This window comes from Lactuca virosa, chromosome 5, assembly GCF_052849685.1.
Source record: "Lactuca virosa cultivar CGN04683 chromosome 5, Lactuca_virosa_CGN04683_v6, whole genome shotgun sequence".
Lineage (NCBI taxonomy): Eukaryota > Viridiplantae > Streptophyta > Magnoliopsida > Asterales > Asteraceae > Lactuca > Lactuca virosa.
The window spans coordinates 19,146,836-19,218,924 of NC_136430.1; the positions used below are offsets into that span (position 1 = coordinate 19,146,836).

The 72,089-nt window shown below is 39.8% G+C and overlaps 3 protein-coding genes and 2 non-coding genes across 7 annotated transcripts; 2 read left to right on the forward strand and 3 right to left on the reverse strand.

Annotated features, from left to right (window-relative positions):
* Window positions 1-20,526: 20,526 nt before the first annotated feature.
* LOC145115186 (chlorophyll a-b binding protein 13, chloroplastic-like) lies at window positions 20,527-21,882 on the reverse strand. Its single transcript, XM_079051410.1, has 2 exons — window positions 21,697-21,882; window positions 20,527-21,272 (listed from the first exon to the last, which is right to left on the reverse strand). The coding sequence occupies exons 1-2, from the start codon at window positions 21,829-21,831 to the stop codon at window positions 20,601-20,603; spliced, it is 807 nt and encodes a 268-aa protein (XP_078907536.1). The 5' UTR covers window positions 21,832-21,882; the 3' UTR covers window positions 20,527-20,600.
* Window positions 21,883-22,440: 558 nt separating this feature from the next.
* Window positions 22,441-22,513, reverse strand: TRNAF-GAA (transfer RNA phenylalanine (anticodon GAA)). The gene has a single exon. It is a non-coding gene; the product is annotated as a tRNA-Phe (tRNA).
* A 133-nt stretch (window positions 22,514-22,646) lies between these two features.
* LOC145116850 (L10-interacting MYB domain-containing protein-like) lies at window positions 22,647-24,433 on the forward strand. 2 transcript variants are annotated; one of them, XM_079053164.1, is made up of 3 exons: window positions 22,647-22,838; window positions 23,466-23,800; window positions 23,859-24,433. In XM_079053164.1, the coding sequence occupies exons 2-3, from the start codon at window positions 23,495-23,497 to the stop codon at window positions 23,946-23,948; spliced, it is 396 nt and encodes a 131-aa protein (XP_078909290.1). In that variant the 5' UTR covers window positions 22,647-22,838; window positions 23,466-23,494; the 3' UTR covers window positions 23,949-24,433. The 2 variants fall into 2 exon arrangements, with proteins under 2 accessions (XP_078909290.1, XP_078909289.1); XM_079053163.1 differs by having other exon boundaries at window positions 23,466-23,781.
* A 6,383-nt stretch (window positions 24,434-30,816) lies between these two features.
* LOC145111972 (myosin-2-like) lies at window positions 30,817-37,232 on the reverse strand. Of its 2 annotated transcripts, none has more exons than XM_079048202.1 (22): window positions 36,210-37,232; window positions 36,013-36,114; window positions 35,788-35,931; window positions 35,546-35,696; window positions 35,272-35,468; window positions 35,126-35,189; window positions 35,027-35,040; window positions 34,857-34,941; window positions 34,638-34,741; window positions 34,412-34,550; window positions 34,212-34,309; window positions 33,980-34,138; window positions 33,806-33,895; window positions 33,648-33,725; window positions 33,423-33,578; window positions 33,192-33,338; window positions 32,907-33,112; window positions 32,696-32,828; window positions 32,478-32,607; window positions 32,164-32,279; window positions 31,866-32,066; window positions 30,817-31,786 (listed from the first exon to the last, which is right to left on the reverse strand). In XM_079048202.1, the coding sequence occupies exons 1-22, from the start codon at window positions 36,618-36,620 to the stop codon at window positions 31,247-31,249; spliced, it is 3,465 nt and encodes a 1,154-aa protein (XP_078904328.1). In that variant the 5' UTR covers window positions 36,621-37,232; the 3' UTR covers window positions 30,817-31,246. The 2 variants fall into 2 exon arrangements, with proteins under 2 accessions (XP_078904328.1, XP_078904327.1); XM_079048201.1 differs by having other exon boundaries at window positions 32,164-32,393; window positions 36,210-37,230.
* Window positions 37,233-71,564: 34,332 nt separating this feature from the next.
* On the forward strand, window positions 71,565-71,671 carry LOC145118356 (small nucleolar RNA R71). Its single transcript, XR_013713311.1, has one exon. It is a non-coding gene; the product is annotated as a small nucleolar RNA R71 (small nucleolar RNA).
* The last annotated feature ends 418 nt before the right edge of the window (window positions 71,672-72,089 follow it).

Genomic DNA, 72,089 nt, shown 5'->3' on the forward strand with positions numbered 1-72,089 from the left:
CCTTCTTCTTGCTAAACAACACTTCCAAGGTCAAGAATGGCTTCCTTTCTCTCTCAAAACGCTCAAGCACTCTAGGGTTTCTCTCTATGGTCTGGTAGCCGCCATTGAAGGCCATAAGGGCCTTTAAATAGGTCCCAAACCCAAGAAATTAGGGTTTCATTAAACAGCGTGGACTCTCCGAGTCCACGTATGGACTCGCCGAGTCCAGTCATTAACCCGGATGGAGATTCGCGACTCTACTCGGCGAGTCTGAGCGCCTACTCGCCGAGTCTCTCTCCAAAACTCAATAAAATACATAATTTAAGATACCTGGGAATCCGGATGTTACAATTCTCCCCCACTAGAATCAGACTTCGCCCTCGAAGTCTCACTCCACAAATAACTCTGGATACTGCTCGTGCATCTCTAACTCCGGCTCCCAGGTCATTTCAGAACCCTTCCGATGTTGCCACTGGACTTGAACCAATGGCACCTCCTTGTTTCTCAAAGTCTTGATCCTTCGATCCACAATCGCAACCGGTCTCTCAACATAATTCAGGCTCGCATCTACCTGAATGTCCTCTAACGGAACCACTGCCGACTCATCAGCGATACACTTCCTCAACTGAGACACGTGGAAGGTATCGTGAATCTGGCTCAACTCCGTAGGTAGCTCCAAACGATACGCTACCCTGCCCACCCTGGCAGTCACCCTGAAAGGACCAATATACCGAGGTCCCAACTTACCCCTCTTCCTGAATCGGATCACCCCCTTCCAAGGAGATACCTTCAGGAGTACTAAATCACCAACCTGGAACTCAAGCCCCGAGCGACGTCTGTCCGCATAACTCTTCTGGCGGCTCTGAGCGGTCAACAACCTCTGTCTGACCTGCTGAATCTGCTCAGTCGTCTGAAGTACTATCTCTGTACTACCCATCACACGCTGCCCGACCTCACCCCAGCAAATAGGAGTCTGACACCTCCTCCCATACAACAGCTCAAAGGGTGGCATACCGATGCTCGAATGATGGCTGTTGTTATAGGAAAACTCAGCCAAGGGCAAGTATGTGTCCCAACTCCCTCCGAAATCCAACACACATGCCCGAAGCATGTCCTCGAGCGTCTGAATTGTCCGCTCACTCTGCCCATCTGTCTGGGGGTGGTATGCAGTACTAAAATGCAGCCTCGTACCCAACTCCTCATGAAACTTCTTCCAGAATCTGGAAGTGAAACGCACATCTCGATCTGAGACGATCGAGATCGGCACTCCATGCCGTGATACCACCTCCCTCACGTACAACTCTGCCAACCTCTCAGCGGAGGAGCTCTCACTGATAGCAAGGAAGTGAGCGCTCTTCGTCAACCTGTCCACAATCACCCAAATTGCATCGACGCCCCTCGCAGTCCTTGGCAATTTGGTGATAAAATCCATGGTAATCTGTTCCCACTTCCACTCGGGAACCTCCAACGGCTGCAACTTACCATGCGGCCTCTGGTGCTCGGCCTTAACCCTGCGACAGGTCAAGCACCTCTCAACAACCCATGCTACATCCCTCTTCATACAGGGCCACCAATAATCTCTTCTCAGGTCCAAATACATCTTAGTGGCCCCGGGATGGATCGAAAACCTAGATCGGTGTGCCTCCTCCATCAATATGGTACGTGCCCCGCCCACAAATGGCACCCAGATCCGACCCTGGAAGGTCATAAGCCCTCTGCTATCGGTAACAAACTCCGATACATATCCGATAACCCGCTCTCTCTTGCGGTTCTCCGGTCTCACGGCCTCAGCCTGGGCCCCTCGGATGGTGTCCAACACCGGAGTCATCACTGTCAATCTCATACAAACGTCCCGTATCGGGGCGCTCTCCGCCCTACGACTCAGGGCATCGGCTACAACGTTAGCCTTGCCCGGGTGGTATAGGATCTCACAATCGTAATCCTTTACCACGTCCAACCATCTCCTCTGGCGCATATTCAGGTTGGGTTGATCCATCAAGTACTTCAAGCTCTTGTGGTCTGTGTATATGGTACACCGAACCCCATACAGATAGTGACGCCAGATCTTGAGGGCAAACACTACAGCCCCTAACTCCAGATCGTGGGTGGGATACCTCGTCTCGTGAGGCTTCAGCTGCCTCGATGCGTATGCTATCACATGCCCTCTCTGCATCAGCACCGCTCCCAGCCCCGATATCGATGCGTCACAATACACCACAAAGTCCTCCATCCCCTCCGGAAGGGCTAACACTGGGGCTTCGCACAGTCTCTGGTGAAGTGTCTCGAAGGAGGCCTGCTGCTCTGGTCCCCATGAAAAAGCAACACCCTTCCGGGTCAACCTGGTGAGTGGCACGGCGATCTTGGAGAAATCCTTGATAAATCTCCGATAATAGCCAGCCAACCCTAAGAAACTCCTGATCTCGGTGGGGGATCTCGGCACCTCCCAACTCATAACTGCCTCAATCTTGGCCGGATCGACCAATATCCCATTCTGGTTAACGAGGTGCCCTAGGAACTGGACCTCTCGTAACCAGAAATCACACTTGGAGAATTTGGCATAAAGCCTCTCCGATCTCAAAACTCCAAGTAACTCTCTCAAATGCTCCTCATGCTGCTCTCTGGATCTCGAATACACCAGTATATCATCGATGAACACGATCACCGAACGGTCCAACATCGGTCTGCATACTCTGTTCATGAGATCCATGAATGTCGCCGGTGCATTGGTGAGCCCGAAAGGCATCACCACGAACTCGTAATGCCCGTAACGAGTCCTGAATGCTGTCTTCTGGATATCCTCATCTCGTACTCTCATTTGATGATATCCAGACCTCAAGTCGATCTTGGAAAACCAAGACGCTCCATGCAACTGATCGAATAAATCGTCGATCCTCGGTAAGGGGTAACGGTTCTTGACCGTCAGTTTGTTCAGCTCCCGGTAATCAATGCACATCCGGTGTGAACCATCCTTTTTCTTGACAAAAAGGATCGGCGCTCCCCACGGCGAGCTACTCGGCCGTATAAACCCCTTCCCCAGCAGCTCCTGAAGCTGTGAGGATAACTCCTGCATCTCTGGTGGCGCAAGGCGATAGGGCGCCTTGGCGATAGGCGCTGCCCCCGGAACCAAATCAATACGGAACTCTACCTGCCTCTCGGGAGGCACACCCGACAACTCCTCGGGGAAAACATCTGGGAACTCGCGCACTATTGGGACCTCACCGATCGACCTCGGTCTCTCTGCATCTACTCTCGTATCCACCACATAAGCCACAAACCCACTACAGCCCTGCTGTAAACTCTGCCTCGCTCTAGCGGCCGAACAAAATGCTGACCCAGAACGGGAACCCTCGCCGTACACCGTAAGGACTCCCCCACTGGGGTCTCGTATCGTCATCAACTGTCGCTCACAGTCAATCACAGCTCCGAAACGGCTCAACCAATCCATGCCCACTATGACACATACGTCCCCCATAGCAATCGGGACCAGATCTATCGGAAACTCGACACCGAAGATCTTGAGTACACATCCTCGAATCACATCAGTAGCATACACCGCTCGCTCGTCAGCTATGGAAACTCGTAGAGGTCGACTCAACGCCTCACGCTGGGTACTGATGTGCTGACTAAACGCTAGTGACACAAAAGACCGACTCGCACCCGAGTCAAATAACACCAAGGCAGGTACAGAACACACAAGAAATGTACCTACGCATATCACAATATAAGCATAACACTACAAACTCAAAATAAACAGAGGTAGTAGCGGGGCATCGACCCGTTTCGGAATGGACTCTGAATCGGGGTCGCGCATGTCCAGTACATGATCTTGTTTTGGTGAGATGAGGCATGGGAGCATAAGGATGCCAAGGGCATCAAATGCAGGATACCAGGGTAACGAATGGGTTTGGTTCTGGTAGCTTAAGCCATCATGGTGTGTCTCGGATTGGTTCTATCAGTAATAAGGCCACAACATATTGGAATCAGGAAACGAAAGGTCAAAGGAGGTCGAGTATGATGTAAGATTGCAGTTGTTCTAGTAACGTTCACCATTGCGTCGGATTCAGTGAAGGCAGGTCGTCAGCCTATCATGATCAGATGGATCAAAGGATTGAAGGTGTCGTGAGAAGCGGTATAGATAAGGCAGTTATTGCCAGATGAGGTGTCCCTCGAAGGTCACATGGGACTATTGTGCATGTGTCTCTGGCTCGGCAATCGGGAAGGTGTCCGGTGTTCCGGATAGTGGGCAGGAAACTTGGGGACCAGGAAGGTCCCGGTTGTTCGTCAGGAAGGTAGTTATGTGGCAGCAAGATGAGTTGGAGCAACTTCAGTGATTTGGGGGTCGTGTGTGGAGTTTCTTGTCATTCGGTACATATACTAAGTTGTTTACGGTTGGACTAAATATTATCAGGAGCTGAATAGCCAGTTGGGAGATAAGTTCTGTGATCTCGGCAATGATTCGTAGTGGGCGGCCTGTCAGGGAGACAGGCCATCTCGAGACTTCAAGTCTCAGATTGAGTAAACGGAATTATGTTACAAGGGATTCATTTCACCTTCGGGTCTTAGAACTCTACGGGGTTGGTCTTAGTTGCCTTGGAAATGTTGTGGTATTTTCGGGCTTGTGGACGTGTTGCTCAGGTTGTTTGGTATGACGGGGATGGAGATGCATGATTTCGAGGACGAAATCTAATTTAAGTGGGGGAGAGTTGTAACACCCGGTTTAGAAGGTGCTCGGTTGCGACTTCGGAGGCCAAGGGTATAAACATAATCTTTCGATTCGGCCTTCTATGGGTCTCATGGGTCTTATTCGGAAGGTTGTAGGGCTCGGGTGTGGAGCTGGGAGCGTAGGGTTTCTCACCACCTTTTCGTGGATATGAAGTTCGTAGGAAACGGACTTAGAATGAAGAAGTTATAGTACTTTGAGGTTATTGGCATTATTGGTCCTTAGTGGAGAAAAGTGGCAAGGAGATCCCATGCATGCAAGGTGGCCAACACAAGAGTACGCCCAGCGTAGAAGGGATAAGTGGTAGCGGGTGTTGGAGGCGTAAGCCCGGCGTACGAGAAGTACGCCCAGCGTACGCTTAGAGTCCCTAAACCCTAATATTTAGGGTGTGCCACTATATAAAGAACATTATACCCTCTAGGGTCAGCCTCCTTCTCACCCTTAGACAGTTTTCACGAAACCCTAATCTTCTTTGAGTGTTCTTGGAGCTTGGAAGGCTTTGTGAGAGCATTTTGGTGTTTTGGATCCACCCTTCAAGGAAGCAAAGGTCAAGGCAAGGTGTTGGAGCAAAAGAGAAGGTTCGGATATGGGATTGTTGCTTTACTTTAGACCTTTTCAAGGTATAAAGTCTTGAGCTTGATGATTAATCTCTTAGATCTCTCTTAGGATGAGTTTATGGACTCTTTTGGTCCCAAGGATGGATCTTTATGACTCAAGCATGTTTTTGATGGGTTTGAGCCATAAGAACTTTCCTATGTGCACATACAAACCCTAATGCTTGGATCTAGGTTTCTCTAATTGAACATGCAATGTTTCCAAGGCTTACAATGCTAGATCTAGAGATAACAATTGAATCATAACACATGAAATCAGATCTAGAAGAATACCTTAAGTTGCTTGCTTGAATCTTCTTGTTCTTGGAGCTTAGAGTCACAATTGTCACTCCTCTAATGGCTTACAAACACCAACTAGCAAGAGGATGATTTTGGAGAGAGAGGAGAGATGAGAAAATCGGCTCTAGGGTTTCAATCTTACAAGAGTGGCCGATTTTCCTCACCCATATGGTCTATTTATACTATGAGCTACTAGGGTTACATCCTTAACCCTAATTGAATAACTTAGGCCCTAAGCAATCCAAGGATCCTTCTAGATATGAGGCTTGGACGAATTTAAGATATCCTAACCCTAAAATGCGGCCACCCTAATATCCATAAGGATTCATAGCCCAAAAACACAACTATCACACATTTGACAGTTTAAGCCCCTTTATTCAATTAACCTCTTTTAGTCACCAAATTAATTCTTAATTAATTTATGACTAATATTAATCAAACAATATTATTATTCCTTTAATATATTATTCTCATAATATATTAATATAATAATATCTCTTCTCTCTTCATAAATCACCCTGTCAAGTTGCCATGGTGAAGGCAACCCAAAAGGACCATGCATCATCGGGTCAAGTACATACTAAAATAGTTATGGACTTAGACACTAATCCAACAGTCTCCCACTTGGATAAGTCTAATAACTATTCTGCGTATGACTTCAGATCCTGATCTGCAATCGTAGCTTTCAAAAACCGCTGTCAAACTCTGATCTTATCAGTAACGCGTCCTTTAGATAAGGGATCATATATTCCTTCATTCTAGATATCGTATGAACTGAGACATGGATTTTAATCATACTCTCTGTTCATGTATTGTTTCCCGACTTCCGATTTATGACGACTGACAATAGACTACAATTGAACACATCAACTTAGTCCCGGCTTGGCCAAGCGCTTAGGGTATCATCACTAAATCATCGAGGGGCCCACATATATCGCTTTTATCCCACTTTGGGTAAAAGGAACGGATAAACTTTGACTCAATGCTCGCTTGCACTCACTCACCGAATCACACACAACAATACGTTTTATAACACCAAGTTACTAGTGCGTTTACGTATTATCAATGTGCAACCGACTCGCAAGATACAACTCACACATCTCGGTTTCAAGAATACAAGATATTATCGTCTCACCAATCACTCGTGATAAAATCCATGAAGCGATCCAAGTGAGCGTGGGTTTATTCCAATACTCTAATCTTATAGCAGCACTCATGAACCCTGCAGCAAACTTTTGCTTATGTCTAAAACACTTTAGACAATCTACAGTCAGATTCATGACAGTCTTCTTTCATTCCTACTTCCAAAGAATGAGCGACTGTGGAGGGTTTGAATAATCTCATTATTCGGGAAGTCAAAACATGCAAAGTAAAACACAATAATAATACTAATCCTATATGGCCTCAAACCTTTGAGTATAAATAAAAACACCTTTTACTTAATCACCATATTGATTACTCATTATTTGTTGTTTCGGGTAATCAACTTCTTACTTGAATTATAACTGCAATTGTTCCATGCTCTTAGCATGCACACTATGTTTACCTATGGTCCTTACTTTGTGAAATAGTATAATTAAACAACATTTTCAATCACATTCATTTCACAATTTCTAATCCATTAGTGTAAGAATACAAAATTCTCACCACTACTAGAATATGTTAGATTCTAACATTTTATGCAACAGTCCTTTCGTAATGTCACGGCACAAAAGTCACCAAGACTCGGCCAATGAAATTACAAAATCACAAAATACTCTATTGGAGATTGTTACAAGACAATTCCATAGTCATGAAGTCTCATATTCAAAGTACATTCCTTTGAACATCCTTCTTGCATAAAAGCTTCTAATCTAGATATAGATTCTCGATATCCAACTCCCAATATGGAAACATTTCCATATCTTCCATATGACAACTCATTATAAATAAAATCTTATCTATTCATAATATAGTCCATCCATGACTATATTTTCAACTATCCACAAGCGACCAATCCTTGGCGAACCTTAGATTGTCCTTGGCAGTTGTTTAATTATTTTAGTCAAATCCGGTTCTATTCCCTTTTTCCCTCTAAATGCCCTAGGCATTTTTGGAAAAAAAATTTAGAACGGTCGAATGTTACAGCATATGCAATCGATCCTATACCCGAAGCGTATGGGATACAATCCGCAGCGAAAACGTGATACTTTACCAGTTTCTTGCTATAATATTGTCATAATATTTCTATTTGCCGTGTTCTCAAAATTCGAACTATGAAGAACGATGTCGTAATCATAATCGAACTTTGAGAATGCAAATAATAAATATACCCTTGACTAAATTCAATTAAAGTTTCTCGATCTAAGCTTTTAGATTGGAAACAAAGTATAACACTCTCTCCCTTAATTATAGCAAAAACAACTTTTCAACCCCTGCAACTTTGCAAAATGAAACTTTTGTTTTTCTATAATTAATATTGCCAACTTGCAATACTTAAATAATAACCATGCTCCCACTAACATGATGATTATATCCATTCCAACATAACATTTATGCTCCCACTAGCTTTGACATGTATTCAGAAACCATCTAAACTTCCAGAAAACAATACTTATTGACTTCCAAAGTTCATTGTTTCTAATACGATATGCTTCGATAAGCCTTTATCTAAGCTTCTCAGAATCACACGCCTTTCCTTAGATAGCTCACATGTGTGTCTAAAAATTCTAGAACTTATTTTACTAAGTCCCAAATGTTCAGACTAACTACCAAATCTCACAATTCGAACTATGAAGAGGGATGCCGTAATCATAATCGAATTTGAGAATGCAAATTACATAATCGCTATCTCCTTAAAATCTCTCTTAGTGAAAGCGTTTTCTCACAATCATTTTCATGAAGGAGAGAAACCTTATGATACTTAGATTTTATGGTGTATGTGTTCCTATCCATGTGAATTTGCCATAAGCATAATCGAAAGATAATGTTTGTGACAAATTCAAACCTTATGGATAGAACTTGTTCATTCTTAATTTCTTGCCACCAAGGGTCCCACCATTGCTTCCAAGTTGTCTAGCAGCTCACTTATGCCAGTCAATGTACTTTCATTGAACAAGGTGCTTGCTTTATGCGGTCTATTGAGAACTCGTAGAACTCATATGCATAATTACTCAATAGGATTGGCACAAAAATAAAATTTTGTCAATACGATAGGTTACCAACCTCAAGTCGTGTGCTAGTGATCATTGATTAGGTTTGTTCTTGAAGCTCTTCAAGATCATTTATACTCCCACTGACCTCTTGACATATATGATTCTCTTGTCAAGAAACATTTCTTGAGAAAACAAATATTCAAGAGTTAGTGCAAAATTCTATTAAGACTAACACTTAATTTAATTTGTTCTAGTTGGTCTTTGTCTTCTTCAAGACATCACAACTTACAAATTCCAAATGTGTATGAATAAGAAAACTTTCTCTATTCCACAATTGATAAGTGTTACAAACCTACTTAAGATGTGTCACTTAATGTCACAATCTTAATTTTAATATTCGATATTGGAACAAAGTATGATTTATCTTAACGACTTAACCACTATAGCAATTCCTGATTCCTTTTCTTAGCCAAACTAGTGCACTAAGGTATCCTTAGAGGATGGATTGTAATACGGTTCTTTACAATTAAGACGATCATAAAACCTGATACAGAAGTACTCTCCCTTCTTCTTAGATTGGAGAAACTTCTTATCTTTCTGCCTAATTGATTCTTTTCATTCGTTCTGTCATTTATTGAAACTTTTCAGTGGTTCAGAATCATGCTTAATCCTATAAGCATGACCACATTCACTAATCCTTTAGTAAATATGACGAATAATCTAATTGTTATTTATGACGAACTTAACTGGTGCACAACATCGTGAACCCGTTCTCCTAATCCTTCACTTGACTCTTTGTCAAGGAATTAGTCTTAAAATTTCTAAGTATCAAGATTTCCATACATCACATGATTCAAATCATATGATTCCAAGATTCTGTCCAATTGAAACTTGGACGATGGGAATCTTTCTTTACTAAGAAAAATTTCCATAAATAATATAACTAAGAATCACATCCATTTATTATAGAAACACGCAAACATCAATTTTCCACAACGATTTCATTGCAAGGATATAAATAAATAAGTCAAACCAAAAATTTATTTATTTCATAAAGCAGCGGAAAAACACGTCCTTACAATGCAAAATCAACTGAAAAACTATGTAATCAAATGTTCCTAACAAATCTATCATAACTTTCTAAGCTCAAAATCTGATCTTCGAATTCATGTGATCGTAATCCATTTCTTCGTGATCAGACTCATCTTGCTCTTCCATCAAGCTTCTTCTCTTTTCTCTGATCCTGCAAAACATTCAAATGTAATCTTATCACATTATGTATTAAGAATCAATGAATAGGAACTTAATGGAGTTAGATAGTGGATATTACCTGAGGTAGAGCCATACTTCTTGACTCTCCCATCTCTTAGATTCTTCAGGTTCTCTGGACAACTTCGTATCCAACGCCCCTTCTCTTGGCAACAGAAACAGGTGGCTTCTCCTGGAGCGACCACGGAAGCATGGTTGGTTGAGTTACCAGACAAATATGCTCCATTACTTTGCCAAATCATTTCTGATTCAGCGGCAATTAGCATGTAAGTTAGGTCAATGAGGGTCGCGTTAATATCCATCATATAATACTCTCTTATGAACTTATCATATGATTTAGGAAGTGACTTAAGGACCCAGTCTACAGCCAACTCCTTTGGGAAAGTCGCACCCAACATTATCAACCTATTGATGTGTGATTTTATCCCTAGGACGTGAGCACACACGGATTTTCCATCTTCATGTTTCATTGCCAATAGAGCTTGAGTGATCTTGAACCTTTCAACTCTTCGGTCTTGTGGGTTTGGGAGAACGACAGGAGGGGGTGCAGGAAGTGAAACCAAGCTAGTCCACAATGCAAGGATTGATCTTTCACCTTCATTGTGTAAAAGACTTTCACTTTGAGTGGGAAAACATTTTCCATGGGATTTGGGAAGACCATAGTTAGATTCGGACATCTACAAAACGGGAGAAAAATCAAGTCAGTTGATTGAGTCCTTAATAAATCACCCAAAATGAGATATTAAGGTTAGGACCCAACACAATACTCTACAACTTGGGAGAGGGATGCCGAAACCCAAATTGCAGAACATTTTGAAGGTAAGTGAATGACGATTCACTAATTTTCCACCATGAAAAACGAAAAAGAGATTAGGTTTTAAATGTATTGAAAAACTCCTAGATCTTTTGAGATTCATTGAACTCTTCAATGGCATGTTTAAATCTTGATATGCCCCTCGATTTGTGACTGGGATGTCGAGGATCACAAAACAGGGTGTGAATAACCATGCAAACTTACATGGTACCCCCAATGTTATAGTCACCTATTCGATGTGCCGGTTAACCACACACGCTCCACCGAACTATGACAAACATTGAGTCACCCTTTGCCACCTTTGCTTAGAACCAATTAGTGTGCCGGTTAACCACACACGCTCCACTAATGTCTCCGCAAGGGTACAAAGTGTAATTTCATGGAATTGCATCAATTCACTTTTGCCTAAAGTAACTAAGATTGGGAATTTTGTAAAAAGCATTTAGTTACTTTATATAGATTCATTATACTTTTAATGAGGAAAGGTTTGCCCGATCCTACCCGTTCGGCTAACGACCCTCCACCAATCAAGGAAGCGGTGGGTGAGAATGGACACCCATTAAACGGCCATTTTATAGGTCATAACCTTATACCCCCCCTTATAGATTGGCTTCGTGAATGAGGCCTACTAACGGTAAGACTAGCATTTAAGTTATACATATATATATATATATATTAATCTTATAATATTATAAGTATAGGGTTGAATTTTAAAACTCGTAAAATTCTAGGGTTTGAAATTTAAATTATTCAAATTAAACTTTTAATCACAAAACTTAAATTTCAAAACTTGAGGGCAAGTTTTGAACTTCTTAAAACATAAAGGATCAAATAGCAAATAATATAAATCAACTAATTAATTTAATGATTATCTAAATTTGACCTAGTCAATATTACTTGCAAGACAATTTACCAATTTAATTCAAATAATCAATTATTATCATATAAAGAAATTATTATTCAATCAAATGGTAATTATCTTTTGTTTAGTCAAAGATATACTTAAATATATGATAAAATTCGGATTTTAATGACCCAAAACAATTAAGGCAAGTATCCTCAAGCAAAACAGCAAGAAATCCCGAAATCTACTCTAACTGACGCTTGAACTCGCCGAGTTCCATTATGAACTCGCCGAGTTGGTGCTACTCGCCGAGTCCACAATGGGACTCGCCGAGTTCATCAGTCAGGGGCACAAAAAACGATTTTTCCATGCAAAAAGCAATCAACCAAAGCATCAATTCAATAGAAATCAATCAAGGCTCTGATACCACTGATGGGTTTGAGCCATAAGAACTTTCCTATGTGCACATGCAAACCCTAATGCTTGGATCTAGGTTTCTCTAATTGAACATGCAATGTTTCCAAGGCTTACAATGCTAGATCTAGAGATAACAATTGAATCATAACACATGAAATCAGATCAAGAAGAATACCTTAAGTTGCTTGCTTGAATCTTCTTGTTCTTGGAGCTTAGAGTCACAATTGTCACTCCTCTAATGGCTTACAAACACCAACTAGCAAGAGGGTGATTTTGGAGAGAGAGGAGAGATGAGAAAATTGGCTCTAGGGTTTCAATCTTACAAGAGTGACCGATTTTCCTCGCCCATAGGGTCTATTTATACTATGAGCTACTAGGGTTACATCCTTAACCCTATTTGAATAACTTAGGCCCTAAGCAATCCAAGGATCCTTCTAGATATGAGGCTTGGACGAATTTAAGATATCCTAACCCTAAAATTCGGCCACCCTAATATCCATAAGGATTCATAGCCCAAAAACACAACTATCACACATTTGACAGTTTAAGCCCCTTTATTCAATTAACCTCTTTTAGTCACCAAATTAATTCCTAATTAATTTATGACTAATATTAACCAAACAATATTATTATTCCTTTAATATATTATTCTCATAATATATTAATATAATAATATCTCTTCTCTCTTCACAAATCACCCTGTCAAGTTGCCATGGTGAAGGCAACCCAAAAGGACAATGCACCATCGAGTCAAGTACATACTAAAATAGTTATGGACTTAGACACTAATCCAACAGTTTTTAGGTCCAGGGTTGCCACCCTTAGTATCATGTGAGTCCCATATGCATTAAACTTTCAATCTTTAGGGCTCATTTGTGCCCATGCTTGAGATCTAGCCCTTTTCATGAAAGTTTGTTGTCACATTTCAAGTTTGGGCTCATTTGGTGGATTGCAAGCCACCAAGTAATCAACTTTATGGATTAAGATGTCGAAGAGGACTTGGATCTGTAATTGTAGCTGCTGGAATGGAGTATTAGTCACTTAATGGAAAAGTAGCTTAACAGAGGAGTACGTTGGGCGTACGTGCAAGTACGCGCAGCGTACACCACCTTCAGCCAGTACGCTTAGCGTGCAAGGGAGTACGCCCCACGTACTCATCAATTATGGGCTTGGAGTGTTGTGGGCCTCGGGTTGGGTCAGGCAGTGGACTTTGGGCCTTAGTGAACCATCATAAGTCAGATGTTTTGGGCAAGGAATATGTTTGGGCTTAAGGTAAGGCCCATTAGAGGGATTGGGCCAAATTTAGCAAATTAGGTCATTAGTGGGCCACTAGTGGGCTTGGAAAGCCTACCTAGTGTTGGGCTTTTGTTTTGGGATTGGGCCTTAGTTTGGATCATACTGGGCCAGGGGTAGAATGGTCATTTTACCCCCATGCATGGATTAAGGATTATGGTATTGGGGCCCACTTGCTAATTGGGTATATTGATCGGTATTGATAGCTCAGGAAGGGGACAGAGCAACAGCTAAGGATTTCTTTCAGGAAGCTTTTGCATTCGAGGTGAGTCTCCTCACCATACCAATGGGTCTAAGGTACCAAGGCCGACCCATTTTATGATAGTTGGTATACTTGCTGTGTAGAGGTGTGTGGCATATTTATGCAGTGATATGTGGTAGAGATAGCTTTTACAGCTAATGGTAGAGATAGCCTTCATGGCTAATGGTAGAGATAGCCTTCAGGGCTAATGGTAGAGATAGGCTTTATGGCTAAGGGTAGAGATAGCCATTATGGCTAAGTGTAGAGATAGCCTTTGTGGCTGATGGTAGAGATAGCTTTTATAGCTGATTGATATGTGATATGTGGTAGAGGTAGTTCTTATAGCTAATTGATATGTATTATGTGGTAGAGGTAGCTTTTATAGCTAATTGAAATGTGTTATGTGGTAGAAGTAGCTTTTATAGCTAACTTGATAGGTGGATTGTGTGTGGGGTATGCTCTGGGGAACTCACTAAGCATTAGCTTACAGGTTGTGGATTTGTTACAGGTACATCGGATCCTAAGGGCAAGGGCAAGGCTTGATGGCACAGCGTTCACTCTCTCACAGGCGTTTTATGGGACACTCTGATGTTGGAATAAAAGTTGTATTTGACTTATGTTTTGAAAACAATTGTAACTGGATTTCTTAATGTATGGGAATGTGTTTGGATAATCAAAAATGAAAAATTTTCTTTGTAAAATTGGGTCGTTACATTCAAGATCTAAATTTTATGCACTAAAGTGGCCAAAAGCTCATAACACCCAAAACTAGCTAGATCTAACAAATACATCATCAAGATTCAAACTTTATACCTCCAAAAGAAAGATCAAGGTGAACAAGGGCTGGATCTACAAGATCCAATGCAACCAACACTTCTCCAATGAGCTTCTTCTTCAAGGTGAACCAATAACACTCCAAAGCACTTAAAACACATTTTTTGCTCATAAGGCTCAAACTAGGGTTAGGGTTTCAATGGAGGACGTTGGAGAGGTGGAGTCTGAGAATGGAAAGGGTTTGGGTAAGTGAAGGTATTTAAATAGGGGTTAAACCCAGAAATTAGGGTTTGGGTTCTGATCGTGTGTGTCCAGCGTACTCTTGGTATGCCTAGCATACCAGGTTGAATCTACGCGATCATCCGTGCCTAGTACGCCCAGCGTACACCATGTACGCCAACGTACTAGGCTAAACCCCAGACCCTCTTAACTTCTAACAGTCATAACTTCTTCGTTCCAACTCTGTATTCGACGATCTTTATATCCATGGAAAGGTATTGAAGAGACCCACACTATTATCTAGACATCTTGTACTAAAAACTTCTCGAAATAAAATCTTTATTTTATGCTAGAAGCCTGAAACATAACCTTTCCCATTTTACCCCTTAGCTTTCATCAAATAATCCAAGGTTTAAATCATTTTCCCAACATCATACACCTCCAATAGAGTCTAAACTTCATTTCATTGAAGCCCAAGGCATCCATTTGATCCATTTTTTGTCCATAATCCTGAAATAAGAACTTCTCGAAACTAGATGTTACAAGTTTATTGATTCAGAAGCATCTATGATATTCAAAGGAAAGATCGAAGCAATTGAGAGAAAAGAGTAGGTGGGGCCCTCTTATTTTTTAATTGTTTAAATATATAAATAAGTATTAGATTGAAAAAAATGAAAGAAAAATAGGAGACAAATAGCCCAAGGGTATTACAGTCATTTCAGTTTACTAAGGGACCAAATCCGCAACGAAACTACCTCAAAAAGACTACACAGCCAAAAAAGTTGAGGTTTGGACTAAACCTCATAAAAATGCATAACACAAGGACCATTTTTGCAGTTTTGTCTTTTTAAAAACATTTTTGCTGATTGGCAGTTTTGACTTTTACTTTGACCGTTGACTTGTTTACCGGTTTGACTTTTGGTCAAACTTGAGTAGAATTGTGCATTTGGCTAACGATTTGTTTCGGTTTGGCTTTAGGAAGATTGGGTTGGATGTTATGTTGTTGAGGTAGTTGTTGGGCTTCTGTTGAATAGTTCAGGTGAGTCTCTTCACTTTACTTGTGGGTCGAAGGCACTAATGTCGATCCACTGGATTATGTTTATGGGATGCTAGTTGTATGTGTGATACTTACATGTTTTGTATGTTGGGAGGGGCGCGTTATACGAGTTAGGACGAGGCCCATTATACTTATTGGGAGGGGGCCCGTTATGCGAGTTAGGGCGAGGCCCGTTATACTCATTGGGCGAGGCTCGTTATACGAGTTAGGGCATGGCCCGTTATACTCATTGGGTGGGGCCCGTTGCTTGTATGGTATGTGGTATTGTGGTGACAACGGATTTTAGGTTTTTTCGACCGGTTGTTGTGGTGGTGTTGAGAAGAGATAGAGAGATAGAGAAGCAAAATATGTTAGAGAGGTGGTGGGTGTGGTAGGATAGTAAGGGTGGGTGGGATTTTTATTTTTTATTTTCTTATAAATATAGAAACGAAAAAGAAAAAGAAAAAAGAAAAAGGTAAGTGCATAATTGTTATTATAAAAAAAGTTCAAAACAAATTGGACCACAGTCACAATAAATGAAACCTTTCGGACTCGTGGTGCAACTCCAAAACATTTTGAATTGAAGTCTCAATTTTTAGCAAATCACACGGACCAAATTAGAAATAGTGTCTTCTATTTATCATAATATATATTTGACAAAATTGCAAAAATGGTCTATGTAGTTTGTCGAAAATTACCACTTTGGTCCAAAAAGTTTTGAACTAGCACCATCGGTCCAAAACTTTGATTTTGTTGCGAGTTTGGTCCAAAATATTTTGAAAATATCCAAAATGATGGATACGCCCATGGTATTTTTTTAATTAATTTTATTTATTAAAATAAAAAAATGTAAACATCTTTCCCCCTTTATCTACCTTTTTATGTTTTTGTAAACACCCCGTTTATCACTTAACATCACATCATTGGTCAAGCATAATCACCACCACCAGAAGCCTCCGCCGCCGGTAGCACAACTACCACCACCTAGATCCGTTGTCGGTAGGAGGGAGATTAAGAGACATGGTCGGAACTACAGAGATGAAGAGAGACACGAGCGACTTCTCACTCCATCTATAGACAGAGACGGTCTCGGTCCACTATCGAAGTTCTACAAAGGCAGCGACATCCGTACTCGCTTCAACCCTTCACAAACGGAAATCAAATCTAGAAACTCAACCACAGACGGTGATGACTAGTTGATCAATGTCGAATCTTCAAACCCTAACACCTCTGCAAACCCTAGCTCGGATCTGCAAACCCCCGACAGGCAACGACGCTGAAAGCTTGACGAAGACATTCGAAACTCGAGCCATAGATGTCAGCGGCGCTTTAACGGGCCTAGCCAAACCCTTACCGTGGTGACGAATGGTGTCACAGTCGCAATCGTCGTCTTCGGTTTTCAAATCTACGTGGTGGTCATTGCTAGAAAATCGATGTTGGTGGTAGTGTTGAACTGTGTATGTTAGAAGGTTGTTGTGGTGTTGACCGGTCATTTTCGACTGGTGGCAGCGGTTTCCGATTAGTGGCGGTGGTTTTCAGCTGGTGGCAGTGGTTTCCAACAGTTGGTGGTGGTGGTTATTCATATATTTCCAGCAGGTGATGATGGTTGTGCTAGTTTCTATTTGTGAAAAATCAGAAAGTAGAGAGAGATGGGAAAGGGGAAGACGGTTGAAATTTTCTTTTTTATTTTTTTTAATCTGAAAAGTATTTAAATAAATAAAAAACTGAAAAAAATAAGGACAAAAATGTCATTATAAAAAAAATCAAAACAAATTGGACAAAACTCACAATAAAATCAAAGTTTTTGACCAATGATGCTAGTCTAAAAAATTTTGGACCAAGTGACAATTTTGAGATAAACAAAGGACCATTTTTGCAATTTCTTTTAAATAAAACAAAATAAAAATACATCAATGGTATTAGTGTATATAAATTGGCGACAAAACTGCAAATTTGGTCCTTGTGGTTTATAAAAAACTTTGGATGGGGTCCAAAATCTTTTCGACTTGCATGGATGGTCCAAAATCAGAAACTTTATGTGGATTTGGTCCTCTGAAACTCTATTATCTTTGAATTTGGTCCGCATACAACCTAAAATGACTTATATGCCCTTCCAATGATTCTTTTTTAATTTCTTTTCCTTTTCCTTTTTGTATATTTATATTAATCCCTTTTCTCTCTCTATCTCTCTCTCTCTCTCTCTCACACACACACACACACAAATGTCACCTGCTTCTTCAGGATTCCATGGAAGAGTTCCAGTTTTATTGTCGATAGGTTCTTCAACATCGATCTACAATGAAGACTCATCATCACAATGGAGATTTTCTGATGATGTCTAGTTCATGTGAAAATGCTACCTTGGCGACTCAATTCTCTTCCAGAATTGGTACTCCGCTAACCCTCTTGGTGATTCCTTACAAAGGGCTAAAATCAAGACTCACCCATCTTCACTGATAAGAACACTAGCATCAACAAAGATCATCTGGAGGGGATTCATGTCTGAACATCGGTGTGGATGAATGAAGATTAGCAAGAAATCAACCAACACCGTTTTCGATACCCCAAGTCAGAACCAATAGCATCGTTGCTTCTTCTTTCTCCATTCAATCGATCTAAATTTTGTAAAATCTCGTATTCTCCAATAGACATGATATATTTGTTGAATCCACCTTCTAGCATTGCATAAGCCAAATAAATTTTGTACCTGCACCCATGTTTGTTCTTGATTGTGCATAAAACCCCAAAATTGGATGTTGGAATTGCTAGGGTCGACGGTGATAAGAAGGTCGTCGGACCTGTTCTACTTAAAGATGCATCTCTGATAAGGAGGTCATCGGATTTACAGCTAGAGGAAGAAGAAGATGCAGGTAGAGGAAGAAGATGAACTTAGAGAACTCAGATAAAGTTCATGCTCATTAATTTGAAGTTATGGCCGACGATTGGTCGATAGGAAGGACGGTGTAGACAGCAATGCCGACGGTGGGGGTAGGCCATAGGAAAAGATGAAGATGAGGGTGGTGGAGATGGAGGGGTGTGGTGGTGGTGGTGGTGAATAAGTGAAATTAGGATGTGGTGGTTGCCTGGTTGGTGTCATTTGGAGAGAGAGAGAGAGAGAGAGAGAGAGAGAGAGAGAGAGGGGGATGAGTAGTTGATTTTATTTTTTATTTTTTCATAATTATTAAAGAGGGTGAAAATTTATTTGTTTTATTTTTTATGATTATTTAAATACTAAAACAAATTAAAAAAATGTAAAATATAAATAATAAGGGCAAAATAGTCATTTTAACCTTTTTAGGACTAAAATCACAGAAAGTTTCTGATTTTGGACCATCCATACAAGTCAAAAGGATTTTGGAGCCCATCCAAAGTTTTTTACAAACCATAAGGACCAAATTTGTAGTTTTGTCTAAATTGGCGCAACAATTGTTTGCCTATTTTAGACACCGGCAGTGTACTGCACTACTACCACACGTTCCGGTGAGCGGTAAAACCATGGTCACAAAATCCGTCAACAAAAAACCCCTGTTTCCTCACTATCTCTCTCCCCCTATAAATTCGGCATCCAGTATTTAATTTATCATTAAGTAGATCCACCACAATCAACGATAATCGGCTATAAACTGAACCGATCTTCACCTGATTTCTTCATAATTCTTATACAATTAAAGCGATCGATAGATTAGGAATGTGCGGTGGCGGTAATCACGATCACGGCGGATGTAGATACGAAGCTGCGTTCCACGCCTTTCAGATGCAAAAGCAGAAGCTACATACCCCGTCAGCGATGGCGACGACAGATGTTAAGCGAGATGGTCTAAGACGATATTCCAGCGAGATGCAGCCGGAAACGAAGGATCGGAAGCGAATCAGGGAACTGGAGAAGGCGGAGAAGGTGCTCCACTTGATTTTGTGGGGACCTAACTCCTAACTCATGATTTCTTATCATCTTATTATGCGTTTGATCTCGAGTATTAGCCGACTCTACTTGTATATAAATTTGGTAGAAATTAAGGAAAGTTGTATTTCAATGAACAATATAATGATATATGCATATAAAAAAGACGATAGGGATATGTCATATATGTGTATTTCGCCAATGATATTTTGAAATAAGATAATCATCACAAACTTGACTTGTTTTTTTTTTTTTTTAATTTTCATTTCAACATTAAAGTTTCGTATCATGAAGCACAAATACTTAATATACAGATGCGTAGCAACTAACTGTTCTCTAAAACAGCACAAATAGAATATAAGGGTTAGAATAAGTGGTTCTATAAAGAATTGCTTATGGAAATCGAATATGAAAAAACAGAAAAACAATTGTTTAAAGAATTGAATTTTTTTTGCTAAAAATAGAAATTTCTTTACAAACATTAAGTTGAATAGGTTGCCTCATCTGGGTTGAGCTCCAAACTTTTGGATTTTGGTCGTGAGCCTTGACTCATAGCTAACCATGTTATTGGAATGAGTCTGGTGTGGATTATGGACTAATAACTATATCATGTTTGATGCCATTATTTCAAACATAATGTGGTTGTTATTAATTTATCTATTAAGTGATGAATTATTTTGATTTCTGGTGCGATTAATCAGAACGATTAGTTATTATTTATATTTTCAAACTAATCGTTATATAAGATTAGATGCATCTATTTTGGTTCATGATAATTTTACAATTAGAATAAGAGCACAAGAAAAAAATGCTTGTATGTTTTAAAATATGAACTCTAATCAAATAATTAATATTTTTAAAATTAAGAAATTCTAAAATATTAACAATCTCTAATATTGTTTTTTATCTCAATAAACATTTTATAACGCGTTTTATTAGTATAGAACAATCATGCTTTGTGATAAAACACTTAAATGTGTCAACAAATCTCAACATAAACAACAATAATATACATATTTTCTTTCATCAAACTCATAGTTTACAAGAAAACTCAAGGAGCCACAAAAACTTATGAACCAGGCGCGAACTTGGTGGCATAGACCCATGCATTGTTAGCCACAGGGTCATCCAAATGGTCCAAAAGGTTCTCCAATGGTCCTTTCCCTGTTACAATTGCTTGAACAAAAAACCCAAACATTGAAAACATTGCTAGTCTTCCATTCTTGATTTCCTTCACTTTCAACTCAGCAAAGGTAACCGGGTCGTCAGCAAGTCCCAACGGGTCAAAATACTGACCTCCCGGGTACAAGTTGTTACCATCTCCAACACCATCAAGCCCGTTAATACGGAACCCTTCAACTAGGCCCATTAGGACCACTTGAAAACCGAGTACTGCTAGTATGCTTTGTGCGTGGACCAAGTTAGGGTTGCCCAAGTAGTCTAGCCCACCTTCTGAGAAGATTTGGGATCCGGCTTTGAACCAAACGGGCTCCTTGAAATCCACTTTGACCCATTTTGCAAGGACTTCGGGTGTGATGGAGCCCAGTGCTCCGAGCATGGCCCATCGCCCGTGGATCACCTCAAGAGCCCGGTTTTTAGCGAATGCCTCGGGATCAGCGGACAAACCAGCTGTATCCCAGCCATAGTCACCCGGGAATTCACCGGTCAAGTAGGATGGTGTTTGAGCCGAAAAGGGGCCCAAGTACTTCACACGGTCTGGCCCATACCACAAGTCGTTTCCCTATTAAATTTCACAATAAATATCATCAGTTTACTGCAATGTTGCAAAAGTCGTTAGAAGCTAGTCGATCTGAGATTAGTCGAGATACCTAAATTGTAAATTATTTAATTATAGAAAAATCAAATATAACCAAGATCCAATGGAGGTCAAAGTTTGAGACAATTTTTAAAAGATACACATTTTCAACTACAAATATAACAATATTATTTTTAGACACGTTTTTTAATTACAAAAAGCAGATATTTAACATTTGAAATAATTAATATTCAGGCATTTTGAACGTATATATCTTAAAAGTGGGTCTGTTGGTGACGGATTTTTACGACACTGGTTTACTATAATTTTTGGAGCTAATTTTTCATTTATAAACATATTAACAGCAGCAGTGAATTTACATAAATGTTGTGAGAGGGATAGGTTTTACCATGGTGAATTTGCCATTGACCATGGAGACAGAATCTCTAAGAGTGTTGGCATTGGATCCTTTGGTTTGACCCAAGAAAGGGGTGGCTCGGACCACAGTTGTGGAGCTAGAAGCAGTTGCAGCCATGGATGCCATTGATGGGAGCTTCAATGAGATCGACTGAGGAAGAAGGTGTAGAAAGAGGGGGTATGTGTAGGCATCGGGAATTAGAGACTTGTGGCTAATATTGCATTGTGGTTTTTTGACAAATAAGCAATTTCATTTGCACCAATCAGAACACTTGGAAATATATCTCATATCTACATTCCATATTTGCCCTATCTATTATATCAAACATTAGAATATTCGATGAGACATGTCATCTGGATTTATAAGGTTTCAAATTTAAGCCCTGCTTGTTTTTTTAAAGTCTGCCTGTTACGTAAAAAAAATCCCAAATTTTATTTGATATATAGAGAAGATGTTTGGTATTGACTAGTTGGATATAAAAGAACATTAATCATAAAAAGTGAGAGTATTTTTTTTTTTCGTTTATATGAGGAACTAATGTCGTAATTTACTGCGATAATTTACCAAAATGCAACCAAATATATCAACGATCTTAAAATCATTGAATTATATTTTTTAAAAGATGTCATCATGTTGATGTTATTAACTGGTATTATAAAATCTTTCTAAATTCTGGATCAAAGCCCAACCTCTAAAGAGGAACAAATGGAAAGCCCAAAAGAGGGTAAAAATAATTGCGGTGAACGTGGATCGAACACGTGACCTTCAGATCTTCAGTCTGACGCTCTCCCAACTGAGCTATCCCCGCTAGATGTTAATTTCTTCTACTTATTAATTATTATCATTTGTATACTCTATAAAACAAATTTTTTTAAAACTAATTAAGTCTTTTTTAAATAATTTCAATTTTGACCATCAAAATAGGAAGCAGATATGCGACAGGCAACAAATCAGCACCATGATTATCCCAACTCCTCTCGTCTTTATCCAGTCCGATTTCCCGCCAAATTGCAAGAAACTAGTGACGATTTCCCTCCTCCGCCATCGATTTCTATAAAGCAGGGCATCGTTGAAGTTATCGATTTCTATGAAGCAGGCATCGTTGAAGTGTTGTTCATCATAACCATAACCAGGTTTGTATTCATTCGATCTTCTATAGCATATTGTTTCCTTTAATTGATTGATATTTCGTACGCACATGTTTTAGTTAGGAACGTAGAATGTATTGATCTACTTCATTGATTGTTATCTGTTTAGTGATTTTTCAGCTGCTATTCATTGATTGTTATCTGTTTGGTTTTCAAAAACTTACATGAAATGTTTTAGCGAAGCAAATGTATGATTCTGATCAAACTTCTTAAAAATGAGCAGCTTCATCTACTTCAGACTCCTAATAACTTGTTAATTTCAAACATCCAAGTTAATTTTCGTTCTAATTTTCATAAGCATCCTGACACTTATTTGAATTCTCTTCCAAATTACAGTAGATCAATCCCAAAATTCATAGCCATCAATGTGAAATTATGCATTTGCTCTTAACTTACGCTACTTGTATGTATATTTCTTCTAGACTAGAACACATGCTATTCGAAAGCTCATGAGAACATTATAGGGGTTTGAAGGCATTACTCTCATTGATTTAGTCATTTTGGTATTGGAGCAACCATAGTACTCCTGTTGGTTGGATTTAATTATCTAATCTACACATGTACTCATATTGATATAATTTAACCAAACAACTGCATCTTGAAATTATTCAGTAAGAAGTAGAAGGCTTTTTACAAGAAATATGGCTCCTACCGAAGATCGGATAACCTGGAACAACGAGAATATTGTAATATTTTGTGATGTTTGTATCGACTATATTGCTAAGAATAGACGTGGTCAACTCATGAGATGGAAAGAGATAGAAGATTTGTTTACAGAAAGGATCGGTAAAAGATATCACTCTAAAAGCTTAAAGAACAAATATGATTCAATGAAAAAAGATTGGCGCATTTGGAAATTTTTAAAAACAGGAGAACCCGATTTAGGTTGGAATCCAACGACCGGAAAGCTAGATTGTCCAGATGAATGGTGGGAAAGAAAGCTAAAGGTATTATTGAAATATTATTTTTATTAGAATTATAGTGTCTTATTAATTCATTTTATAGGAGAAAGCCGATGCCAAGAAATACCGACATAAGGGAGTTTGTCCACTTGTTGAAGAAAAATGGGATCAATTGTTCGGAGATGCAGCATAATATACAAAAGGTTCACGAAAACCATTCTGAAATTATGGGTTTGATCAAGAAGGGTAAAGACACGAAAAAGGATGAGGTAGGAACAAGTATTGATGAGATAATGGATATTATGAACCGAATAGTTGCAAATGATGATGATGTTGAGGTTGGTGGAGATATTTGGTGTCATGCAATGCTTATGTTGCGGGATCCCACTAATAGGGAAATATTCTCCAAGATGCCAAGTGATGATGCTAGATGGGCTTGGTTGAAGTTTGCTCAAACGAGAAATATATTTTGAAGATTTAATTTTGATTGAAATATTTTCTTAGTGAATTGTTCTTTTCAAGCTTATTGATGTTAGTACTTAGTTAGATGCTAGTTTTTTATTAGATGCTAATATTGTTTATATGGGTCTTGCATTTGAGTACATTAAAACCAAAGTTGCAACATTCCAATGCATATCACATCATATTGAAAATGTATGCCTTATTTTAAAGTAAATGAATGCGATAATTTATATACATATATTTCTATATTGTTATTGTAACATTTTCTTATCAGGGTGCATTGGTGGTACTCGTATGGATGCTTGTAATAAGATCAGAAAAGGAGTCCTTACATTCAATTATGGATGTATGTGACTTTGGTATTTGTTTATAATCGGTAACAATTTGAATATGTGCTTTCGACCAATGTTCAAAGTGGTTTTCAAATGTGTATCTCTTCGAAGTTGTACTGAATATTTGTTTGGTGAGTTGAAGTTGTGGAAAATATCGAACAAAATGCCAAATTTTAGTGTACGGTTAAATTATGTGAATTATGAAATACATGAAGGACTAATATAATTTTTTATTTTTTAAAAAAATGGGAGAATGAGTGTGAGTAGCCATGAGCAAAGGTCCAAACCCGGCCAAAGCGGTTGAAGGGGAAAAGTCTGCCATAGCCTAAACCGGTTTTGATGTGGGATTTCAGTTTCAAAACGAGATTTCTACCCAAATTCATTTTCCAAACGCTTTTTTAACAATTTACTTAAATTATTTTCTAATTTTAAATAACAAATAAAATAGACTCTTAGGGAGGCGGGAGTCATTCTCTTCCAACCCACTCAACTCACTGCACATCATTTTTTTTCTCTTCTCTCTCTTTCTATTTTTTTCCAACCCACAGCACATAGAAATCTTATTCTTCCCAACTCACTCAACCCACTTACCACATCATTTTTTTATTTAATTAAATTAGAAAATATAAATAAAATATAATTTTTTATAGAATTTTATAGAGAAAACACAAAGTTATACAATTATATTGAGTGAAGTGTGTGTATTGATCTCATAAATTTATACAAAATTACATTAATAAAAAAATAAAGAAATTATGGGTTGAACAAAAGACAAAACATCTCTGGGAATTTATTCATTGAATTGACTTCATATTGACTCTATTGAATTGAATTATTCTGCATCATTTAATTAAATATTGAAATGAATATATAGGCACATGCATGCAATCGGCTTCACCAACCCGCTGAATTGAATTAATTGCTTGAACCCGTGCATCCCACAGAGCAAGGTGCCCTATGCCGGCTGGTACCGTTGCATCCCATATTTGAACCCGCCGTCGACTCTGTCCCCCGTTATGGCTTTTGTTGGAATCTTAAATTCCTTAATATCCTACCAATGTTTTCCACTCCAACAAAGTAAACTTGATTCCTGGAACAAAGTAAGGGACACCAACAAGTGGTTGGGTCTCATGTGTATTAATTATAGGATTAAAATGATTCTATCAATCCTATATATTCAGTGTATTACCAAGAGGGTTAAACACACCAAAAACACAGCAACATACATAGACATATACACATATATATGTAATTGGTTTTGAGTTATATTTCCAATCAATCAAAGAGTTATTTTGATATATATATTTGTCTGTGTCTTTACAATTGCAATATTAGAATTGGTATCAGAGCTGAAGGAGAGGGGCTTTGAATTCATACCTGGTGATCAAGAAGGACACCGGTAAAAGAAGATGTCAGATGTCGATGATACTGGAGGTGCTACTCCTCAGGTGAGGGAGAAGTTGATCGGTTCATCCAATGTCACATGTCTGATGCTCACACCCACAAATTACACTGTATGGGCGATGAGAATGAAGGTTGTGCTTCGAATCCACAAGGTGTGGATCGTGATCGATCCAGGAACCGACCAAAATGAAGAAAAAGATTGCTTAGCCATGGGACTGCTATATCAATCCTTGCCAGAAAACCTGATAATGCAAATCGGTGAACAAGAATCAGCAAAGAAACTCTGGGATGCAATTAAATCAAGAAACGTGGGGGCTGAAAGAGTGAAAGAAGCAAGGCTACAAACCTTAATGACGGATTTTGATCGGCTCAAGATGACAGAGTCTGAATCGATAGATTCCTACGCCAGAAAGTTGTCCGGTATCGCCTCCAAATCAGCGGCCCTCGGAGAAACGATAGACGAGTCTAAACTCGTCAAGAAGTTCTTGAAAACACTGCCACGATCGAAGTTTATTCAGATCGTCGCCTCGTTGGAGCAGGTACTCGATCTGAAGACGATCAGATTTGAGGATGTTGTAGGTCGACTAAAGGCGTACGAAGAAAGGATAAGAGAAGATGATGGCGGAAACGAGCAGAGGGTTATGTTCACTCGAAGTGGTGAAGGTTCAAACCACGGTGGTGGCTGGAGCGGTGGAGGTGGTTCTGGTTCAGGGGGATCGTCGGGAGGGAAGAAGGAGTCGAATAAGGGAAGAAAAGGGGGTTCGGGGGGTTTTAATCGAACCGGGTCAGGTGGATCCGGTGGAGCCGGGTCTTCAAACGGATCTGGGTCAAAATCAACCCAACCCAATAATAAGCCCAAACAGCCCAATAACCGGCCCAATTCCAATTCGGACTCAAACCGAAACCCGAAAAAAGATCTGTCGAAGATTATATGCTACAGATGTGACAAGTCGGGCCATTACGCATCCAAATGTCCGGACCGAACCCAAAAATTCCAAGAAAGTAATTTTACCGAACATGACGATGCCGATGAAACAGTATTTTTACACGAGACCGTATTTTTGAACGAAGAGAAGGTGATACCGTCTCGATACAACTCACAAGAAAACGATGTATGGTATTTGGATAACGGGGCGAGTAATCACATGACGGGAAATCGTTCATTTTTCTCAGATATCGACGAAGGAATAACCGGAAAGGTTAAATTCGGTGATAATTCGTGTGTCGAAATAAAAGGGAAAGGCTCAATTCTTTTCCAAGGAAAATCGGGGCAGCAACGTTTGATGACAGAAATATATTTTATACCGGATCTGAAAAATAATATTTTCAGTCTCGGTCAAGCAACCGAAGCCGGATGTGATATTCGGATGAAAGACGAATATTTGACGATGCATGATGCCGACAACTGCTTATTAATGAAGGTACAAAGAACTCCAAACCGCCTTTATAAAATAAAGTTGACTATTGGAGAACCAATTTGCCTTCATTCAAGACTAAGTGAAGACACGTGGCGCTGGCATGCAAGACTTGGACACATCAATTTCGAGTCAATGAAAAAGATGTCCAAGAAATGTCTAGTCAAAGGGTTACCCCATTTTGACAGTGAGAATCAATTATGTGAATCTTGTTTGGTGGGCAAGCAAACAAGAAAGTCATTTCCATTAATGACGACGTACAAAGCAACACGACCATTGGAGCTAGTTCACGGTGATTTATGTGGTCCGATAACACCGTCAACGAAGGGTCAAAATCGATACATTTTCACACTAATTGACGATTTTTCACGGTATATGTGGATTTTTCTCTTAAAAGAGAAAAATGAGGCGTTTTTACACTTCAAAAAATTTAAAGCTTTGGCGGAGAATGAGCTCGGAAAGTCTTTAAAGGTGTTTCGAAGTGATCGAGGAGGTGAGTTTACTTCGCTCGAGTTTAATTCCTTTTGTGATATGAATGGAATCAAACGCCATCTTACCGCCCTATATTCACCACAACAAAACGGTATTGTGGAACGAAGAAACAGAACACTTATGGACATGACACGAAGTATCATGAAGGTGATGCATGTTCCAAACTATCTATGGGGAGAAGCGGTAAAACATTCCACAAACCTTATCAACCGTGTTTACACAAGAGTACTTGGTGATACAACTCCGTACGAGAAGTTGTATAAAAGAAAACCTAATTTGGAGAACGTACGCATCTTTGGGTGTTTAGCGTATGCAAAAGTTGAACCGGTAAACGTGAAAAAATTGGATGCAAGATCAAGACCATTGGTTCATCTTGGTTCTGAACCGGGTACAAAAGCCTATCGGTTATTTAACCCGGTTACACAAAAAATAATCGTAAGTCGAGACGTTATTTTTAATGAAACCAAAGGATGGAATTGGGTTAACGAAGCTACACCTGACAATGAAGAACCAGGATCATTCATAGTACCATGGGATTTACCGGAAGATAAGGCAAACAACAACCAAGGAAACGAAGTAAACAACGAACCAAACGAATCGGATCACGAGATTGAAGACGGAGTGGAGGTACAAGAAAATGAGCAACCAAGTCCGATCAACAACAACGTGAACAATGTTCAAAACCAAAGGCCCACAAGACAAAAGGTGCTTCCAATTCGATTACGAGATTATGTACTTTATGTTGATGAAATTGAAGAACTTCTCCTAGCAACCAATGACGAGCCGGTATCGGTTGAAGAGGCGAAGAAAGAACCAGAGTGGGTCAAAGCCATGAATACAGAGATCAATTCAATCAACAAGAACAATACTTGGTCTCTCGTAAACAAACCTATGGGGGTGAAGCCCATTGGACTCAAATGGGTGTTCAAGCTGAAGAAAAATGCAGATGGCACCATAAACAAACACAAGGCGAGGTTGGTTGCTAAAGGGTACGTACAACAACCTGGTATTGACTTTCAAGAAGTATTTGCTCCGGTAGCTCGCATCGAAACCATACGGTTTCTCATTGCCTTAGCCGCTACCAATGGATGGGAGCTTCACCACTTGGATGTCAAGACGGCTTTCTTACATGGAGAGTTGAGAGAAACCGTCTATGTGTATCAACCGGAAGGCTACATAAGGAAAGGCGACGAGCACAAGGTGTACCGTCTTTCAAAAGCACTATATGGTCTTAGACAAGCACCGAGAGCATGGAATACAAAACTTGATGGGATTTTGAAAGGAATGAAATTTCACAAGTGCATGAAAGAACCATCGGTGTACCAGAAGAACGAAGGATCCAACTTGCTAATTTTAGCAATCTATGTTGATGATTTGTTTGTCACATGTACAAATTTGAGCATGATCAAAAGGTTCAAATTTGAAATGTCCAAGAACTTCGAGATGTCTGATCTTGGAAGATTAACTTACTACCTGGGCATTGAAGTCAAACAAGAAGAATCAGGGATTACTATAAACCAAGAAGTGTATGCTAGACGCATTCTAAAAGAAGCCGGTTTACACGATTGCAATCCGACCCACATTCCCATGGATCCAGGAACCAAAATGTCGAAGGCCGAAGATGAACCCGAAATCGACCCGACACAATACCGAAAGTTGGTAGGATGCCTTAGATATCTCTTGCAGACAAGACCCGATATGGCATATGCGGTTGGAGTTGTTAGTCGATACATGCAAGATCCAAGAGAATCACATGGTGTTGCAATCAAACACATCCTAAGGTACTTACGTGGAACAACGTCACATGGAATCAAGTACGAGAGGATGGGGCAAAACCGGATCATTGGTTACAGCGATAGTAGTCACAATGTCGACCCGGACGACGGAAGAAGCACAACCGGTCACATTTTCTACTATGGGTTGTCTCCAATAACATGGTGTTCTCAAAAGCAAGATATTGTTGCTTTATCATCTTGCGAGGCGGAGTTCATGGCTGCAACTGCGGCTGCATGTCAAGCAATATGGCTTCAAGATTTGCTAGGCGAAATCATGAACAAAGCACAAGAGAAGGTGGTCCTAAGAGTTGATAACAAGTCAGCTATCGAACTCACGAAGAATCCTGTTTTTCACGGAAGAAGCAAACACATTCACACGAGGTTTCACTTCATTCGTAAGTGTGTTGAAAAGGAACAAGTGGAGGTGAAATACATTCCAGGTGAAGAACAAAAGGCAGACATTCTCACAAAACCATTGGCTCGAACCAAGTTCAAGACAATGCGGGACTTGATCGGGATTGAAAAACATCTCTAGAAGGACTTAGAGATTCGGGGGTGATTGTTGGAATCTTAAATTCCTTAATACCCTACCAATGTTTTCCACTCCAACAAAGTAAACTTGATTCCTGGAACAAAATAAGGGACACCAACAAATGGTTGGGTCTCATGTGTATTAATTATAGGATTAAAATGATTCTATCAATCCTATATATTCAGTGTATTACCAAGAGGGTTAAACACACCAAAAACACAGCAACATACAAAGACATATACACATATATATGTAATTGGTTTTGAGTTATATTTCCAATCAATCAAAAAGTTATTTTGATATATATATTTGTCTGTGTCTTTACAATTGCAATATTAGAGCTTTCAAATGCCACCAACCTCATGTTCAAAAGAATTTTCTATGATTTTTACATCACAACATATTACACAAGTTTATGTTCAATTCCAAACCCAATCCGGCCTGGTTTTTTCATCGAAACCGTTGGAACCGGAATCAGAAAACCCAAAATCTAAGAACCGGAAACCGACATATTTGCTAAAAACCATCCAATCCAGTTCAGTCGGGTTCAAATGCTCATGCCTAGGCAGGGCTAACAAATCAACAGCCAGCCGACTCAACTATATAGGTTTTTAAGTTCCTTGTAATTATCCATTTTCAAAACCGAGGATACTAAGAATAAATCTTTTATAATGAATAATAATACCAAGTGAAGAAACTCGAGGAGTCCCGATTACATTACTTTCTCTACAACAACATGCTAATTGCTACACAAGTGTTTCCATATATATATATTCCACAACATGAAACAACAAATTCCCACACCACAGCATCTACTCTCATATACACAAACAGGCCAAATCGCCAGCCCACACACCATGAGCCTAAACCTCCAACATCTACTCTCAGTCATACACAAACACAAACCGGCCAACTCCGAACCGATTGCCCCGTATGCATACAGGTCAACCCTTCAACCGATTCGACAAAAACGGTCCAGCATCACACGGGTCAACCCAACCCACCCACAACAAGACCCGTTTTACCAGTCTTGAAAACAATATTATCCCCATACACATAGGGCAAAGTATGTAATAACATCACACTATCCTCTCTTTATCTTTCCCTCTCTTGCTTAACTTCCCCCACCAATGTTTACCCCGCTTATCACCACCACCACCACCACCTCCGCCACCACAACCGCCGCCATCACCGCCACCCTCACTTTCCGGATGTACACCCTTCATGAGTCTCGCTTTGGCCTCCCGCAACCGCTGCTTGTACTCTTTTTTCCACATCTCAAATCTCTTTTTTAAACTTTTATACTCTTCGATTTGCTTCGAGGAAGGCGGGCGGCCCGGCTTCACGTCTATAACAGCTTTAGCATCGGTATCAAAAACCTGCTTTTTTTGTTCAAACTCCTTGGACAAGTGATCAATGGTGTCCGAGACAACACCATTGGCGTTGGATTCCCGTTTATTGATTCCGATTCTGGCGGGAGTAACTTGCACCGGAGTTTGGATTCCGGAGATATTGTCTTCGGAATCATAATAATACGGCGAAAGTGAACCCTCTGGTTTTCCTTGTTGCCCTTCAGATATGTCTGAACCAAGAGTCTTTTTAGCTGCAGCAAGACTCATCTGTAGTGTAAAATCCACCAACAAAAACCATGATTAGACCAACTGTTTGGAAAAAAAAAAAAAAAAAAAAAAAACTTACTTGTAAAGATGCCATCTGAGTTTGCCACATCTCCTCTACTGCCTTCATTTTAGTTTCATATTCTGACCAGCGCATTTCAAATTGTCGTATTTGGTCCCTCAATGCGGTATTTTCACGCTCTCTTTCGCTCAAAGACGATTCCGCCCTCACTACTCGCCTCTGCAGCTCTTCAACATTTTGTGGCAGAATCGGCATATTTTCCTGTGATGAACCAATTCACAAGATTTTCAATAACTTTTTTTTTTAAAAAAAAAAACTATAAAACAATTCAATCAATGTATAGATTAGATTAGATTACCTTGGATTCTGAATTTCCAGTGTCAGACCTTGGCCTGCTTTTAGAACCATCAACAGCCAACTTCTTCCATCTTTGTAAGTGATTAAAATATCTTCGGGCCAACCAGCCACGAACAAATGACTGTAGATGTACAACTGCTGTTAAATGCTCATCAAGTGAACTTGTTGCAAGCTGCTTATTAAGTTTCTTTAAAACACCATACTCCCTTCTTGCATTTTCACCACGAACAACTGCATCAATCAATCAATCAAATCAAAACTTTAATCCTTTACTCATTACACTAAAAGAAAAAAAAAAAAAATCAAATCTCTTACATGACTGCAATGTCACAACTCCAAACTTCAATTCATGTAAATCAAGAAGAACTCGGCCACCAAGGAAGCTGTTTTCCACTTCACGTGTACCTTCTACAACTTCTTGTCTATTATTCTCCAATACATCAACCTACACCCACCAAATTGCATTAATAAAATATAAAATATGATAAAAGCTTATCAGTCACACCAATTTTTTATTAGTTTTTAAAGCTCACCTGTTCTTGGAAAAATAGTTTTGTATATCCAACCTGATACGTGTGTGGAGGGACATGATACTGTTGTAAAATAGCAAGTGATGTACTCAGTGGATCCATACAGATAATGTTCTCCGATAAAAGACACCCAAACCTGATAATACATTTTCTTTTTTAAAAAATGAAGCACAATACGAAGGGCATAATGGGGAAACGAGTTTTAATTTTATACCGGTTAGCGAATTCTTGATGTGTAAGGCGTATTGAGTATCTGGATTTTAAGATTTGTACAATCTCCATGACTCTACTGCATCTAAGCTGTTGTAATACAAAATCCTTTTCATACATTCCAGGAAGCTGCTTGGTGTTTGGTCTTATGCATCGAATAAAGTGTGCCTTTGAATTTTCTAATTGCTGAATCAGTTTAAATAATTGTTCCTGCAATTCATCATCCAGAAATTTTATTTAAACCCAAATTCAATCATTTTCAAATTTCCCACAATAATATAATTATTACCTTGAACTTCACCCCAACACTTTGCACATGTGAAACAGAGGCAAAAAGATTAAGGAGACTTTTACGGGATGCTGAGAGGAGTTGGATTATATCAGACTGTAAATTATCACGGTTTTGTTCTAAGAACCCTGTAGCATCATATTGAACCTGCACATATATGTAATTATTTATCAAAAATATGTTCATTGTTTTAGTAGTAGTAATAATAACTTAATAATAATTAATAAATACCTCTCCAGCATAATGGCGAACTTTGAAAGCTCCTTTTTCAACACTAAAGCATGAATTAGAACTGAGGTGACGTTTAGTTTTATTAGTAAATGTTACATCAGTGGCTTTGGAAGAATTTGAACCCTCATCTAGCATAGATATTAGTCCCATAGGTTTCTGTAACAATCAAAGAATTTAAAATAAATAACCGAAATAAATGAATAAAAATGAGCTCGAAACTAATACCTTCTCAAAAAGATCCAAACACTCATGGTTGTCTTCAAACTCTACTTTTTTCCAGTGAATTCCTTCCAATTCGTACTCCTAATAATTATAATAATTAATATTGTTTGTATTTTATATGGAAAAAAAACACTATCAACTATATTAATTAATATATATACCTCTTGTTCAAGCTTACATAGATGGCGAATGAAGTGCTGCTGCAGCCTCTCATCAGCATAATTTATACACAACTGTGAAAAGCTGTTTTTCTGAAAGAAAAAAAAAACAAACAACAAAACTTGTCACATTAAAGATGACCATGGATTTTAAAATTACAAGAAAAAAACAATTACCTGAAATGACTCAAACCCATAAGTGTCAAGAATGCTTATTGTCCTTGGAGTATGTTGTTTGTCTTTGTCCCCTTCAAGTGATTTATTAAGTTCTCCCACAACCCAACTGAACAAGCTCTCATAAACAAATTTTGCCAATGCGTCTCTTTTATCAATTGCCTAAAAGTAAATAAACCAATCCTCAATAACAAGATGAGGGGTATTTACGTCTTTTGCACAAATGTTGACATACCTGTTGCAAAGTTAATGGTTCGCCCATATCATTGGCAGATAAAATCGCCACCAGGTCATTCACCTTGCATCCCATTAACTTAGCAGCACTCCTACTAGCTTCAAATACAAAAAAAAAACACACACAAATTAGAAATAATAGTATGAGTAGAGAGTATGTATTAGTATTACATTACAGAATTAAATCATATAAATACAAACCTTCATCAGCCACAACCTCAACATATTCATCTTCATCAATTACTGTAAATGAAATATTCCCAAGCCATAAGATTGCAGAAAGCAATTCAAAGGCATGCTCAAGATCCTCAAGGGGAATCCCAACAATATCAAACGCTTCCTGTTAAAAAAAAAAACCATTTCTCAATTCTCAATCAATAAGTAGCATCAGCCTATGAGGCTTAAAAACCCTAAATTCTGAAGTTACCATTAGCTTTTCAAAGTTATGGGCATCATCAAGACCATTGATTTTCAAACACCCACTCTGATTCAGAAACTTATACTCACTTGCCAATTTCAAATTCAGTCTATCTGTGGAAAGAACAAAAGTAAACAGTCTGGTCATTTCCTGGGAATTACTGTATAAAACAAAAACTGTAACTTTTTTCAACTTTCAATGACAGAATTAAAATCAAACAGAAAGAACCTTTAAAAGCAGGTGGAGCTCCAGCACACATCTGATAGAAGATATGAAATGATCGTTCTCCACGACATAATTGAGATACTCTAAACTGCACAAATCAAAATTACTTCAAAACTTATATTCTAGAAACTAATATCAAATATAAAAAAGTAAAATATTACAAAAGTAAATACCTTTTCAAGAAGAACTGTTGATGTTTTTCACATGAAAATATCAAAGTCAGTATCCAAGTAAGGAAGTCAAATTAAAATAATGGTCAACTTCAGACTTACGTGTTTTAATACAAGCACCAGATACTGTCCCCTCTGTGTTATAATAAATATCGATTAATTTCCCCTACATTGCAAAAAAAAAAACTCCAAATCAGATATACATTCAGGGAATAGGAATCAATCACTAGAAAGGGAATGGAACCCACGAATCGGCTGGAATTGCAATTCCGGGATGTTTTTGCATTCCCGAAAGCTTCCAATATGCAACTGGTATGAGTTATTTTGGATGCCATCTCACAATTGTCACCTCCAACAGATGCCAGATACTGCAGTGCAAACTTTGCTGTTTCTGTCTTCCCAGATCCACTTTCACCCCCAACAACAATAGACTGGTTTCTACCATCTGAAAGAATTATCAAGAAAAAATATTAACATTATGAATTTACAATTCAATATATTGAACTCTTTATTGAATCTCACATTTCATCAGATTATTGTATGCAGTGTCAGCTGTAGCATATACATGAGGGTTCTCCAATATCTTTTCCCTATAAGCAGTCACATAATCGTCTCCATAAATTTGAACATCTTTGAAGGGATTGATTGCTAATAGGACGGGGCCCGCCTTACTCTGTAAAAGCAAACCGATGTCTAAGCCAAAGAAGTAAAGTAACCACATCAAGACATGTAATAGGATGTTTATGTGTGGATGATATTCTTACATAAATTACATCACGAGCATATCTATACTGGAGATTGTGAAGAACTGATGGCTCATTCAGGTAACCAAGTTCAACAAGATCGTCTACTCCATCAAGAACTTCTGGGTTTGCAGGTAAGAGATCTCCTGTAGATACTGTCATCACCTACAGAAACAGCAACGGAAGTACATTAACATCAATAAAAATGTTGGATTGAAGAGATTTGTGATTAATTAATAGACTCACACTTCCATCCAAAAGCATAACAGATGCTTCATCTCCTACGGTTGATTTGATCTTTGCCAACTCCCATTGGTCATTGCGGGGCCTACACCATACTCGAAGTTTCTGAAGCAAACCAGTTAAGAGCATCAGAATTGAAGAAGTGAAAAAGTGAACCTGTTGATTGAAGGTAGATGAATTGAAATGAGTAAATCTTTTACCTTCTTAACGAAATAACAAATACTATCTTCCCAATCAGTTTCCTGTGAGATCGATGGAGTAGCAAGGGTGGCACCACCGTCCTCCGCCAGTCTCTGCTCACAAACAGGCGCCATGGTGTATGGTGATTCGCCAACAGCTGCCGCTGCTGTCACTTTCTTCCGGCCAAAATGACAGACGCTGCCAGTAATACATTTGACATCTTGCTTTTTGATGTTAGTGAAATCTGGAGGCGCAACATATTCAACATCAAGCTTCGACGGAAGCAGCCGCTTAGGGAGGCGTGCCTTGGATGTAGGCCGTGTCGGCAACGCCGGCGGCAAGTCTCGATTCTCGTCCTCGTCTCTCCGACGAAGAGAGTCGAGCATTTCCTCCAAAGAACTCCGAGCTACCGGGGGTGGAGAAAGTAGCATCTTTTCAGAAATTACAACACCACACTCTCGAATTGAATTCAAAAACCCCTAAATTTACATATAAACTAAAATCATTATGCTTCAAAATTGAAACAATGCCGATGATAACGACATTGCTGAAAAAACTCTATAAACCCTAATCCAATCCAATATCAATTGATCAGAATTAAACAATCAACGACCCCAATCTCGCGAACCAATTGCAAGATTCAATCCTTCAAAAACTCTGCTACAAAACCCCAACCTGAACAGCTGAAGATTCCCTTAATTTTTGGGATTTTGACGAAAGAAAATACGTATAAAAAAACCAAAATCTACGAGGGTAGAAGAGGGTTTTACGCAAAAATCGATGTGTCTTTGTTTTCTACTGTCTAAAAGCACGAGTTACAGGATTAAGACGACGATCGATGAAAGATTGCTCAGGGTTGTCCCCAAAATCAAACCGGATATAGAACAATTTGAGAAGAAAGATATCCGTTGAAAAAGAAACTTTAAGAAAAAGCCTGGCGTGGCTGTTCCTAAATTCATAAAAATTTATTTTGGAAAAAAGAAAAGAAAACCCACAATAATTTTTTGGGTTTGGTTTGGTTTGAATGTTTGATGCTCGATGGGAAATTTTGAATTTTTCAAGAAGATAGTGGTGGCGCGGGGTGCCGTATACGATTGAACTGAGATTTGATGGTAAATATGGTAAAAACAAATAAAGATAGTGGTAGTTAAATGTAATTTAAGGCAAATTTGAAAGAAAGTTCTTGGATTTAAGTATATTATTAGGAAATATAGATTTTTTAATTTGTTATAATTAAAACCTAATTATTATTTTAGATTTCAAATTTGTTTTGATTTGTGAAATAATTTTCGAATGCTTCAATCAAACCTAATAATAACTATTATATATATTTATATTTTACTATTGATATATCATTAATTATTTATATGATACTATATTAGATATGAGACTCATTTATTGTTTATTATATGAGACTATTAAAAAAAACTAATATTATATGAGACTATTAAAAAAAACTAATATCAAGTTGTGAAAATTAAATAACTTTTAAAGGAATATATATATATATATATATATATATATATATATATATATATATATATACTTTACTGAATAAGTATATAATTGAACCCAAAATACTATATTCTAAATAATTGTTATAAATCACAAATTTTTAAATATTTCTTTAAATACAATATTAGATGTTTTATTGCTAAAGTTACTGTTATTGTCTAAAATTGATAATTTCAATTTGTTTCTGCTTTTAACTATATAAGATTGAATTATTTTGAACCAACGGGTATTCTTCAAGTGATTTTCCCAACAGTGATACAAATTGCTTTTCAACAACATTACATTTAAAATTTGTCCCCACAAACAAAAGTAATAATTTTAGTTAATATCAATATTGTTAATCATACAATAACGTACATATATAGTAATTATAATTTAGAAAATTAATTAAAAAATAATATATGAAATGTCATTTGTTTGTTCATAAAAATCATTCCAGTAAGATGAATTTATTGAGGGTTATGTTAGATTGTTTGTTTCCAGATATGGATTATTCTGACCTTAATTATGTAGTCATCTTTTGATACGCAGGGTTACTATGCATGCTAATTTTGCTTGGATCCATATTAACCTGTAATGAAGTATCAGTGTATTTTACTTAATAACTTATTAATATTTGCCATGAAAATTTTGATAATCATTATGCCTTAATAACTTATTAATATTTGCCATGAAAATTTTGATAATCATTATGCCCTTTTAAATGTGCATGTAGTGTGCAAATGATAAAGAAAAAAAACATAAAAATATATTAGTTTGGTATAATTCAGTAACAAATGCGGATAAAAGACTACCAAACTTAGATTATATTTAAAAGACTTATATGCCCCAAGAATTAAATGAGCATAATGGTGTGTATTCCATCATAGTGAAAATTTAATTATTATTATTACTAACAGCGGGGCGTGAAAAACCATTGTTAGTATTTCATCTGTCCGGTTTCTTCAACATAAAACCTTGGCCGCATAAACTCACTAATTACAATCTTTTTTTCAGTTTCTCCATTCCTCCTGCTTCACGCAACCATCCAAGAACGACGTCTTCTTCTCACGTTCTTCGACCTCGACCGATCAAGATCGATGTCAAACTTCTAACTTCCTAGCAGTTGAATCCGTTGAGGGTCGACCATCTCATGATCTCTCTCCCCCACAGACCCTAAATTTCAGTTGCCCATTACTACAATTCAGGGTTCATATATAAATCGATTTCATGACCAATATCGATGAGCAATCAATCCCTCTACTTCATGATATTTTACTATCTTTTGCTATAGTTTTACGCTTACGTAATTGCTTTTTGTAGTTGGATCGATCTTTTTGTTGAAGTTTACACGTTAGTCAATCGGTTTCTCCTATATGTATTCATCAGTTGGGATGGAGAAACATATGTGAGAGAAGGAAAATAAAGGAAGTGAGAAATAAGGAAGCAACAACGTACACATGCACTACTGGTGGTGGTAGTTTTTGGATCGATGGGGTTGCCACTGCCGGCATTTGGCTTCAAAAAAGGCCTAAGAAGTAGGCAATAGTTACATTCTCCTTCATCAGTTTTGCAATTTCTCTGTTTATTATAGAATTGACTTCCACATTTAGTTTATGTGCATATTACATTCGGAATTCAAGTTAACCTTGTGGAACATGATGTGATAATTCACTATTGTTTGTCAATTGTTAGATATAAGTCTAATGGCCACCATTTTTAGTCCATATTGTTTGTTTTGACAATTAGGTTTTTGCCGCTTTGGGTTGTTGTCCTCATTACTGTTTTGGATTGGTAAAATTTACTCTGTTCTTACCTTTTGATATTGATTACTTTTCATTTAATAGTATAAAATTTCATTTTTAGATATATTCAAATGGTTTAATCTAATGGTCATTTGTTCTTGAACCCTAAAAGTGGAAATCGAACTATATGTCAAAAATTGAAACAAAATCCTTGACCATTCATCACTGCCGAAAACCATCCACTCAATAACAAGGCGACTCCTAACACGAATCTCCAACATTAGTACCATCCCAGTCTCATCTTGTTGTCCCAAAATTACATTCATGTTGCAACTGAGACCTCCTTAGTCTCGTATTTACCTACCAATTAACTGATATACTAGATATCCAACTGATAGCGGAGGCTGATAGCCTCACACAGTCACACCACACGATTCCTGAAAGAGGGTCTATCTGGCGAGAGCTGTCCTAACTCGCTTTCCATAATGGTTCCAACAGCCCTCCTGATCCATCCAAGGATAATCATAACTAACTATTACACCGATGCAACAATCCACCTTGCTATAATTGGACGTCACATGCCCAACTGTAGTCTTATATCACAACCCCCCTACGGCCCACAACCTTCCTTAATTCCACGAATGTTGTAGCTTTCCCACATCCTCACAACCTGATCCCACCACAAGGATTCGACTAAAGGTTTAACTGATAAGGGCTACCCTAGCTAACTATTACACGAATACCAACCGTTGACCATAGAGTCATCCCACTCTAAACGTAATCCAATACCTAGCTCAAGCCAATTTCCATCGGGTCTCACCCATTCTATCACAACCAAACGGGCCTCACCCACGGGTCTCACCCAGTCTGCACTATTGAACGGGCCTCGCCCATGGGTCCCACCCAATCGAGTGTTATACATGCCTAGTCTCGCCTCGGATCCAACGATCCTCGTACCCACACAAAGAGAAGTCCCCCGACAATATGTGATGATCCTCTTTCAGCCCAACGACCACTCTAACGATGGTCTACCTCATTCTGGTGAATGCTACGACTACATCGCAGACTTTCAACACTTCCTCAATAGCATATCATCCTTATGTATGCTACGGCTACCCCCATAGTCTTCCAGCACTTCCATGTTGTCATGGTCCCACCTATGGCCTTACCGGCCATCTACTATACCAACCGTAATCATCCTGAGTCAAACTCGCATCCGACTATACCCCAACCAGGTGTTTAGGTTATGCTTCGAACCCCAAAGCCTTAATCAGACAACAACAGGCAGAGAGGCCCTAACGCGACCCTTAACCTGTTTTTGTTCGCATACCCACCATATGTCACTTACTAATGCACAATGAATCCTAAATATCCATTCTTGTGCAACCCTTAGACCAAACGATTATCCTCCACTTGGATTCGGCCGAGCTCTTCCAATCAATAAAAATTTAAGGATTCTCAATCCATCTCACAACCTTACAATTCAAACTGTCAACAACCTGAGCTCACACAAACTAGCATTCCATTACTAACCAATCTTGGCGATCATATACCTTCCAAAACCATATCAGACGTATCACCAATCCAACTACCCACTTATTGAAGAAAAAATTATGCACTCAATACATCTCTATCAAAGTCCATTTAATTCCTCTCGAAAATCCGAATATCAATACAAATCTGAGCGATTAATTCGTGACTTACTCCTCTGAGTGGTGGTTCTCTTCTGCTCTTGCCCTACCAACAGCAGTAATCGATTCAAGGCCTGCCACCAATCAGCTGACATCTCTCATGAGCGATACAAGCGCTTCTTGAATTCTATGTTCGTTGTCCCATATGAGGATAACCAGTTCCCACAAGATCCTTGCCCCTGATACGAGTACCGCACTTGCATCCTGAATACATGAATTTGGCAGATATTCATCCGACACTTGCGTTCTAAACAGTCCTTTATATATATCAATCGTGACAGATTTTTCACTAGCTAGAGTCTCAACATTCCCATAAACTTGACGACTATTGTTCTTATACCCATGATCACACCCATTCCTCATTACCTCGAAACCATAAAGAACACTCACATATCTGGCCTTCAACTCGACATACCCACCTTGCGGACTTGTTGAATTCTTGTTGATACCACTAAAGATCGGACCGGCCGCTGGTCTCCTAAACAGGATACTCAATCCCCTTCTAAACACGGCCCACGGTATGAAAAATAACATATGAAAATTCTTTGAATGATGACTTAGTCAATCATAGAGGACCCCTAAAGCTTAGATGGGGTTCTTGGAAGCTTCCCAATGTCACAACTTCAAACCTAGAAAGAGCGATCCATACACCTCTGAAATATGAGGCGCCCAGGACTGAACCCCATCCTGAAGAAATTGTAGAAATTCTAATATGGTTCTAACAATTCTATCATACAAAACATTTCTGGTCCAACGATACAACACTGGACAAGAACATACTTATTGTAGATATAAATACCATTATATAACTGGGCTCAACATACATACCAGTGATTTCTTGCGGCTCGATCTTGACCTCCTGTGGGACGATGGGTGTTGGGGCCTGCATCCCCTCCGCCACCCATGCAGGACAACTGGACTTGAAATGACCCGACTGGTGGCAATGAAAACATATTTGATCCTTCTTACAATATCAGTGCACATGCCCTATTTCTCTACATCTGAAACACCTCAACTTGTGAGTTCCCCCACACTTGCCACATATCTCATAGTTCCCCTGACTTCCAGTACCCAGGCCAGCTGCATCAAACCCTCCACCTTCCTATAATTATTTTGAATTGTGTGTCCACCTTCTCTTTCCTGGTCGTGCCTCCACATCAAGATTTACTTCTCTATTAGCCTCAACAATTTCTCTTATAGCGCGTGAGATTGTGGTTCGCTCCTCAAATTTGACAATCAGCCTGTCAGTGATCCGACCAATGATATCGGGTAATTCCTTCAGTAAAATCTATGAAACCTCTGTGGTGATCCAGTCACGAAATTTGGCATTGTTCGTACCCATCTCAGAAGACACTGCTTCCCGTCTAGATATTGACATCCTATACAATAAGACCAAATTGCCATCTCATAACCAAAATGTTATCATCAATTCATCACACTTTAGTCACTTCTTAAAATTTATGCACATCATCCCTCTACCGACTTCTTAGATTTCTCGTAACTCTCCTCGAGTCGAGTACGGATCCTGTGCTTTCAGTAGTACGGGCTCAATACTACATTCAAACCTATCCATACTTTACTCAGGAATCATCATGAATTTTCCAAGTCACCTTTTCAAATTGATACCCCAATGCCCGCCAAACAACGCAACCAACCCACTAAAGCACTTCTTAGGCTCTCCTAGGTTCCATCCTCACCCTGTCATCAGCTGCTGAAGAACTCCCGATAATGTCAGTTAGCTACTTCATGAATATAATCACATGCAACAATGCTTAAATAATCCTTCAAGTAAAAGACTCATCCCTACAACGGTTAGACTTAGATAAGAGTTGCGCAGTAGGGTCAAATCAATCACTCTGATATTATTTAACCTATGCAACATGTGACTTTAACATGTTTACTTAATAGTTAATTCACATCATCAAGAGTCCCACAAAGCACAAAGCAAGCAGCATTCGTATAGTAACACTCCAATCCATAACCAAACAAAGGACGTCTCAAGCTCACTTCCTACCAAGAAAGATTCCAAATCTAATTTAAAATCCAATTCCTCTTAGGCTACAAGGTGTCACATATCAAACCAATCCATCCAATCATCTGAAATCCATACTAGCATGCAACTCTAAAAGCTCAAACAACCATGCAGATAAAGGCATCTCTCCTAGCATGAAATCCTGAGCAGATCCTTAGCCTTAATCTAGCATGAAATTCTCATAACATATAACATAACAACATGTATGGGTATTATGGGAATCACTTACTTGAGCTCAGTTGATTGCACACACCACCCATTTCTTTTATTAGAAAATATTTTAATAAAACATTTCCTTTTTATGAAAAATCTGTCAAACCCTTAGTTTGAGTTCAGACACACCCAATAGTATGTATGAATCCCTCAAACCAATGCTCTGATACCAAATTGAAACGTTCCAAAATTTAAAACCAAAAATTTCGTTTTCATAATAATAAATTTATCAACCAAAACGTGTTCATAAACCATAAAAGAAAATTAGAGTATGTTTGTTGCAGCAGACTTCGAGGACGAAGTCTAGTCCAAGTGGGGGAGAATTGTAACACCCCGACTCCCATAGGCTTGAAGATTTAGAGGCTTGGAACGAGAAGAAGCTTGTAGATCCAATATCTACATCGTGTTGGCATCGAGTTGAAGGTAAAAAGTATTTACCTTGGCTTTCCATTTCTTAGATCTCTTCTTATGTTAGTATATGGGCATTTTTGGTGCAAAAGGGGGTCATTCTCAGGTTTGAGCTTGTCATGAGAACGTGGTCTTAGATCTGGACTCCTCTAGGCCCTCGTGAACATAAAGTTCTCGACTTTATCTAGCCCTAGCCCTGTTCCATGTCCTAAACCTCTTCCTAAGGCTAGTTTTGAGTGTTTTAGCTTCTTGAAGCCTTGCATGCATGTAAAGTTAGCAACTTTACGTGATAACTACACCCTAGGAGCCTAGATCTACAGTTTGGAGCCTTGGTTTTGCTTAAAAGCGTCAGAATGAGGAAAGGACTGAAGGAACTCGACGATTTGGATAAGGGTTTTCCGCTTTCTGGATTCTGCATGAACTTGGCGAGTTAAAGAGATGACTCGATGAGTTGGTTAGGGTTTTTCCCGATATTCTGGATAATGCATGGACTCGACGATTTACTTGGTAACTCGGCGAGTTGACTGAGGTTTTCGCGACTTTCTGAGTTCTGAAGGAACTCGACGAGTCGGCAAGCTGCACTCGACGATTTGTGTCAACATGGACTGTTGACCTTGACCGTTGACTTTGACTTTGACCAATGGTTGGCCAATTTGACTTCTGAGGGTATTTTGGTATTTTAGGAATTTATGGAATTGGATCAATGGTGGTTGTAGGTGTTGGTGTTTTTAATGCCAAACTCGATCAAAACTCCAAAAATATGAAGAACACGAAGAACAAATGTGACAACCCGAAATTTCTATCTTGTAAAGCCAATCAATTCAATCAAAATTCATATCTGTTTCTGTTACCTTTATGTTGTGTTAAAGGTCTGTTTGAGAGTTTCTAATCCTAGTACACTCAAGGATTGTGTGCTAGGAAGTGTTAGCTTGAGTTCATTGAGTTGCAATCGAGCCAGAAACACCATCAAAAGGAGTTCACGGCCACATCTAGGTTCACGGCCGTGAACCCATCCTTGGCCGTGAACATCCTTCATATATATAAGAAGTTGTCTCATTTTCTTCACTTCTTCAACTATAGCCATGAAAACATCCTTTCTCTCTCAACTATCTTCAACCGTGAACACTTCTAAAGGCTTCCAAAACGTAAGTATCTCATCCATCATCTTGTTGTCCATTAGAAACACTTGATTCCTCCCATGAAACAACTCTTATTTGTAAGATCTTCAATAGTTCACGGCTGTGAACCCTTCATAGGGCCGTGAACCCTTCTTAGATGCAAGGTTGGGCCGTGAACCCTCCATCCATGGCCGTAAACCCTTCATAGGATCAAGACTTAGGTCGTGAACACTTCAAGTGTTCTTGTCCGTTGTGACAACCATCAAAATTTGAGTCGGTTCTAGATTTTACTAAACTTAGTTGCACGTATAGGCACGACACATACTAGACTTAGTAACTAGAAGCTAAGTTATAACCTACTAGAAACTTGGAAACAAGTAGAATCGAAGGATAGTGTACTTAGATTTCACATTGGTATGTGAACTCTACAACTACTTAACTGTAATGACTATCCATATTCGTGTCATTCTTTGACTTGAACATCTTTGCATGAATCATGTATAAACATCATGCACTTGACCTAGTGGTATAAATTAGGTCCGAGTCTCGTAGGAACTTAAGTCAAAGTTGAAAACTAGGACTAGTATACTTGATTCCTCAATCTCGCTTGAATCTTAGAATCACTACATAGAATGCCAATAAACCGGTAAAAATGAATTACAAACATTATTTTTAACTAGAAAAGAGTTATGAAACTCTATCATAATTTGAAATCTCAAATAATTCAATTTATTTTGATATCCAAATATTTATTAAATCTCAATACCCTAAAAACCCTAAAATCTCAAATTTATAAACTTTAACACCTAAAAATCCATAAAATTTGGTATGGACTTTATAATATCAATTTAAAATAACTCAATTTAGTAAAATAAAACCAAGGAGAAATAAAATTTAAGTCACTAGTATTTAACCTTATTTTCTAAGCCAAAATCAAGGTTTTGGGAATGAAAACTAGGATAAGGTGCATATTTTATAAAAAACTTGATATTTTTATAAAATAAACTTATATTTTATAAAATTTAAAAGAGTGAGACCCTCTCTCCATTCAAAATTTCGGACCTCTCTCCTCTCTCTCTCTCTCTCTCTTACTTGAAAACCCTAATACATCATTTCCCCATATCAAGAATCACTTTCACTTTTTCACTCTACCTCTTATTCTCTCTCACACTCTTCATCACCACCACCATTTTCTCTCACCCTCACCCTAAGTCACGAAATTTTCCAGAAAATATGTCCAAGAACGCACCTCAAACTCGAAATTTTCATCATCTTGTGGTGTTCTTGAAGGTAAAATCGATTTCTACTTCACTTTTCCTTCAAGTTTTGTTATTTTTCTTACACTTTCTTCTTCTTAAACTCCATTCTATTGTAAAATCATGAACACTTGCACCTACTCACGGTTTTGATGATGATGGTGGTAGGATTTCATCCAAAAACAACATGCATGTTGTAGATGGTGAAGTCCCATGACCTAAACCTAAGTCAAAATCAAGGAAATGCACTTTTCTACATGTTTTGGTGGAAAAACACCACATGCATCCAAAGTTTTCTTTCAAAAACGAATTTTGAACATTTCAAAATCATGAATGGTCTTTAAACCAACATGCATGTGATGATCTTCAAGCTTAGATGCTAGATGATCAAAATTTGTTGTTAAAAGCTTTCAAATATGTTCATAAAGGATTTATTCTCAAATAAATACCTAAAACTCTTTTCTGATCAAATCCGATTTTTTCAAGAATCCCACTAATAAAATAAGATGATCTGTAAATTTTCAGAAAATAATTCATTTTTCTCGAATTATTATAATTATTGCAATAAAATAAGGCAATAAATCATATAAAATACTTTCTGAGGTCTATAAACCCTAGGTAAATTCGTGGATGACCCCTAATGTAAATGATGACATCTCAGTGAGTTTCATCGATTTTGGTTACTGTTTGGTATGATTTTGAATTTTCTTTTTGTTTAAATAAAATAAATCATAAAACCCCTATAGGGAATCTGAAAAGGTTATCTAAGATTTTTCGCAGGTCCTACCTCATGTTTAATACTTAGACAAATATTTTTCAGAATTTTTCATAATGCATACCTATTTTTTCCCGATTTTTGTATTTATAATGAACTAATAATGGGAAAAATAGTTCTACTCATCTAAAATTCAAGAAAATTTACCAGAAGATCTTATAAAATATTAGAACTCCAAATAAAAATTTGGATGATTTTTATGTTCAGTATGCTATTTTTCTTCTATTTTCTAAGATTAAATACACTTAAATCCACAAAATCGGATTACAGTATATAAAAATCACCATTGGTATTTTTCCCGGATTATTTATACTGTAAATGATGTTTACAAATTTTTTTGTAATTTAATATAACTGTTTGATAATTATTCACTAATTAATGATTATTCAAGAGAATAAAACAAATAAAAATAGCAAAACTAACTGAAAAATATCTTTTTTATTTTTAACAACTTCTATATGCATAATAACAATGTTACAAAAATTTTGGGCAATTTTGGAAACTGTCTTCTATTTATCCCCATTTTTATTAGAATAAATGCACAAAAATCATAAAATTGGGTTAAACAGTTTAGAAATCCATTTTTTTATTTTTCCCATATTAAGTATGTGTAATGGCAGTATTTGGGGAATTTTCTTAACTGATTGCTATTTTTCATGAATTTTTATCTATTTAGAGAATTAAATATAATAAAAATGGTTATACATATCTATAATCCATGAAAATTTATTTGGAAGTCTCTTAATGCAGTTAGAACCAAAATCTGAAGTTTGGTATTTTTATTAACTATTTAGTATTTTTCATGATTTTATGGTTATTCAAGAAATTAAAATGGTGAAAAATAGCTAGACATATCAAAAATGCGAGAAAATTTATCTTAACATCCTTGCCTTCAGTTGAAACTAAAATACAAAGTTTGGGAAATTTTAGAACTAAACTGATTTAGTTTTTCAATATTTAATCATTGGAACACATCTAAAAATGTTAAATATTAGCATTTCAATAATGAGAATTTTCCACTTAAATTGTTATATAACAATTGATTCATTGAAATTTAATTTTCACAGAAAAAAAAATGTTTGTAACTTATCAATATTAAATTTTGACACAATATTGACATAATTCTATTGTAGTAGTAAGTATACTAGTATTAGATTTCGATTAGAGACTCACTAGCGAATACCATTATTGTAGGAATCGGTAGTGGTACAAGTGGAACGTAGTTTAAGGCACCATTTGTATCATCTCAATGCATTGTGAGTATTCACGACTCCCCCTATTTTCGATTTTATGTTTTGGGGTGGAAAAGCATGTCCTAAACTATTTATGTTCGTTGTATTTATTTGACTCGTATAAACTTGGTTGCTATATTTTGCATATTGTGAGTATTCACGACTCCCCCTATTTTTGTTTTTTAAATGTTTTGGGGTAGAAAAGCATGTCTTAAACTATTTATGTTCGTTGTATTTATTTTGCCTCGTATGAAACTTGGTTGCTATATTTTTATGTATGTGTATGTTACTTTAATTCATGAGGACTGTATCGCGGTTAAGTCCCTGGAATCTCTCGACACAACTCATTAACTCTTTTGAGCCTATGGTTATTATGGATAGCGCTATCAGGAGGTAGACAACTCATCACTCGCACGATTCGCTTGAGTGCATTTTACCATTTTATTCTCTATGTTTGTGATACACATGGTAGTCAATAGGGCACGATTCGGTCATTAGGATTGGGTTGTGAACTCATGAATTAAAACTTGATGCACATACGAATCTTACATCGCATTTTAGCGACGAAACTTGTATACTCATTTTAGTAACGAAAATGTATACTCATTTTAGCAACGAAACTTGTATAACTCATTTTAGCAACGAAACTTGTATACCCATTTTAGAGATGAAACTTGTATACTCATTTTATCAACGAAACTAGTATACTCATTTTAGCGATGAAACTTGTATACTTATTTTATCAATGAAACTTGTATACTCATTTTAGCAACGAAACTTGTTTACTCGTTTTAGCAACGAACTTTATATCTCATGAGAATATGAACTTTGCATCTCATTTTGGCAACATACTTTATTTCTCATGATGACAACGAACTTTGTTTATGCAAACTTATTTACACATTTTAGCAATGTACTTTTATTTATGGAAACTTCTATTAAAACTTTGATTACGATTCATGAAACCAATATTATTTTTAACCTGTGAGTACTCACCAACTATCTCGGTAGTTGACCGCTCATTTTACATGCTTTTTCAGAAACTCGTCTATAAGATGACACTTAGGGACACATCACTTTTAGGAGCATTCGCATGGGTTGTATTTCAGTTGCATTGTAATTTCTTTTAAAATATGTTCAAACACATTGTAAATTGTAATACTTTTTAATACTATGGTTGGTGTTGTCTTTTAACTTTTGTTATGAGACCCTTTGTACTGACACGCCTCGTGTTTCCACTTTAGCGGGGTGTGACAGCCGTGAACCCTTCTAAGGCCGTGAACACTCCTTGTGTGGCTGTGAACACCTTTCAACGAATCATTTGTGATTCTAACGCTTCATTGAAAGTGTTTTCTAGTTCCTAAGGTTGTTTCCCTTACATGTTAGTTGTTATATACATTAATTGTATACATATATGTGTTATTATATGCTTAATAGGATCTGTTTGTGCTCGAGACTTCACTTGGCATACTTAACATCCTATATCGATCTTTCATTCGAATCACTAACTACAGGTGAGTTCATACCCCCTACAACTACACTTTTAAATGCTTTTTAAATGCTTTTAGGGGGGGATACAAGTAGAACACAATGAAATTGTGTTAACCATTTACATGTGAAAACAACATCCAAAAGGATTTCTTATACTCAAAACTTGTTAAAAACTCTTTTAAAGCTTTTATAAACTTCTTTTATATCAAATCATATTCGTCTATCTATTTATGTATAAGTATGCTTTGACAGACTTAGGACTATTGCTAGATACCTTGACTCCTGTTCCTTGTTTGGTTGTGGGCTTGGGGTAGGATCACTAGTCCGAATGTCGGTTAAATCATAGTTATACTTATTAAATACATATATGAATATTAAACCCATTTTTAAGAATTATACTTAACTTAGTTGCTTGGTGAGTAATTGAGTCTTTTCTATACATCAGTTTCAGTCAAACAGTCATACTAGTAACCTATAATAGGTATATTTTAGAGGATTAATACTTACTACTTCTAGAACAGTGAAACTTACATGAGTCAGTTCTTACATGAGTCAGTTCATACTTGAGTCAGTTCATACATACTATAACGAGAACAGAAAGGAACATACATACTATAACTAGAACAGAAAGGAACATACATACTATAACTAGGACAGAAAGGAACATACATAATATAACTAGAACAGGAAGGAACATATATACTATAACAAGAACAAGATAACATTAATGTGAGCCACTACTTCATGGCATAGCAAAATACTGCTGTGTCACGTTTTGTAACCAGAGTCTCCTGGAGGGAGAGCGTGAGTTTGTGTATAGATCTATACGGGATTGACCATCCTACACCTTGCTTCTAGCTACAGTGGGACCTGCAGCTCTACGGGTGACAAATGTCATACCATTTCGATGTCTTTGGAACGTCGTGTTTTATACTAGTCAATCAAGCATGGTTATAACCTCATCACATTTTACCTTAATTTATCTAATTGGTTTTAAGGTAGTTAGTACTTCAGTAGCTACTTTATACAATACCACTGTACATCTTCATTTTCCCATTACATTCATATAGTGATATTCTCACATAAAAGGTAATGCAAACTATTTTCTAGAAAAGATAGTCATAATGTAACACCTTGTTTATTTATTAAATAAATAAGTAAATTAATAAATGTATAGTAGCCCTAAAATCAATAATTATATATCAAAGGATGGTCTCGAGGGGCTAATTGTCGTAAATTTAGAAGTTGAGGGCTGAAGGGTAAATTCTGGACCTTAATTGAAAAGAGTTTGTCAAGCAAGGGGCGGTTTTGTAAATTCTGGATTAGTTTTGTAAAGATTTTAGAAGATAGAGGCTGTTTTAGTAAAATCCGGATTTAAAATGTAAAGGATTTAATGCTGAGGGTTTATATGGTAAATATAAGATCTATTTCGAAATAAATGAGAGCTGGAGGGACCATTTTGGTCATTATGGCAAACTCGTATAAGAGTCGGTATATAAGGGTAAGGGAACCCTAACCCTAAAAGCATCACCCCTCTTGCAGCCGCCGGGTATCCTCCAGCCGCCACCACCCATTGCGTGCATCTCCCAGCCACCGGCGGTCTAGTTGTCGGACGCCACCGCAGTGTCGATGCCGGACATGTGGGCCGCCGAATGAACCACCGAGCCGTTGTTGTTAGTCACGACTGCTGCTCCGAACCACCATGGCGTGCGCCGCTGGTGCCACCCTTCGACGATGACGAACGAAGAACCACCAAGGACGACTTTCGGGTGGCGTTTCTCCTGCTCCGTCTTCAGCCAACGTCGCCGACGTCGCTAGGGTTGCTGCTCCACCGCCGCTGTAGCTGTTCATCGGACATCTCACCGCCACCAGCCACCGTGGAAGGTGGCTGTGTGCGTGTTTCACTTCGTGTTTAGGTGGGCGGCTGTATCTCCACTAGTAGTTCATGTGTTGGGTGTTTTGTATAGCAGGAAAAGCAAGAAAAGGAAATTCCACCACGTTAGGGTGGTGGCTGCCGCCATGCGCCACCGCCGGCCACCATTAGGTGGCTGTGTGTGTGTGTTTACTTTGCTTAGTGTAGTGTGTGTGTGCGTTTATTTTTAGTATTTTCTTTGTAAATTGTAAAATGGAATAATGAAAGGAAATTCCACCACCTTAGGGTGGTGGCTGCCACCACCGGCTGCCGTGTCGGGTGGCGGTGTGCCTCGTTGTATGGTGACTCGTTTGTGGTGTTTGGACCAGGGACATAAACCCTAATGGGCCCAATGAAGCCCTAATTGACATTAAAGCCCAAGCATGTGTCTAATGGGCTTAATGGACCCTAATGGATCTAAGGACTTAGCTAATGGGCCTAGCAAAACCCTAAATTGATCTAAGGAAACCCTAATGGGCTTAAGGACTTGAATTTGGGCCTATTGGGCTAAGATGGGTTGGAAACCCTAATTAGGGTTTGGAAAACCCTAATGCAATGAAACCCTAATTTGGGATTATCGGGACCGCATGAGAATTGTTTAATGAACTTAAATTAATAATTAATAATCATTGCAAATTAACCTAAGGTCATGTGGGACTTGATGGATTAAGTCCTTAACGGGTTAAGTAGGAAGCTTAACCCTAATCGTTATTTTATGTGAAACCCTAATTTCACTAGGACCTTGAGTTGGGCCTTTCCATTGGGCTTTGGTGATGGGAGTATTAATGGGCCGTCCAAGAAAAATCATATGGGATAGAATATGTTGTTGGGCTTTAGGGTAAGGCCCATATGAGGAGTTGGGCCCAATTTGGAAAATTAGGCCATAGTTTGGGCCTTAATGATTATATGATATTGGGCCAGTAGAATGTCAAAGGTTAGACTGGAATAAATGGTTGGGCCTTAGAGTGAGACCATGTAGGGGTTTGGGCCCAATTTGGAAAATTGGGCCACATGTTGGGCTTTGACTCATAGTTGACTTTTGGGCCTTGGATTGAGCCTTGGGCTTGAATAAAGCTAAGTTAGGGGTAAAGTATTTATTTCCCCAAGTATGTACATATGGTTATGTGTTGGAACCCAATTATTAATTGGGTGATGTTTGTTATTGGCAGTTCGAGAATCTGTCATCCAGCAGCTGGGGTTGAGCCTGCGGGACTTCAGAAATGTGGGATTGTGCCTACGGGACTTCAGCAGTGTGAGGTGAGTTACCTTCCAGTAGCGGTGGGTCTACGGCCACAATGCCGGCCCACCAGTAGGAGTTGTATGTTAGATGATTGTCTTTGTGATATTTATCTAGGTTTGCCACTACCTGATATGTTTATGTGCTAGCATGATATGTTATATGTGATAGTGGTAGCAGGGGGAGAATAGTCCCCAAGTTCGGTCGTTAGGATCGAAGAGTAGGTCGGGCACCCCAGATATGCCTGACAGTATGTTTATGTTATGATATTATGTGGTAGTAGTAGGAGGTGAAATAGTCCTCGTATGTCGGTCGTAAGGACCGACGGGTAAGTCAAGCACCCCAGAATGGCTTGACCTGGGTAGTCAGGCACCCCAGAATTGCCTGGCAGTATATGTGTGTTATATGGTAGTAGTAGGGGTGAAATAGTCCCCGGTAGTCGGGCGAAATAGACCGACGGGTAAGTCAAGCACCCCATAATGGCTTGACCTAGGTAAGTCAAGCACCCCAGAATGGCTTGACCATGGTAAGTCAAGCACCCCAGAATGGCTTGACCTGGGTAGTCAGGCACCCCAGAATTGCCTGACAGTATGTTATTGTATGGTGTGTGGTATGATGGGGGAACTCACTAAGCTTTGTGCTTACGGTTTACAGTTTTGGTTTCAGGTACTCGTTTTCAAAGGAAAGGAGCCGGCTTGATCGCAGCGCATCACACTATGTTTTCCGCACATGAGATCTTTGGGATTACACTCTGATATGGTTTTATGATAATATGTTTTGATTATTGACACTTTGGTTTTGACATGAGATATTAATATGAATGTTTTTATGCTGACGATTTTATATAATTACTTAATTAAAACAAAATTTTTTGTCTTGAATTTTGGGATGTTACACATAAAGTTGGGAAAAACATTCATTTTTACAAGAGAACAAACATACAAAACAGTCGGGTCTTGGTAGAAGACTACTTTCCATTTTAGTAGAAAATGTAGGATTTTCTAGGAAGTATACAAACATTTACATCAAAACACTTACAAACATTTTCATCAAACTAATGCAAACATTTGACACAAAAATACTTATGAGCTCACCAACTTAAATGTTGATCTACTATTTCAAAATAACTTGTATTCTCAGGTCACCAGTAGACAGGTACCGATGGCCAGGTTTTGAGAAGACGGAGCATATTCAAGACTTGTCTTTATTTTGATTATATATTTTTGATGTCTTACAAACTTTACACAGAACACACTTGTATTAACTATATTATTAATGCAATGGATGATGGTGTTGCTTGTTTTACTATTGTGCATTGTTATGATACTGAACATGACATCCTCTGCCCCCGAACGTTTCCGCCGTTCTGGTTTGGGGGTGTGACAGATTGGTCTCAGCACAGATACACCCTTAGACAGTCTCACTCCGACGACAATTAACTGATGGGTTCCCACTGGAACAAAATCACTCGGGTACCTCGGTACATCATCATAGCATCTCACGATGTCTTGCCTCAAACACCAATAACTTAGGTTTCATGTGCCCGCACCGCAGATATCCATAACCAGTTGAACTTGAACGAATTCCTGATCTTCTCAATAGAATACCCAGTTCTCCCCCACTCCGGGTTCGAACCATCACCAAATGGGCATACCAACAATCTACTCCATAGATTGTTTCACCAGGTACATCACACTTGACTCTTGGAACGTACCACACAAACACTCAATGATCTTCCTGATGGAAACCAAGCGACTCCAAATATCCCATAACTCAGACAAGAATCTCAGAATCCTCCCAACTTGAATGCTCTGGTCATCTCGAAACCTCAGACTAACACACCGCCAGATACTTCAACTGTTCTGAAATAACCCTAACTTTCGGTCCGGGAATAATGCACTATCATGCACCTCGTCTTTGATTCCTCGACCAGCCTCCCACCGCGGGAATCATCATAAAAGCAAGAGACCTTACTCTCACAGAATATACACAACGTAAACAACGAGGGCCACCGCCACGATATACTCCTCTTGATCACCTGGAACTGTTGCTAAAAGTATGCTTCCCTCAATAAGGCACCTTCCTATTCTCTTCCCTCTTAGTCCCACTAACGACTCTCTCGTGGTATAAAAATACCTCGTAGCAAACAAACTGCCCAAATACTCTGATGAAAAGGTCACCACCATATGTTACCCCACGGGGTTTACCTCCAAACTCTGAAACCGGAAACTCGATATCTCCTTTGCTTCTCCTAGAAACGGGAACAACGCAACTCTTGCCGCAGAAGGTGACGTCTCATCCATCAGCCGATGGCTTGACTCAGACCTCTATCCTCTAAAAAGCATCATCCCTACTCATCCCTGAGCCTTGCGACTCCAACTAACATCTCACCAATAAAATCCCTCGGAAACGAACTCGATTTCCCTTTCAAGGTATACTCCATTAAAACTTGCTCGACATGGCCTTCTGGCCCCACACTCTATCATCTGATCTCAGACTAATCAACCACCCCAGGACAACTAGTAAAACCAGAAGCACTAACCGCCACGAATCATGGTACTCGAACCATGTGATCACTTCTCAATCTGCTATGAATCATGGTACCCGAACCATGTTATCACCTCTCAATCTGCTACTTAGAACCTCTGGTATTCTCCCTGTTTCGAGTACGGGTCCTATGCTTTCAGTAGTATGGGCCCATACTACCTGCCACATCTACCCATACTTTCCACACGGATCGTCCCAGAATTCCTAAGTAGCCCTTCAACCTTCTCAATCACCAATCCCGCTAAACCTGGTCGCTTCCTAGCGAATACTCTCCTCTATCAGCGTACTCATCTGACTAAGGCCACTCCCTAGGCTCTTCCTAGGTTCCCTCACTTCTCTGCCCTCAGCTGCTGAAGAACTCCTTATGATGCCAGTCATCTACCTCATGAGTATCGTCATATTCACTTAGTAGTTGACTCCCATCATCAAGAGTTCCACAAAGCACGAAGCAAACAACATTCGGGCATCGACTAATCTCTACAAACACATAAAACCACTCTAGGTTACTACTCCACTTACACTCAAAAGGTATCACCGAACTCAAGCAACTCTACCCCCTCGCAGATATCTAACTACTCTCTCAGTAGGCTCCCCAACTGATCATCTAGGTATCTCTCCTATATTACTCCTCTACTCAAGTTCTCTCTAAAAGATCTCTGCTGGATACTCTTACTCCGCACATACTCAAAACACATCACAGATAGCAAAATTCCTAGGCTAAGGCATCACAAATCAGGCAACTCTAGCTCTAGAATATGAAATACCTAGCCTATCATCTAGCATGCATAACTAATATCTCAATAATAACTCATAATACAAATAAGTAAGGGTATTTTGGGAAATCACCGTTCGGGCTCTGGCTGATTGTACACACTGCTCCTTCTCGTTTTTCTCTTATAAACTCTTGCTCGTTTTTAGAAAAATCATTTCTTTTGAAAACTTTTCTCAAATCCTCAGTTTGAGTCCAGATATACCCGAAGGTGCATCCGAATCCCTCAAACCAAGGCTCTGATACCAACTTGTAACACTGTAGATTTTCAAACAAAATTTTCACTTTAAAATCATATAATTCTCATAATTTCACAAAATCTCATTTATTTAGTTTACAAAACACATCTCCATAATTGTTTGACTAATAATCCAGGATCCTCAAGACATAACTCTTTCTCTGGTGTGTACAATCGAGTCGGTGCCTTCCCGCGATCCTGAGAAAAACCTGAAACACATAACACATAACACGGTAAGCACGAAGCTTAGTGATTTCCCCAAAATACCACACACATCTCGTTAGCCTCTCATGGCTATACTCGATTAAGACCCTCCGGTCAATGTGTCTCAGTGGAACCCTCTGGTCCCACAACTCGGGTGGACCCTCCGGTCCTAACTCAGTAAACTCAGAATAATACACATCATAAATCACAAAGACATTATGCATGATATCACAATACTCAATATAAGCACATAAAACCCTCTGGTCACACATAGATTACCACTCTAGGTAAGTATAGTGAGAAGACTCACCTCGAATGATGAACAGCCCCTAAAACGCTGTTGCCACGCACCGGTCTCTAACTCTGATCCAATTCGACAATTAACCAAATTAGGAACTAAGTCCAGACTCTCAATCATTAGGTCTAAAGGAAGACCACTAACCGGCCCATTAATAGCCTAAAACCTATTGGGCCCACCAAGGCCCAATAATAAATGCGCTCACCCGAGGCCCACTCTCAAAACTAAATGGCAAGCCCAACTCAAGGGCCCAATCACGATTATATATATTCCTCTGGTGCAATACTCTATTTCGACAAGCCCAAACTCCAGGCCCAACACTCAAGGCCCAAAATGAGACTTGGCCCAAAAGTCCATAGTGAGGTTACGCGGGTCGTACCTCTCTTGGTACGCTCAGCGTACTCACGAATCCGGATTAGCCATCGGGGACATCTGGTCAGTACGCGGGGCGTACAGGAATTACGCTCAGCATACGACCAGGATTACTTTTTCTACTCCTTTGGTCTTAACCCGTTAAGACATTAACTCAAATCCCAGATCTCGCCTCCTTAATGGCTCTCACTCCATAAAGTCAGTGACTTTAAGCCTTTGCATGGCTGATAAGGTCACCAACACACCAAAGTCTCACTTTCTTAGCTCAAAATGCACATAACTGATGCATGGCTCGATTTCAACATACAAGATCTGATTTTTATGAATCCTCTCCACTAGAAACACTTAAAGGGACATATAATAAGCTCTAGAGTTCAACAAATCATAAAGTTTCAAGCTTTGGGACCAAAAACCCTAAAATGGACCCAAAACAAAAACTAGCACAACAATAAGCAAGTTTCAAACTTGATACCTCTGGAAGATGCACCAACAAGAGAAGAACATAGATCCAAAAGCTAGATGCTCAAGTTATTCTCTTTCAAAGCTCCTTCTTCTTCAAAGGCCAAACATAACAAGTCACCACCCCAACTAGATCCACATGAGAAAGCCACCAAGATTAAAACTTTATGCTTTCTGGAGCTAGATCAACCTGATTAGGGCTTGGATCCACAAGCTCAAAGCCAAGCAATGTTTCCTTAAGGAACTCCTTCTTCCACAATATGCACCAAAAACTCACTAAATCACCAAAAATGCTCAAGAATCACTCAAATGGAGGCTTAGGGTCGATTTCTAGGGTTTAGAGGGATGGAGGCTGAAGATATTAGGGTTAGGTTATGAGATAAGGAGCTTAAATAGGGTCCAAGACCCTAAAATAGGGTTCAAGTCTGATTAGCGTACGCCCAACGTACATATGGTACGCCCAGCGTATTCCGAAGAACATTCGCGACCACCCCTGGTCAGTATGCACAGTGTACTCCAAAGTACGCCCAGCGTACTTCCTTCTTCACTAGTACGCCCAGCGTACGCTTTGTGTACGCCAACGTACTCGGCTAAGCCTGAAACCACAAAACTTCTGAAGGCCATAACTTTTTCGTTATAAATTCGTTTCCGATGATCCTTATATCCACGAAAAGGTAACGAGAAGCCCTACACTTCTATCAACTTTATTCCTCCTAAATTCCACTCGAAATCAGATCCAAAATTCATGAAAAGCCCGAACCAACTCCTTTAACAATACACTTGGGCTCTAAAGCACAAACCGAACTCTTTTATCACACAACCTACCGTACCCACATCCCAAAAGGTCCTAAACCTTTCTATTTCAAAGCCTCAAAACCTTCTCATACTCGGAATAAGGACCACGGGCCTTAAATCACAAAACTATCCAGAACAGGATGTTACATCCCAGCAGTAGAAGACCCCGAGGAAAGTTCTGATGAAGAGAACGAGGAGGAAGTCGAAGAAGACTCGGACTAAGACCCTGAGGTCTTTGATCCACCCCAATTTGTGTAGAATCCTAACCCTCGTCTGGCTTTTCAAGGCCCGACGCCTCTGTGGGCGGTGAACTTGGGCAGGTGGAGCCAAGAGCAGGGATAACCACCTCCCTATAATGGCGACCGAAGCTTTTACAATATGAATGAGGGAGGCTCAGCAGACAGAGTCCTTCCTATCTTAGTGCGTCGTGTTGCTCGCAATGTTGAGCTGGGAAGAGCAAACTTCGACCAAGGCATGGAGATCCGTGCTAACTCAGGAGTCAACACAATTCGTCTCTGTCATCTGACTGATGACCAGAACTTGGAAAGGACTCGCACTGATGCCCTACTGGTGGAGCTGAATGCCTGCCAATCTGAAGTTAGGGATCTTCGTCAGAACCAAGTGGTTCTACAAAGGCGTGTTTGGGAAACGGAACAACAGCTGGCTGAATCCAGGGCAGAATCAAGTACCAACCAGAACAACTCCACTCGCAAGTAGAGCCTACTCTACTCTGTCTTTTGGATATAATTAGGTCTATGTATAGACTCTAGTATTAATTTCCTGCTTATTTTAAGACCTTGAACTTTAAGTCTGTTAGGACTTTGTGCTGTCAAAATTTTCTCATTACTGGTATGATGTAAGACCTACTCCAAGGTCATTTTTCCCGAACATGTTACATCTTTAATGCCAATGTTATTGACATACATCTAATCTCTTGGGGAAATCTTTGTCCTAATGCTTTCATCCTTCAAATGTTAGATCTCTATTGGAATCATACTCTCATCTAATTGTTAGGATATGGTGATTTAGTTCATGGATCACTCTCGTTATACTCACTATTGAATGCTTACCAATATCTTCATCTTTGTAAAATTTTAGTTGAAAGATGCCTCCACGTCGATCAACGAGACACAATCCTCCGATAACTCCAACTCAAACACCACCTCCTCCACAATACGATCATGCAGCTCTCCAAGCTGCAATGGTTGCGGCTGTTACGACAGCCTTAGCTCAATTCAGCGCTAGCGGTACTAGCGGGAGTGGAATAGCTGTACATTCTACTCAAGGTGATGCTCACGTGCGCTCTAGAGAGTGTTCGTATAAGGACTTCACCAACTGCAAACCCAGAACCTTTAACGGGACTGGGGGAATCATTGCTCCATCGCAATGGTTCGAGAATACGGAATCGATCTTTGAGATCTGCTCCTGTCCGGAAGGAAGCAAAGTAAAATTTGTTGCCTGCACCTTCTCGGACAGAGCCCTAACATGGTGGAATAGCCATGTCAAGTCACTTACTCTAATAGTGGCTAATGCAATGGGCTGGGAAGCTCTAGAGGAGCCGATGATTGAAGAGTACTGCCCAAGGGGCGAGGTTCAGAAACTTGAACAGGAACTCTGGAGCCTAACCATGAAAGGCTCCGACATAGTAGCCTACACTGCCAGGTTCAGTGATCTGGTGGCTCTATGTCCAGGAATGGTCCCTACTGAGGGAAAGAAGTTTGAGAGGTATATTTAGGGGCTGGTGCCTCCATTTCAGGGGAATGTTTTAGCTTCAAACCCCACTACCTTCGACGGTGCCAAACGATTGGCACGACGGTTCATCGATCACGAAGTCTGCACACCGACAACAACAATCATTACTGTCCCAGAACCATCCAGAACCGCCGACAACAAGCGGAAGTTTTGGGACAAGAATAAGAGCAACACAACGTAAAACTCTGCCAAGAAGCACCAGGTCGTGGCTGTTCATGCCGCGATAGCACCTGCTGCCACTGCGCTGGTGAAACAATATGTTGGGAGCTTGCCAAAGTGCAACAAGTGCAGCTTCCACCACAACGTACCCTCTCGGGAAATGCAGTGTGCAAACTGCAACAGGAAGGGGCACACTGCCCGTTTCTGCAAATCTATGGCTAGGCCAATCACCCAGGTCCCCGGCGTTGGAGTGGGCCAGACTTACTACAGATGTGGCGAGGTTGGTCACTACAAGAGGAACTGCCCAAAGGCAGGGAACGCTGGCGGAGTGGGAAGGGTTTTGGCGATAGACCACGAGGAAGCGGTAGCAGACCCTACAGTGGTCACTGGTACGTTTCTCCTCGATAACTCTTATCCATGCATACTATTTGATAGTGGAGCGGAGAGCAGTTTCGTGAACCAAAAATTTGCAAACTTACTTAAACAACAACCACGAGCACTAAAAGAACCGTTCACTGTAGAAATGGCTAATGGAAAGACTGAGAGCACCAGCTGTATATACATAGGATGTACTCTATCTCTAGATAGCCATTCATTTCCAATCGACCTCATACCTGTCTCAATTAAAAGTTTCGACGTCATTATCGGCATGGATTGGTTAAGTCTTCATCATGCTGACATCATGTGTTATGAGAAGGCCATTCGTCTTAATCTACCGTCTAACGAAACCCTAGTTATCTATGACGACAAACCAGACACGAACCTTCGAACCATTTCAAGTATACAAGACCAGAAGTACTTACAAAAGGAATGTCATGCATTCCTTGCTCATGTAGTCGATATGAGCCAAGAGAAGAAAGACATAAAGAACATCCCAGAGGTACGCGACTTTCCCGATATCTTTCCCGAAGAACTACCAGGATTACCACCTCAACGTCAAGTCGAGTTCATAATCGACTTAGTTCCAGGGGCTACCCCAGTAGCCAAATCGCCTTATCGACTAGCACCAGTTGAGATGCAGGAGCTATCTGGTCAACTGAACGAACTGCTCAGCAAGGGATTTATTAGACCAAGCTTCTCACCTTGGGAATCACTGGTCTTGTTCGTAAAGAAGAAAGACGGATCGTTCCGTATGTGCATCGACTACAGAGAACTAAACAAGTTTACTGTCAAAAACTAATACCCCCTACCGCGCATAGACGATTTGTTCGACCAACTACAAGGGGAGAATTACTTTTCAAAGATTGATCTGAGATCCGGGTATCACCAGTTACGAGTGTTAGAGGAAGATGTTCCGAAGACAGCCTTCCGAAATCGTTATGGACACTACGAGTTTGTAGTGATGCCATTCGGATTAACCAATGCGTCCCCAATGTTCATGGACATAATGAACCGGGTGTGTCGTACGTACTTGGATCAGTTCGTTATTGTATTCATCGATGACATACTTATCTACTCTTGAAGTAAGGAGGAGCATAGTCAACACCTGCGTCAGGTCTTAGAAACACTACGATCAAAGAAACTCTACGCGAAGTACTCTAAGTGCGAATTTTGGATTCGAAGAGTTGAGTTCTTGGGTCACGTGGTTAGTGAAGAGGGAATTCACGTGGACCCTTCCAAAATAAAGGCCATTGAGAACTGGTCAGCTACAAAGACGCCTACTGAAATTCGTCAATTTCTAGGCCTCGCTGGCTACTATTGCAGGTTTATTCAGAACTTCTCAAGGATCGCGAAACCGCTTACTACATTGACCCAGAAAGGTGTGACCTTTGACTGGGAAGAGAGACAAGAGAAGGCGTTCCAAACGCTAAAGCGAGCCTTATGTAGTGCACCGATACTATCCCTCCCAGAAGGGATAAAATACTTCGTGGTTTATTGCGATCCATCCAACCAAGGGCTTGGCTGTGTTCTTATGCAACGAGGAAAGGTCGTCGCCTATGCCTCAAGACAGCTAAAGACACACAAAGTCAACTACACCACACATGATCTTGAGCTAGGAGCAGTGGTGTTTTCTCTAAAGATCTGGAGACACTACCTGTATGGTACGAAAAGCACTATCTTTATAGACCACAAAAGCCTTCAACATATATTCGACCAGAAGGAGCTCAATATGAGACAACGATGGTGGGTCGAGCTACTCAATGACTACGAATGCGAAATTCGTTATCATACCGGTAAAGCTAACGTAGTAGCTGACGCCCTAAGCCGGAAAGAATACTCTGGTCGTAGAGTCAAGTCATTGACTATGACTATCTATTCACATCTGTCCACACAAATTAATGAGACTCAGCTAGAAGCCTTGAAGCCTGAAAATGTGGCGGGTGAATCCCTTAGATGGATGGATAAGAACTTAGAAGTCAAGGGTGGAGGAGCCTTGTACCTCATGGATCAGATACGGACACCGAAGCTCGGTGGTTTCAGAGACGTAGTCATGACTGAAGCGCACAATACTCGATATTCCGTTCACCCAGGTTCAGATAAGATGTATCTGGATCTCAAAAAGTTATATTGGTGGCCTAACATGAAAGCAGAGATTGTTACCTTCGTGAGTAAGTGTCTTACTTGCGCCAAGGTTAAGGTCGAATACCAGAAACCCTCAGGTTTACTTCAACAACCGGAAATGCCTGAATGGAAGTGGGAGCGGATCACAATGGACTTCATAACTAATTGCCCAAGACAACGGGTGGTCTCGATACCATTTGGGTGATCGTAGACAGGTTAACCAAGTCCGTACACTTCCTACCTATCTGAAACATCCCAAAAATACAAGCCAAAAATTTCGTTTTTAAAATCATTTAGCAAACATAATATTATCACCATAAATTAAAATCATCAATCATGTATCTCAAAATCTCATAAAATCTGTCAACATATAACTGTCTCGCATAAAATATCAGAGTAAGCTCCCAGGCTAATAAAACCGTGGTGTGTGCCATGCCATCAACTCGAGCCCTTCCCTTTACTAGCTGAAGTACCTGAAACCAAAACTGAAAACTGTAAGCACGAAGCTCAGTGAGCTCCCCCAAACTACCACATACCGTACAAAGCACATATAACAAATAACATAACTCTGGGACTACTCCCAACTGCATCGAGATGAATCCCGGCATCGGCTTACCCGACATCGGACTCCTGTCCGGCATCGGGCTCACCCCGGCATCCGACCGCATTGGGCATCGGGCTCACCCCGACATCGGTCTTACCCCGACATCGGGCTTACCCCAACACATACATAGAATAATCATATAATCTGCATCGGGCTTGCCCCGACATCGGACCGAAGCCCGGAACAAATAATATATAACACATAACTAGCATACATCGGGCTTGCCCCGAAATACATAATACATGGCATAATGACTAACATACATCGAGCTTGTCCCGACATCAGGCTTACCCCGGAACACTTAACACATAACATATAACATAATCGCATATACTGCATCGGGCTTGCCCGACATCGGACCGGAGTTCGGGACACATAACACATAACACATATACATGCATGAATCACAAAGACATCAAGCATAATTAACTACTTCTCGGGACCGCCCCGACATCGAACCGAAGTCCGGAAACATATAAACTGCATCGGTCTAACCCCGGCATCGGGCTCAGCCCGACATACTCTACAACTTAAACGGGCCGACATTGTGGCCGTAGACCCGTTACTACTGGAAGGAAACTCACCTCACACTGCTGAAGCCCCGCTGACAAAATCCTAGCTGCTGGATGACAGATTCCCAAACTAACAATTACAAACACAATATCCGATTAGCAACTAAGTTCTAAACCATGAACCATAATCCAACCTTGGGGTAAAATGACCATTTTACCCCCGTAGCTCAACAAGACCCATAACTAAAGTCCAAACCCAAAACGATAAAGTCCAATAAAGTCCATCAATGGACTAATTTTCCAAATTGGGCCCAAACCCTTACATGGGCCTTTTCCTAAAGCCCATTTACTCTTCTGGACCAATAACTTTACGATGGCCCAAAGGTCCAATCCCATTGGGCCCAATCAAGACCTAACTACATTGGGCCCACTAAGGTCCAATTCATCATCCGAGGCCCATTAGGGCAAGCCTAGCAAGGCAAGCCCAACCAGAAGTCCATTACTCTCAAATCCTTGGCCCATTAAGAGCCCAAACCAAAAGATAAGTCCGAAACCAAGCTAGCCCATCATCAAAGAGTCCAAAATTTGCACAGGGGCTGCTCACGTCGTGAGCCCTTAATTCTCACGTCGTGAGGTCGTGGTTACTGTCCAGAAACTTCCTCGAATTCGTACTCACGTCGTGAGGCTTCATTCCTCACGTCGTGAGTCCAAATCTGGCTAAAAATGAGCATTAAGCTCCTAATCCATTAATCCATAACATGGGACAGTCTAGAGGGTCTTCCTTGACCCCAAGGACCATAAAAATCAAAGCTTTTTAGTCACATATGTCCAATACATGACTTAAATACTAGTTAGGTCAAAAGATGGGTATAAACATCAAGATTCAAACTTGAAGCTCATAACTTGCACTAAAATCCAGATCTAAGGGTTCTAGCATAGCAAATGACTCAATGGTCCATAAAGTTGCTAACTTTATGGACCCCATGCATGATACTTCAAGATCCCATGCAAAGAAGGTAACAATAACTTAGATCTAGCAACCTCAAGTGAAAAGGTAGGATCTTTATACCTTACTGGAGATCACAAGTTCAGCTAGGCCACAAAGATGACCTTATCTTTCCAAAATGGAACTTCCCAAGAGCTTCTTCTTCTTCTTCAAGGAAAACACACACCAAAACACCAACAATGGCTCAAGGGCTCAATGGGGGCTTAGATTAAGGTTTCAAGAGGTCTTGGAGGGAAAAGAGGCGGAGTAGAAGCAACCCTAATCATCCCATACCTTTAAATACCCTAAAATAAGGGTTTTCGTGCATCAGATGCGTCTCATGCTGTGAGCCCTTAATGCTCACGTCGTGAGCCTTAAATGACTTGGTCAACAAGTCAACGATCACTCACCCGAACCACTCCAACTTCAAACGGCCATAACTTCTTCGTTTCAACTCCGTTTTTGATGTTCTTTATATCCACGGAAAGGTGGCGAGAAGCTCTACGCATCTATCAACTTATACTCACCTTAAAACATTCCGAACGAAAATCCAAAATTCATAAAGAGCTCGAACTGCCACTTTACCGATATGCCCCTTGGCTCCAATACACCACCCAACTCCCGGATTACCTCTAATACATCGTCCATACCTAAATGGGTCTAGATCTCTCTCTTCCAAAGGCCCTAAGCCTTATGATAACCCATCTTCAAGCCACAGTCTCGAATTAGGAACACGATTCGGAACAGGGCGTTACACTATCAAAGAAACCGACAAGATGGAAAAGCTAACCAGAACTTACATTAGGGAGTTTGTACGACTGCATGGTGTTCCCATATCTATTATCTCTGATAGAGACATTAGATTCACTTCAAGATTCTGGCAGTCGCTACAAAGTTTCTTAGGAACTAGGCTGGACATGAGCACAACCTACCATCCGCAAACCGATGGACAAAGTGAGAGGACTATTCAAACTCTGGAAGATATGTTGCGACCCTATATGATAGACTTTGGAAAGGCATGGGATACTCATTTACCCCTTGTCGAGTTCTCCTATAATAACAGTTATCACACAAGCATAAAGGCAGCTCCATTTGAAGCCCTCCATGGCCGAAAGTGCAGATCCCCTCTGTGCATGGTTGAAGTGGGTGATACGCAATTAGCTAAAGGACGAGTTCCTGACAGCACTCTCACGGGTCCGGAAATCATTCAGTAAACGACAGAGAAGATTGTTCAAATTCGTGAACGATTGAAAGCCTCTCGAGACCGACAGAAAAGCTACACGGACAAGAGACGTAAACCTTTGGAATTCTAGGTTGGTGACCGTGTTCTATTGAAGGTCTCACCCTGGAAGGGCTTGATACGCTTCGGAAAGCATGGGAAGCTAAATCCAAGGTACATAGGGCCTTTTGAGATTATTGCTAGGATCGGCCCTGTAGCTTACAAACTCAAACTACCTCAAGAACTTAGTAATGTACACCCTACTTTCCACGTTTCGAACCTGAAAAAGTGCCTATCCGATGAGACTCTTGTTATCCCACTCGATGAAATCGAGATCAATGAGAGCCTCAACTTTGTGGAAGAACCAATAGAGATCATGGACCGTGAGGTCAAGCAAACGAAGCAAAGTCGTATCCCGATAGTGAAGGTTCGTTGGAATGCAAAGCGGGGACCTGAATTCACTTGGGAGCGCGAGGATCAATTGAACCTGAAATATCCTCATCTTTTCCCTTAGTTTATCTGTATTTGCTTAAACTCTAATTTTGGGACGAAATTCCATGTAACAGGGGGATGATGTGACAACCCGAAATTTCTATCTTGTAAAGTCAATCAATTCAATCAAAAGTCAGATCTATTTCTGTTACCTTTATGCTGTGTTAAGGGTCTGTTTGAGAGTTTCTAAGCCTAGTACACTCAAGGAATGCGTGTTAGGAAGTGTTAGGTTGAGTTCATTGAGTTGCAATCGAACCGGAAACACCATCAAAAGGAATTCACGGCCACATCTAGGTTCACGGCCGTGAACCCATCCTTGGTCGTGAACATCCATCATATATATAAGAAGTTGGCTCATTTTCTTCACTTCTTCAACTCTAGCCGTGAACACATCCTTTCTCTCTCAACTACCTTCAACCGTGAACACTTCTAAAGGCTTCCGAAACGTAAGTATCTCATCCATCATCTTGTTGTCCATTAGAAACACTTGATTCCTCCCATGAAACAACTCTTATTTGCAAGATCTTCAAGAGTTCACAACCGTGAACCCTTCATAGGGCCGTGAACCCTTCTTAGATGCAAGGTTGGGCAGTGAACTCTCCATCCATGGCCGTAAACCCCTCATAGGATCAAGACCTGGGCCGTGAACACTTCAAGTGTTCTTGGTCGTGAACCCTTATAAGGCCGTGAACACTCCTTGTGTGGCCGTGAACATCTTTCAACCAATCATTTGTGATTCTAACGCTTCATTGAAAGTGTTTTCTAGTTCCTAAGGTTGTTTCCCTTACATGTTAGTTGTTATATACACTAATTGTATACATATATGTGTTATTATATGCTTAATAGGATCCGTTTGTGCTCGAGACTTCACTTGGCATACTTAGCATCCTATATCGATCTTTCATTCGAATCACTCACTACAGGTGAGTTCATACCCCTACAACTACACTTTTAAATGCTTTTTAAATGCTTTTAGGGGGGAATACAAGTAGAACACAATGAAATTGTGTTAACCATTTACATGTGAAAACAACAACCAAAAGGATTTCTTATACTTAAAACTTGTTAAAAACTCTTTTAAAGCTTTTATAAACTTCTTTTATATCAAATCATATTCGTCTATCTATTTACGTATAAGTATGCTTTGACAGACTTAGGACTATTGCTAGATACCTTGACTCCTGTTCCTTGTTTGGTTGTGGGCTTGGGGTAGGATCACTAGTCCGAATGTCGGTTAAATCATAGTTATACTTATTAAATACATATATGAATATTAAACCCATTTTTAAGGATTATACTTAACTTAGTTGCTTGGTGAGTAATTGAGTATTTTCTATACATCAGTAATAGTCAAACAATCATACTAGTAAACTATAATAGGTATAGTTTAGAGGATTACTACTTACTACTTCTATAACAGTGAAACTTACATGATTCAGTTCTTACATGAGTCAGTTCATACTTGAGTCAGTTCATACATACTATAACGAGAACAGAAAGGAACATACATACTATAACTAGAACAGAAAGGAACATACATACTATAACTAGGACAGAAAGGAACATACATAATATAACTAGAACAGGAAGGAACATACACACTATAACAAGAACAAGATACCATTAATGTGAGCCACTACTTCATGGCATAACAATATACTGTTGTGTCACGTTTTGTAAACAGAGTCTCCTAGAGGTTATAGACATCATTCAATATCGATTTCCATTATAGTTTGTTTTACTTATCCTTAGAAAATAATCACCCTAAATAAAATTATTTTAGATGGCTAGGATCCATATTTGGCTCCATGATGTGTAAAGGGATGCCGTAAAGACACCATAAAGTTATTTAGATAGGCAAACCCTTTGCCAATTTCGATCACCATGAAATTCCTAGATTGATTGCAAACAACAGTTAGTTCGGATTCGAATCCCAAGTAGGGGAGAGTTAGTGGTTCAGGGAGAGAGAGCTCAGCGTGGGCCGATATTGTGTTCAATAGCGAGGGCTAGATGCTATATTCACCAGGGTTGTTCTAAATTTGTTGCCTATGTTATGGATACCAGGGTTAAGGATAAGGCGACCGTGGATTATATGCCGATTGTACGGGCATATCCCGATGTGTTTCCAGAGGATTTACCTGGGGTGCCTTCTGAGAGGCAGGACGAGTTCATGATTTATTTGGTTATAGGTGCGGCTCCGATAGCTAAAAGCACCATATCGATTGGATCCTCCCAAGATGCAGAAGTTATCTACACAGCTGTAGGAGTTATTAGACAAATGATTCATTCGATCGAGCAGTTCGCCATGGGAAGCACCGATCTTGTTTGTGAAGAAGAATGATGGGTCCCTGTCACACCCCCGAACGTACCGGTGTTTTAGTAAATGTTTGAACATCCCATTAGCCATTTCCACCATGAAGGCTTCATTGAGCTTCTGGGATTGTTGTTTTAGTAAATGTTTGAACTTATTACTCACAAAACTTCGCTCTGCTCCGCTATCAAATAAAACGCATGCATACGAGTTGTTAAGCAGGAACGTACCGGTGACAACGGCTGGGTCCTGCACTGCTTCACCCTGACCCATTGTCAGTACTCTCCCCGCGGCTCCTACCCCTTGATTGTTCGTGTTTTGGCAGTTTCGCCTGATATGCCCAGTTTTCCCACATCCGTAACAGGTATAGCTAGCTCCAGTATTGGTGTTGTTGTTGTTGTTGTTGTTGTTTGTCATCTGGTTCTGCGGGAGCTGAGTCCTACAGTACTTCGCTGTATCGCCCTTCCGATTGCACCTTGTGCAACTCATCTCTCTGCACTCCTCGTGACGGTGGAAGTTGCATTTGCCACACTTGGGGAGATTTCCCGAGTACTGCTTAGAAGCATTTGGCGTGGATGAGGGTGGAGCATGTGGTGTGGCAGTAGCTTGTGTTGCAGCATGGACAGATACCGTTTGTTGCTTCTTAGATGATTCCGAGTTTTGCTTTCCCTTCCGCTTGTTGTTCTTCCCCTTCTTCTTCTCTTCTTCCTTCTTAACCTCCGCTACCACTGTCTGGGCACCCTTCTTATTGCCGTGATCGTACAGTTTCTTGGCCAGTCTCTTGGCACTATCAAATGTCTTAGGGTTTTCCACAATGACATTCACTTGGATAGGTTCGGTGGTTCGTCCCTTGATTGGTGCTCCCGGCTCCCTGCCCGTTGCCTTCTCCGTTGTTTCCATTGCGAATCTACGTAAGTGCTGTAGTGACCGCAGCGGACACTGCTGCCTGGAATGCAACCGAGTTTATCTCAGGTGGGGTCGGTGTTGTGTTGTTTCCACGGTTGGGTCTTTGAGGCATCTTTCTGTCGTGGAATGGAAAAATGTTGAGTGCCTATGGTTTTTGCGAGTTTGTGATCCTAAAGACTAGGCGTATAGTGTGTGTATTTAAGTAAATTTCATGCATTAACATAAAACAAGAAGGTAGAACACATAGCAGATAACAATGTCATGATAAAACATAAAGCATTTTCATTAATACTAATAGTTTAGATACATGAAAAATTGCCAGATGGCATACAATACATAGAACTATAAAATCCGGCAGCATGACGACCCTATGAGTAGTGTAATCACTTAAACATAGAGTCGGTAATACATAGCATAGATCACCTAACATAATACTAACGAAAGATACGGCTGGTCCTAGCATGGTGGGATGTGTCAGGGGGTGGTGCTGAGGAAGTGGATGCTCCCTGAAGGCGAGCCACCTGACGCTCCGCGTCTCGGAGTCGAGTCTCCCACCTCACCTGCCTCAAGTGGAACTCTCGGATAACCTCTCGCGTTTCCTGCTCCGCCCGCTCAACCCTAGTCCGCATCTGGTGCATCTGATCGGCGATGCTCTGAGCCAGATCGACAGTATCCCTCAATCGTCTCACCACGACTGGAAGAGCTCGATCAGCCGGTCCTCCCTCCCTCAAGTCATAGAATTCACATGCCATGCCAAACGGGGGTCGATGTCCCTGTTGCCTGCTCCATCTCCAAATGTCGATACCCCAGGGAGGTGTAGGGCCACTTGGGCCCATTCGGTGAGCCGGAACCCTCACTGGGTATGGTGGGTTGATGACTTCGGACTCTGTGTCCGAATCATCACCGTTGTCGTCACCAGACTCTTCTTCACCATCGTCTGCCACGGGTTGACCAAGTTGTACTTCAAGGTTATTAATGGAGGCTTGCGGATTCTTTATTAATGCTTGCTGATCTATCATCATTTCGTGATGATTCTTCAATATAGTTCTTTGTTCTTCTATTGCAGTGTCAGTAGCATCGTGTCTTTTTGTTGAAGCTTCCATGAATTTCATCAACATGGTCTCTAATTCTGATTTCTTCTCAACTGGTGGTTGCTCTCTTTGGTAGAAGCCTCGGCCAGTTTGCCTAAATTTCTCTTCTTTTTGCTTCTTGTATTCTTCGTAAGACAGCCACTCTTTCTTTGGTTTTCTCCAATCGTCATCATACTTGTCCCCACTTGAGTAGCATACTTGAGCTTTCTTGTTTCCATATTCATCCATATTGCAATTCTTTGTCAAGTGTGGGCCACTACATCTCTCGCAACCAACTCGAATTGCATGAATTGATTGGTCCAATTGAGTCAATCTCCTATCCATAGTGCTAAGCATTGCCATCACAGCAGCCATCTCTTCAGTTTGTGCACCTCCACTGCCTTTCATTCCATCGCGTCCTGGGTTGTGATACTCACGAGAGTGCTTTGAAAATTATTCAACCAGCTCCTTGGCCTGAATTGGGTTCTTCTTTGTTAGTGGTCCTTGTGAATCAAGGAGTTGTCTAGTCATGACATTCACCCCATCATAAAATATTGACATTTCTTGCTGAAGATTTAGGTCATGTTGAGGACAATTCCTTAACAACCCCTTGTAGCGTTCCCATGCCTCGTATAATGACTCCCCCGGGTTTTGCTCAAAGTTGGCAATCGCCTTCTTGAGTTTAGAGATTTTGGAGGGTGGGCAAAACTGATCTAGAAATCTCTCACGCAATTGGGCCCATGTGGTGATTGTACCAGGTGGGAGTGCCTTTAACCAGTCTTTTGCTGCTCCCTTGAAAGTGACTGGTAGCATCCTTAGCAAAAAGCTGTCTCCCTTGGGATATTGGGAGTATTAAAATAATCCGCAATATCGTTCATCTCGTCTAAGTGTTTGAAAGCAGCCTCGTGATCCTTCCCGTAAAATGGGATATCCTTAAGTGCAGTAAGGATATGTCCCTTCAACTCGAACGTGGCATTGGCAGGAATCGTAGGATGTACTAAACCCGACCCCACATCATCTCGGATGCGCTTCTTGTAGTCCCCCATGGCCATCTCATCTATATTTGCCATCTTGTTCTCCGGCTCGTCCTCGGGTTCACTCG

What these genes read in the sequence shown, in the direction of transcription:
- LOC145115186 (XM_079051410.1), bottom strand. Translation starts at nt 21,831, where the DNA reads ATGGCATCCATGGCTGCAACTGCTTCTAGCTCCACAACTGTGGTCCGA. An exon ending in TCAATGGCAAATTCACCATG is followed by an intron (nt 21,273 to 21,696) that starts GTAAAACCTATC and finishes GAAATTTAATAG; the next exon opens with GGAAACGACTTGTGGTATGG.
- LOC145116850 (XM_079053163.1), top strand. Translation starts at nt 23,495, where the DNA reads ATGGCTCCTACCGAAGATCGGATAACCTGGAACAACGAGAATATTGTA. An exon ending in CTAGATTGTCCAGATGAATG is followed by an intron (nt 23,782 to 23,858) that starts GTGGGAAAGAAA and finishes TTCATTTTATAG; the next exon opens with GAGAAAGCCGATGCCAAGAA.
- LOC145111972 (XM_079048201.1), bottom strand. Translation starts at nt 36,620, where the DNA reads ATGCTACTTTCTCCACCCCCGGTAGCTCGGAGTTCTTTGGAGGAAATG. An exon ending in ATACAATAATCTGATGAAAT is followed by an intron (nt 35,469 to 35,545) that starts GTGAGATTCAAT and finishes TAATTCTTTCAG; the next exon opens with ATGGTAGAAACCAGTCTATT. An exon ending in ATAACTTTGAAAAGCTAATG is followed by an intron (nt 34,551 to 34,637) that starts GTAACTTCAGAA and finishes TTTTTTTAACAG; the next exon opens with GAAGCGTTTGATATTGTTGG.